General features: G+C 44.4%; 11 protein-coding genes across 14 annotated transcripts in view; 3 read left to right on the forward strand and 8 right to left on the reverse strand.

Moving 5' to 3' along the window:
- Positions 1-5,296: 5,296 nt before the first annotated feature.
- LOC101757354 (protein SRC2 homolog) lies at positions 5,297-6,646 on the reverse strand. The gene has a single exon (XM_004974181.4). The coding sequence runs from the start codon at positions 6,431-6,433 to the stop codon at positions 5,561-5,563; it is 873 nt and encodes a 290-aa protein (XP_004974238.1). The 5' UTR covers positions 6,434-6,646; the 3' UTR covers positions 5,297-5,560.
- A 919-nt stretch (positions 6,647-7,565) lies between these two features.
- LOC101757755 (puromycin-sensitive aminopeptidase) lies at positions 7,566-20,864 on the reverse strand. Its single transcript, XM_004974182.3, has 34 exons — positions 20,711-20,864; positions 20,409-20,542; positions 19,954-20,037; positions 19,774-19,815; positions 19,348-19,488; positions 18,479-18,554; positions 18,211-18,287; positions 14,054-14,167; positions 13,860-13,934; positions 13,524-13,631; positions 13,223-13,435; positions 13,061-13,122; positions 12,838-12,865; positions 12,677-12,763; positions 12,574-12,599; positions 12,252-12,315; positions 12,083-12,163; positions 11,926-11,973; positions 11,807-11,825; positions 11,682-11,686; positions 11,549-11,560; positions 11,403-11,459; positions 10,812-10,921; positions 10,658-10,738; positions 10,250-10,433; positions 9,755-9,903; positions 9,536-9,674; positions 9,310-9,456; positions 9,137-9,218; positions 8,871-9,046; positions 8,630-8,740; positions 8,420-8,536; positions 8,249-8,320; positions 7,566-8,134 (listed from the first exon to the last, which is right to left on the reverse strand). Exons 2-34 carry the CDS (start codon positions 20,496-20,498, stop codon positions 8,054-8,056), a joined length of 2,958 nt encoding a protein of 985 aa, XP_004974239.1. The 5' UTR covers positions 20,499-20,542; positions 20,711-20,864; the 3' UTR covers positions 7,566-8,053.
- Positions 20,865-25,467: 4,603 nt separating this feature from the next.
- On the reverse strand, positions 25,468-27,539 carry LOC101758430 (protein DETOXIFICATION 35). The gene is made up of 3 exons (XM_004974185.3): positions 26,056-27,539; positions 25,896-25,982; positions 25,468-25,818 (listed from the first exon to the last, which is right to left on the reverse strand). The coding sequence occupies exons 1-3, from the start codon at positions 27,439-27,441 to the stop codon at positions 25,741-25,743; spliced, it is 1,551 nt and encodes a 516-aa protein (XP_004974242.1). The 5' UTR covers positions 27,442-27,539; the 3' UTR covers positions 25,468-25,740.
- A 3,514-nt stretch (positions 27,540-31,053) lies between these two features.
- On the reverse strand, positions 31,054-32,712 carry LOC101759112 (AT-hook motif nuclear-localized protein 20). 4 transcript variants are annotated; one of them, XM_004974189.3, is made up of 2 exons: positions 32,552-32,712; positions 31,054-32,339 (listed from the first exon to the last, which is right to left on the reverse strand). In XM_004974189.3, exon 2 carries the CDS (start codon positions 32,100-32,102, stop codon positions 31,320-31,322), a length of 783 nt encoding a protein of 260 aa, XP_004974246.1. In that variant the 5' UTR covers positions 32,103-32,339; positions 32,552-32,712; the 3' UTR covers positions 31,054-31,319. The 4 variants fall into 4 exon arrangements, with proteins under 4 accessions (XP_004974246.1, XP_004974243.1, XP_004974245.1 ...); XM_004974186.3 differs by having other exon boundaries at positions 31,054-32,345; XM_004974188.3 differs by having other exon boundaries at positions 31,054-32,366.
- A 2,175-nt stretch (positions 32,713-34,887) lies between these two features.
- Positions 34,888-37,731, reverse strand: LOC101760343 (bet1-like SNARE 1-1). Its single transcript, XM_004974191.2, has 5 exons — positions 37,586-37,731; positions 36,225-36,372; positions 35,503-35,559; positions 35,366-35,425; positions 34,888-35,282 (listed from the first exon to the last, which is right to left on the reverse strand). The coding sequence occupies exons 1-5, from the start codon at positions 37,597-37,599 to the stop codon at positions 35,193-35,195; spliced, it is 369 nt and encodes a 122-aa protein (XP_004974248.1). The 5' UTR covers positions 37,600-37,731; the 3' UTR covers positions 34,888-35,192.
- Positions 37,732-38,815: 1,084 nt separating this feature from the next.
- LOC101761009 (LOB domain-containing protein 29) lies at positions 38,816-40,426 on the reverse strand. Its single transcript, XM_004974192.3, has 2 exons — positions 39,953-40,426; positions 38,816-39,519 (listed from the first exon to the last, which is right to left on the reverse strand). Exons 1-2 carry the CDS (start codon positions 40,229-40,231, stop codon positions 39,157-39,159), a joined length of 642 nt encoding a protein of 213 aa, XP_004974249.1. The 5' UTR covers positions 40,232-40,426; the 3' UTR covers positions 38,816-39,156.
- A 5,609-nt stretch (positions 40,427-46,035) lies between these two features.
- Positions 46,036-47,368, reverse strand: LOC101760209 (RING-H2 finger protein ATL1). The gene has a single exon (XM_004974874.4). It carries the CDS (start codon positions 47,007-47,009, stop codon positions 46,269-46,271), a length of 741 nt encoding a protein of 246 aa, XP_004974931.1. The 5' UTR covers positions 47,010-47,368; the 3' UTR covers positions 46,036-46,268.
- A 1,808-nt stretch (positions 47,369-49,176) lies between these two features.
- Positions 49,177-49,885, forward strand: LOC101761408 (ethylene-responsive transcription factor ERF096). Its single transcript, XM_004974193.2, has one exon. It carries the CDS (start codon positions 49,380-49,382, stop codon positions 49,761-49,763), a length of 384 nt encoding a protein of 127 aa, XP_004974250.1. The 5' UTR covers positions 49,177-49,379; the 3' UTR covers positions 49,764-49,885.
- A 4,478-nt stretch (positions 49,886-54,363) lies between these two features.
- LOC101761803 (vegetative cell wall protein gp1) lies at positions 54,364-55,567 on the reverse strand. Its single transcript, XM_012846934.1, has one exon. The coding sequence runs from the start codon at positions 55,523-55,525 to the stop codon at positions 54,611-54,613; it is 915 nt and encodes a 304-aa protein (XP_012702388.1). The 5' UTR covers positions 55,526-55,567; the 3' UTR covers positions 54,364-54,610.
- A 6,681-nt stretch (positions 55,568-62,248) lies between these two features.
- Positions 62,249-63,515, forward strand: LOC101761018 (protein ALP1-like). The gene is made up of 2 exons (XM_022827815.1): positions 62,249-62,987; positions 63,070-63,515. The coding sequence occupies exons 1-2, from the start codon at positions 62,249-62,251 to the stop codon at positions 63,513-63,515; spliced, it is 1,185 nt and encodes a 394-aa protein (XP_022683550.1).
- Positions 63,516-67,363: 3,848 nt separating this feature from the next.
- The window catches only part of LOC101762220 (inorganic phosphate transporter 1-6), a 1,935-nt gene continuing 360 nt past the window's right edge, over positions 67,364-68,938 (forward strand). The window contains exon 1 of the mRNA XM_004974195.2: positions 67,364-68,938. This exon is cut by the window's right edge and continues 360 nt beyond it. Coding sequence (XP_004974252.1) covers positions 67,364-68,938 — 1,575 coding nt within the window.

Here is a 68,938-nt window from a genome sequence, read left to right on the forward strand (position 1 = left end):
AAGAAAACTTTCTCGTGAGCTAACAGCTTTTTCACGTAATGGATTATTTAGATTTATATATATATATATATTTTATATACTTGGACTTACGTAATTACGTCTAGATGCATAATAATATATACGAATTTATAAAAATCTAAACGACGACGAGTGAGTATCCTCAAGTAAAGGCGAATGGGTTAATGCTGGCCCAAACACGTAATGGTCCAAGCAATCCACCTCAATACTAGCTAGGATAGAGACCGATCATCGAGTGGCTAACTACCGACATTAGATAGCACAATCATCAACCATTATATATAGTAGTATATTTAGCATCTAGTACTTTGATCAGTAAGCTAGCTGCTGCATAACGATGCTTGCATTTACTTGCATTAGTGCCTGCTTAATTAGTTTCATGGAATTATTGGTGCGTGCTTAGTTAGTTCCATGGAATTATCGGAATTATTGGCGCTAGCTAGCTATCCAAATGTGTAGCCAAGAGGTGAGGTGGTATGCGCATTTCTTCACGGTTTAATGCTGGAGGTCCCTCGTCGGTCGGCTTGGTTGAGGAGTTTGTGCGCTCCAAAAAGCGGATCAAGAGAAGCGCAACGAAGGCTTGGTGTGGTACCTTATTGTACCTTTGTCTCTCTTCAGGGCCTTACGCCAAAGTTTCTGCACCTGGAGTTTGAGATGTTCACACTCACCACGGGTACAAAAATTCAAAATGTGTTGCGGTTATCATGCATGTGTGACTCAGGAACAACAGGCAATTCGGTTTTCGTTGAAGCTCAAATTTTACATGATTGTGTATGGAAATGTTCACCTATGCATTGTGCCTTGGAATGAACAAGATATATTGTTCACCTATATACACTGCATGCGAGATGATCAGAATGAATGGCCTAGTACTGTTGTAGATGCATACAATGCATGGACGACATGTATATGGACTAGTAGAGTAGGAGAGGTTATTATTAGTGCCCTGTATATATGTGCTGGATTGAGAATGGAATGCAGCACGCAGAGGCCGGCTAAGATCAGAATGCAGACAGCTCACCTCAGATCAGATCATGCATGTAAGAATAAATTGGGATGGAGTGAATACTGTACCTACCCCCTTCTGTCCACCGGCCGGTGTGCATGTAGTATCCATCGGCTACTATACTGTGCATCATGGCCCAGTTAATAAGCAGCCGTTGCGAGTCGGTCGGTCAGAGGAGACTCAGAATTTGAAGCGTAACGTAAACGGTATCCAAAACCACTAACGAATACTACAGTAACATCAGATGCTGCAGAGAGGAAGAGACCAAACGAGGGAAGACCGCAGCAGCAGTTGCTCCGCTATCGATCGGTTTAGGTGCTGTTTAGATAATAGGAGCTAGTCCCGTCACATCCTGATACTAATTAAGAATATTAAATATAAGCTAATTATAAAACTAATTACACAGATGGAGGCTAATTCACGAGACGAATCTATTAAATCTAATTAGTCCATGATTTGATAATGTGGTGCTACAGTTACCATTTGCTAATGATAGGTTGATTAAGTTTAATAGATTCATCTCGCGAATTAGCCAAGAGCTTCTGCAATTAGTTTTATAATTAGCTCATGTTTAGTTCTTCTAATTAGCATCCGAACATTCGACGTGACAAGAGCTAAACTTTAGCCCGAGGATCCAAACACGCTCTTATTGGGATCCCACACCTGTTTAGATGTTCCTGTACTGATTTTGTCTTAGCAGATCCCACAGCTACTAGGCTAGACATGCATAAAGGCATTATTGAAAATACAAAAGTTGTATTTGGCTGAGATTTTTTGCTGCTGATTCAATAGTGTTTCGTGAGAGAGAATAAGCTGCAGTACGACTGATAAGCCGGCTGAAAAGGGCAGCCGAACACGCCGAAATATTCTCCGACCCTTAAAAAAGCTATTGTTGACACCTTTTTCGATCAACACACGAATGCGCTGGCTCGCGCGTGCACCATGTGATCACCTCATCGGAGTCTCTACTCTTGGCCGGTCAGACCGGTCAGGCAGGCCGGTCGGACCGGTCTGGCACAGGAACGCCGCGAAAAGCCTAAGAACACCACCTCGGGAGGGACCCCGTCGGAGGTGGCACGCCTAGGGTTGCTTTGAGATCGGTCGGGCCACTCAGAGCGTCCTCAAACACTGTCGAGACGAAGGAGAAAAGCAAGAGGGTTGGAAAAACTAGGGTTTGGAGATAAAAGGTAAATAAATGTGTTTGACGATTGGGGTGATAGCCCTCAATCGGCCAGGACCCTTTATATTTATAGGGTGGGAGGTCTTTTCCCGCAAGGAAATCCTGTTCCAACTCCAATTCGACTAGGACTCCTAATCTTGTCTTGAACTTGGGATGACCGGTCTGATCGGTCGGGGCCATCGGTCAGACCGGCGGGCACGTGCCGGATCGGCTACAAAGGCTCAGACCGGTCAGACCGCCTGGAGGAACCAGTCTGACCAGCCGGTTTAAGCCAGATCGGCTTGCTGCCACTTTTGGACGTCAACACATGCCCCCAATTTCTTGGTAAAACTTGCGTACCAAGAAAATAAACTAGGTCTAAAGACGATGAATTCCGCCGGCCATTTTTCCTAAGGGCGATATTTCAAAACATCGGCCATATTGCTTCAAATGTCTTGCCAAACATTCAGATGATACCTTTTCAAGTACCTCCCTACCTCCCGTTCAGAGCTCTAGGTAGCTGAAATCTGCTCAATATCTCTACCATATAGGAGCTTCCACGAAGCACACTTGTAATCTTATATGGCCCTTCCCAACTTGAGGACCATTTCCCAAAGTCATTGCTCTTGGCTCATATAGTCAGAATTGTCTTTCACACTAGATATCCTACCTGAAATGTCTTGGCCTTGACCTTCTTGTTATATGCTTTAGTCACTTGAATTTTATCCCTTGTCGGTCACTTCATCAATGTTATCCATCATTAAAGCATAATAGGTATCAGAATCAAGATCATTCTGCCTAGTCAACATATATGCACCCAGATTTACCTCGACGGGTAAAACAGCTTCTTGACCATAGACAAGCTCAAAGGAGTAATCTTGGTGGCGCCATGTCTAGAAATATGATGAACCCATAAAGCCTCGGATAATTCCTCATGCCATATTTTAGGACTATCTTCTATCTTTTTCTTGATGAGCTTAATTAAAATCTTGTTGCTAGACTCAACTTGACCATTAGCTTGAGCATAATAAGGAGATGAATTGAGCAATTTGATTCCATAAGATTCCACAAACTCGCACACTTCTTTGGATACAAATGAAGTTCCCTGATCCGCAGTCAAAGTCTGTGGAATACCAAATCTGTGTATAATATGCTCCTTAATGAATCCAATCACCTCTCGATGTGTCATGTTCTTAAGCGGAATCACTTCAGTCCACTTGGTAAAATAATCAGTAGCCACAATCACAAAACAATGCCCCCTCGATGAAGAAGGATGAATCTTGCCAACAAAATCCAATCCCCATCCTCTAAACAGCCACGACTTTATAATTGAATGCATCGATGAAGCAGGTACCAACTGAACATCCCCGAACTTCTGACACTCTTCACAACCTTTGTAGTAACGAAAATAATCGGCTATCATATTAGGCCAATAAAAACAAGCCCGCTTAAGAAGCCATTTCATCACCCGAGCCGATTGATGCGTACCACAAACTCCTTCATGCACCTCTGCCATAGCTAGTCTGGCCTGATCAGAACCCAAGCATTTCAAAAGCAACCCATCAATCGTCTGACGATACAATTCACCATCCACCAAAGTAAACTTGAGTGCCCACTGTCGAACTTTTCTGTCAACTGAACATTTAGAATTCTGTAAATAATTAATCAGAGACGTTCTCCAGTCATCCACTCCGTCCTTCGCAATTTCGGGACGATCCACGGCCGCAGTGACATCTTCACCAGATAGACCGGTCAGACCGGCCGGATGGGCTGGTTTCGGAGGCCAGATGGACCGGTTCCTCCGGGACATAATACTCAGCTTCATAAAGCATTGGCTTCCTTTCATGAAAGTTTCTTTTCTGAATGTTATAGCTAGATGCTTGTTATGCCAGAGCATTAGCCCTCGGGTTCTCTTCCCTTGATACATGATAAATAGTAACTCATCCCTGCAAGATATGATGTCTAAACATTTATCAAGATAAGCATTTAAGAATCCACCCAAGCATTGGCATACCTTGGATACTTGCTGTACCACCAGTAGGGAATCTCCATAAACTTCAACATGTTTTACCCTCATCTCTTGCAAAATTTTCAAACCAAATAACAAAGTCTCATAAATAATAGGATCAATTAATCGTTTTGCAGCTTTTGGGCGTCAATAGCTACATTTTTGCATCATCAATTAATCGTTTTGCAGCTTGGGTTGGCATATGTCCATGACGTTTAATTTGTCTGTTATCGTTCTTTATCAAAAAAAAATTCTTGTCTGTTGTTAAAACCGACGGGAATGAGTCGTTGGGAACCTGCATCGCGACAGCCTAATTTCCTCGTTTCGCTTTCCATCTAGCCTAGTTACTATGCAAGTACACTGCGTACTCGGAGTGATCCAGCTATGATTATGGATAGATGAGGAGGCGGTGAGTGAGCTGCATATATACTACTCCTTCCGTGTTCAAATTGTAAGTTCATTACAAGAATTTTGAAGAGTCAAAGTATCTCAAATTTTATTAAATTTATATAATAATATAATAACATTTATGATGTCAACTAAGTATCATTAGATTCTTTATCAATTATATTTTCATAGTATATCTATTTGATGTCATAAATCTTTATATTTTTTTCTATAATTTTGATCAAATTTGAGATGTTTTGACTCTTCAAAATTTTTAGAATGACTTACAATTTAGGACGGTGGAGGGAGTATCCTATTGCAGCAGCAGAGACCAGCCGCGGCCGGCACCGCATCCACCAACGAAACTTCGTGCTGCAAGCTGAAAGCAACCAAAGGTGGCCCAGAGCTGGGTCTCATGAGAGTTGACGCTCTGCAAACCGGTTTACTAGCACTGTTTGACACTATTTACAACTATAGCACAGAGCTATTTCGAAGATCAATCCATTTCCGATCAAGTGGTTTGGGCTCGGTTCGCTTTGCACACCCGCCTTCTTCATTCATTCAGCCTTGCTCTGGCCCATCTGTTACTCGCAGGAGGACCAGCCCATGACAATCAAGCTCCTTCGCTTTTGGTTTGCCCTCGATGACGATTCAAGGAGTCTATGGGCGACGTACGGTCTTCTTAAATAATTAGTCCAGAAAAATGAAGAAAAAGATGGAGGAGAAAGAAACAGAAACCATACTGTACCATGCGATCTACATCACCGGGTCATGTTCCTGGATTACGTGTTCTATAGTACGTACGTAATCGATGGAAAGCAAGATTGGATTGAAGGCGAACGAAGAAATACAGTAACATGGAGTCTCTCACCAAATCACTCCAACTTATTTCAACAACCTCCCGATCACTGGCTTACTCGACTTGATTCCATCCATATTCCGATTCCGATAGAATGATGATAGGTCGATCGATCCTCTCTACCTAGTAGTCGTCGTCGTAGTCACCATCGTCGCCGCCGGCGTACAGGTCCTCCTCCACCTTCTCGGCGACGTGGTCCTCCAGCTTGTCCTCCAGGTAGCTTGCTCCCCCCGCCAGCGCCAGCCCGCCCAGCACCCCCGCCGCCGCGCCTACCGCCAGCCCCGTCCCCATCCCCATCTTGCTGCTCTTCCCGGGAGCAGCCGTGGCTGGAGCGGCACCGTACGCCGCGGGATCACCACCAACCGCCCCGTACGCCGCCGGAGGGGGAGCGGCGGCAGCTCCGTAGCCACCGCCGTAAGTAGCAGAACCACCGGCCGGGTAGCCCGCCGGCGGCGCGGCGTACGCCGGCTGGCCGTACGGCGCCTGTCCCCCTCCCGCGTAGTACGGGTCACGCGAGCCTGCTCCGGCGGGGTTTCCGTACCCCGGCGCCGGGTAGGGGTTGGGGTCGTAGTAGCGCGCGGCCTCGCGGACGGCGACGCGGACGTCGAGGCGGCCCTGGGGCCTGCCGGAGGGGCGCTTGAGCGTGAGGGTGCGGGAGACCTTGGCCCCGATGCCGGCGTCGTCGAGGACGTCGCGGAGCGGGAGGCGCGCGGATCCGACGAGCGGCTTGACACCCTCGGCGGCGTTGGCGTGGACGACGTCGATGCAGAGGACGGCGTCGTCGAGCCGGGCGGCGGAGGGAGGAGGGAGCGGGACGACGAGCTTGTCGTCCCAGACGGGATTCTCGCCGTTGTCGAGGTCGACGCGGGTGGAGCACTTGGGGCCGTCGTCGACCCAGAGCACGGCGTAGGGCTTGAGGTCGCCGTTGCGCCAGTTGACGTTCTTGAGGTTGCTGGCGGAACCCACCGTCACCTCAACCTCGTAGCGGGAGCCCATGGTTGATGCCGGATGCTTGACGATGCTTCTGGAACGGAAGCGAATGGAGAAACGGATGGGATGCTTTGACGATGGCGATGAGAAAGAGAGGTGTGGCCTGTATAAATAGGTGGGCGGAGGATGGGGGCCGGTGGCGGTGTCGCCTTGCCTTGGGATGGACGAACGCGACGGCTGCTGCTAAATTAAACAAGAGAAAAGCTAGGATGCATTGCTCGCCCATCATCGGTTTCTTCTTCAGTTTCTTGCGCCGTTGCGTTTGAACGGACGATGACTGCTTGCGCGTCCGTTTCTTTCTTCCTGCTAGTACGTGCGTCAAACTTTATTTCTTATGGCTTAAGGTCTTGGACTCCGAAAATTACCAATCCACTACTTTTCTTTGTTACCAAGGAAGGGGAGAATGGGGGAGAGGGACACAAGAAAAGAGAGGGAAAAAAAAAGCTTGCGTGAACAGACGGAAGGGACTATGATAGATGTATGTTGCACACCAATTCTAGCTTATCCATACTACAACTTGGAAACTAGAGACTGCTTGCTGCTTGGGTATCTACTCCTGGAAGCTAGCAGCACGTGCATCTTAGTTAGGACCTATTTGGCAGAGCTTCTTCAAACGATTCTATGCCTGAAAAACAATTATCAGGTATGAAATGATCATACGCAGAACGGGACCTTTAGTTTAGGTCATGTAATCGACCTTGATCCGGTTCGGAAACTGCTCTGGGAGCTCTGCCAGCCGGTACCGGTCCTTGTTAGCACTGTGTTTGCCGGTATGTGACGTTGCATTATTCCTTCCAAATCTAATAATGCTACTGCTACTGTGACCGTCACGCCACCGCTAGTAGCATAGCATAGCATGCCGTTGCCACCGAAAGCAAGCATATCCCTCCCGTCGCTTCTAGCTACTTTGTTGTCTACAAAAGCATGATAAACCTCACCTTTGGATGCTGCGAGCACCAACACGGCACGCGGTTTCCACGCGCAGCCGCGGAAGCAGAGCGCGCCCACAGCACCCAACCCGTCCGCTCCGTCACACCCGTAGCGCCTTTTCCATGCTATCCGACCTTAGATTTTTCTCACTATGGGCTATTATCTCAAGGTCCTGCATACCAAAGCCTCACCTTTCCATACAGAAAACTTATATAAAGGCTATATATAATTGGCTAAATGTTCTCAATTTTTTTGGAATTAAAAAAAAATCAAAATCTAGTGGCTAATCGATTCAGGCAAAACCCGCAGTAAGGAGCATGCTAGAACAACGGAACTGAACCTGGCATGGCTGGAAAGGTCCAAACCGTACCAGAACCATCCAGGTCTCCTTTCAGGGACCCCATGCATCCGCAGGAGTACAGGACCAAACATGAGCCCGCGTGTTGCACATGTTTACTGGCTGACACTGGCACCACCATCACCATGTGACTCCAACAGGTAAATTGCATGATACTCCAAACCCCACCAAACCAGGATGGCATTTGCCCAGTTCCTGCAAGCTCAAAAGCAGGCCTGTTTATTACGTACTCCACCTAGCGTTATGCCAAGTAGATGAAGATATTCATTTCAGTTACGCACTGGAACCGTCCAGGGGTACTAGTGCCAGGTTCAATTCATTTCCTTGACAAGCACAAACTAATCTGCCAAGCTCTTCGAAGCTATCTCGTACACATTTTCAGACAGTCCATTGGCCGACACGATCATCTCCAGCTGGGCCTGCATTACAAATCAGATAAGAAACACGTTACATCAACTCTATTACCCCCACCCACCCCACATGCCTATCTATTGCCCTCCACAGAGCTGAGAGAGAGAAACAGTGGTCATCACCTTAGCAAGAGCTTGTCTGGTCTCATCATACCGCCTCCACCTAGAGAATGCTGAAACCATGCGGGAGGCCACCTAATTTCAGATCCACCAATGCAGCGGCACGTTAGCTATAATTCTTCAAAAATCAAAAGAGTGACCAAGATACTACATGAACAAGTGCTCCAAGCTAACCTGAGGGTTTATCTTGTCAAGCTGCAAAACAACCTCACCCAAGAACTTGTATCCGGAGCCATCTTTTGCATGGAAGTTCACAGGTGACCCACAGAATCCCCCGATTAACGAGTACACCTGAATTTTTTTTAAACCCAGTCTTAGTTGGGTCCTCAAACTCCACATTCAAAATTTACGCCAAGATAAGTCAAAGCTGGTAGCACCGTGTACCTTGTTGGGATTCCTCATGTCAAAAGCAGGGTGAGACAGAAGCTTCTCAACATTTACCACATTTCCAGGAATGTCCGAAGTAGCTTGAAGAGCAAACCACTTGCTTACAACCTATCCCAGCATAAAAGCAAATACAGGTACCCACTTAAAACAAGCGTGCTACATTGGTTCTAAAATTGATTTGTTCACTATCTGTAAGGCATGTATAATCAGCATGCATGCATGTATGTATGTATCTTACCAAATATTCGTTCTGCCACTTGTTATAGAAATCCAAAAGGGCGTCATCACGAACTTGGCCTGGATTTTGAGATAGTGCTGCTAAGGCAGCAAACTGCTCTGTCATGTTAGTTGCAGTCTTGTATTCATGCAGTGCAAGTTCAGTGACATCTGGCTCATTCAGGGATGCAAGGTATGCTACAAGAAACACCAGGAAATTTGCATAAGGTCGCATTGTTGGAGCGTAATTCTCACATCGGACAATAAGTTTGGAAAAGAAAAACATACCAAGGCATGTATTTTTCAATGCACGGCGAGCCATACTATCATGGTTAAAAGTGTAAGGCTCGGAACTCCTGTTGCTTGTCACCTAACAAAACAAGTTAAGGTAAAAGGCTGATGCACCAGGGATGTAAGGATTGCAATACAGACAAACAGCAACTTGGCCGGGCACCACTTACAGCTGCAAGAAGATCATCTTTAAGTTGCGAGGCGAGCTCCTTCTTAATAAAGTTACGGACAGCATGAACTGCATCAGGATCTGCAACTGCCATCATATCCATAATCTCCCCTTGACCAGGCAAAGTTATTGCTTTCGCAATGAATTCCTGTAGCAGATTTTTTAAAATTATTATTCAGGTCATGCTAATGTGCAAATAAATCACAACAGGGCCAAAAAAAATTTACCTTGTCCAAGCTCGTGTTGCGCAGAATTGATCTAAGTCCATCAACAAATTTTGGATTTAGGACCAGTGTTTTCTGTTGCTTGAAGTCCGCTACGAGACTGAGCATCAACTTACGTGCCAAAACTTGGCCAGCTTCCCATCTAGGGGATTGGACAAATCATTAGATTGAACTCTTTAATAGAAAATGCAAACATGTTTAGCAGAGTAATCCACAACATACCTGTTAAATTCATCCGAGTCATTGGCAAGTAAGAAAAATAGGTCGCTCTCACTCAGATCAGAATCAAGACGGACAGGAGCGCTATATCCCCTCAATAAAGAAGGAACTGGCTTCTCAGGAACATTTTGAAATATGAACTCTTCTTCCTTCTGAACAATAAAAGCATGCTCAAGTATCAGAAAAAAATGTCCAGCAAGACACTTCAAATTTGATATATTACATCAAAAAAAAATACTACAACTAGGTGTCAAGGTGCCTTTGTACACAGGCCAATTACTGACTACGAATTTCTGTCCTTGGTTCCTTGCACAAACTTTGAGGTTAAAAGGGCTTCTGAACGTGAATTAAAAAAATAAAGCCGCACTTGTAGCAGAGTATCAACTGTGTAGCACTGAATGAAGAACGGGCACCAGGCCTAACCACACAATATGCTACAGATTCACAAATCAAACTATACCATAAGTTCATTACTTGAGGAGAAAGGAAGAGTAATACCTTTTTAAATTGAAGCACAGTGGTGAAGACTGGCTGACCATCACTAGAGAGTGTTTGGAGAGTTCCATCGCTGTAAACAGAAGTTAGGGGCATATCTTTTCCAGTAGAGTCAACAAGTCCAACAGCAACAGGTATGAACATAGGCTCCTTGTCTAGTTGGCCAGGAGTGGGTGGCACGTCTTGGCTGAAATATTAGAAAAGGCAGATGGCTTAGTTAGAAAATGCACTATTTTCATCAATTACTACATATGGAAGAAAATCAATTATCAGGGTATGTAAAATCAATGTGGCACTAGCATGAATGAAAATCAATGTAAATAGAGAATGCGGAAGAATAGTTCAACAGATATCTAATCATAAGTCCTAAAGGCCAAATGAAATTAAGGACCGGAGAATGTGGAAGCTTACCTAAGTTTTAAAGAGAATGTCTGAGAACTAGGATCATATGAAGATGCCACCTTGACTGTAGGTGTACCTGCTTGAGAGTACCTATTGGATGGTTCTTTTGCAATTAGATAGTGCTCGCAACAAGTAACATGATTGAAAGATAGCTGTCTACTACCATTGTAAAAAGTTTGGCAGTTGTGCATTATTTGCATCACACATTGCTGCATAGAAGTCTTCACAAGTGACAGCTTGTCCATCATGCCTTTGAAAATAAAGATCCATGCCCTGCAGGAGAAGGCGAAGTGGTAAATAAATCAAGCGTCTGGCACATTCAACAACTGCAGGAGACATCCCATGGAAAATATGACGTGCACAAGATTCACAACATAAGGTAATGCCTTGGTATTTTCATATGTAAGAAACATAACCTTATTCTAGAATTATGATTTGCAACAAATACTTGCAGGAAAATCTTAAAAATTTGACCACTGATATACACAAAAGTAATTTAGCTTGTCACATATACACAGGTACATGTAGATCTACATGGAAAGTAACTCCATATTGTTTTTTGATCAAGAGTAATTCCATATTGTTTATGATTTTTACTGACATACAACAAGAAAAGTAATGCCCATGGGTGTGTATTAGACACCATGCCAAAATCTAATGGAGGTGAGATTGTCCCTTTGTCCAAATGGGCAGAGGAAGTACTATTGATCATTAATATGGTCTTGTACAATTAAGGACAAAGCTCGACTTTTACCTTTCGGAACCCTGATGCTCCAAACATGGTCTTGTACATTCTGACAACTTCCGCACCCTATAACAAGTACATGTCCAGATTACATCCCATTGTCATTTTCAATGATGTCGTGCAAATTGAAAAGAAAATTTGTAACATGGACGGACCTTCTCGTAAACCTGTGATGAATCCCATAATTGTTGGATGAAGAAAAACAGGAAGCAATAAAATAGAACGTCAGAGTTTTAATCATTGGACTATCAGTGTGTGCTTAACAGGAAGCAGCATGAAAATACGTACCGTGACTGCCAAGTTGTTCATAATCGAAGTTACCAGGGAAGATTCAACAATGGATGAATTATAATCAGTTGATGGCTTTGTCCATCTCACCGTATGCCACAAACTTTATAGACAAAGAAACTCACCAGTATAGAAGTTGTCCATCTGCCAGTCAAATTAAATAGGTCATACACCATATCTTTAAGCTGGTTGCAAGCAACAGAGTAAATGAATTCAAATGATTGAACAATTCGAGCATTAGTACCTTGATATAGGAATGGGGGCGAATAGGATGTGCCATAGGCCCAGCATCCTGGATATCAGGGGGGAAATCACAGGGTAGTCAAAATATCATGCCTCCTGCAGTTTATTTCATTGGCAAAAAATTGGAATGCAGTGACAAGAGTGAAGATTAAGAAAACCTGAGGGAATTGATAGATTCTGAGTTTGGAGACATCAGCGATGCGTTTTACTGTACGACAACCGAGATCTGAAGAGAACTCCTGCACAACCAATTTAATTAGAAGAGTAGGATGGAAAAACTCAAAAATATAATTGCAGCAGCTAACACATGGCCCACTGCCTAAGTACCTGATCCCTGAAGACTGTCAGTCCTTCTTTCAGGGTTAGCTGGAACCAATCACGACAAGTTACTCTGCAAACAGCATAGAGATAAGGATCTTTTTGTTAGGGAAAAAAAGGAGATCATTTCCATTCAGCTATCCAAAACTAACTAATCATGACTGATCTCATAAGGAAAAGTACCACACTTGATGTTTAAGGAAAAAACAAATCAAGAAGTGAAAATGATGAGCAAATATTAATCAGTCATGCAGGAATTAAATACATTTTAAAAAACATAAATTATAAATAGAAGGAACATCCATTCTGGTGATATCGTGAAAACAGTTACCTATTCCCAGTCCAGTTGTGGAAATACTGCCAAAGTAACAAGATGTAATGTCAACTCAGTTCACTGAAAAAGAAAGATCAAGTATATCTACAAATGTATGTACCTCATGTCCAACGACACCCAAAATTGCAGCATAATCACCATCAGTGGCAGTCTCAGGTGATGCCAACACAAGTCTAGATTGGAATATCTGTTTATATATAGACCAGACTGTTAATAATGCATTGATGTCCAAATAGTTTCCAAGCAAAGGTAAAATCTTACGTTCAAGCTCTTGTTCTCCATTGCTCCCCTGCAATTAACAAAGTTACCTTCATCAGAAGACTGTTCGAGTCATGCAAGGTTACAATTGGGAAATTGGCTTGTTAATATTTAAACAAAGTAGCAAGTTCAACTGCATCAGTCCACACTCCTATAGAGGAAAGAAAAGCCATTCCCCAAAATATACTGCAATTTGCTGATGCAAACAAGAAAAAAATCAACTTACATATTGAAATCAGGAACAACAACAATGTTGAATAAATCGAGATCATACTCGAGACCAAAAACCTGGCAGGTGGCACAACAAAAAGGCAGAACTGCATCAGCTATCTGAACAACAACTAAATAAATTGTAGACAAATTATAGAGAGAATAAATCTGGAGCAACCTCCTCATCCCACTTCATTGCTGCTTTAAGAGAATACATAGCATGTGCTGTTTTTGGTAAATCTTGGGCAGGAGTCCAAATTCTGAGTGTTACATTGCGGCCGGTGCATGTAACAAATGAATCCTCCCGGCATCCCAACTGACCAGCAACTAGAGCAAATAGGTAGCTTGGTTTCTTGAAGGGATCCTCCCACAATGCATAATGCTTTCCACCCTACAGTGCAAAACAGGAAAAATGGCATACAGTGATTATCCCTTTCTTACCTCTACTGCATGGTGATTACATTACGAAGCTAGCTTACCTCAAGGTCTCCCTGCTGAATAAGATTCCCATTGGACAACAATACTGGATACAAAGTTTTATCAGCTTCAATGCGGCAAGTATATTTTGCCATAACATCTGGACGATCCTGTGATAACATTCAACATTTCAAAATACAGATCATGTATTAATGAAACACCAACATCAACAACTAGTAAAAGATAATCTTTTAGAGACAGCACAATATCGATGTTATGCAGGTGGTATATATCAGACCACAAGCATTCATGTATCCAATATTACAATATCTAATGTTCATAAACAATATGCAATCTTAACACCAATCTATAGAGCAATTTACAGAAAGTAGAGCTACCTGAAAGTAGGTAATCTTCCGGAACCCTTCTGCTTCACACTGAGTGCAAAAGTTGCCAGTCGACTTGTACAGCCCCTGTGAATTTACAAGAAATTAGAGCAGAAAACACCACTAGCTGTTAGCCTACTGCCTTACACATCATATCTTGTGGATTGTAGTCTGTGGGACTGTAGCACTCTAAATGCAATTGGTACCTCCAAAGATGTGTTTAGCTGAGGATATATTTCAGTAACAATTTCCAAGTTGAATGCACCAGCAGGTGGTGTTAAAAGCGTCAGATGGCGTGAAGTGACTGCATACTCTTCACCCTATAATGCAGTACATACAGACAGGTGAGAAACAAAATGGTGGAATAAAATACAAGAATCAGAAATTTTTTGGAAGAAAAGGAATATATATCAACTGCAGCAGGGTCACTAATTACTTTGATGGGTATTAGGATTGATCCACATCATACTAGAAATGTTTGCTGGGCAGAGATCCAGTAAAACATATGCTACGTCACTAAGTCACTGCAACTATCACTACTGCGACAGGAAACAAAACATGATGAAGCACTGATGTTACCCACAAGAAACCACTTGGCTAGTGCTGAATGGTACCATATAAAAACTATTTCTTTGGAAGTGCTTCTGTCATCTCATCACAATCGCAAAAATAAATAAATAAACGTAAGGCCCCCCGCTTGTCATTCAGGTGCAATTCAAGTGCAAGCCTTCATCTGATTTTTTTTCATTGGAAATAAGAAAATTACAAGTATAAAATATACAATCATTCTAAGTTGGATCAAAAGGAGTTTCCTCCCACTGTCTGTTGGATAGATGCAATGTGTACCATTTACTGTTCTACAAGTGTCAAGAGAAGCTAAAAAATTAAAGAAAAAGGTTATATGGTTATCAAGGTTCAAAAACTCCGCCTACGTTGTCTCAACATAGCAGGTCCCAAGCCCTGGTAAAGGAGGAAGGTTGTGATAGGCTTGGCGAGCCAACGTTAAACTAGCCATTCTAATGGAGATGAAACCCAAGAGAAATCCATTGAGGCGTAACCCTCTTAGCGATGCGCCATATTAGAACCTAGGTATGGTGTTAAATGGGCAAGGGCCGGGTCGTCTCCCCCTTGGTGACACGCCGTGTTGCGATTTGGGCATGGTGTCAAGTGAACAAGGATTGGGTCGTCATTTCCTTAGTGGCGCGCTACATTGGCGCCTGGATGTAGTGAAAAATGAGCAAGGGTCTTCACATCTCTCTCGACAGGTGTGAAGGGCAAGGAAGCTAGTCGAACCAACTAGGATTCGTGTAGGTAGTTGGAATGTAGGGTCTCTTACATGTAAGTTAAGAAAGTTAGTTGACGTAGCGAGTAGGAGGCATGAAAATATCTTATGCGTTCAAGAGACTAAATGGAAGGGCCAAAAGGCAAAGGAGGTGGAAAATACCGGTTTCAAGCTTTGGTACATAGGGACAGCTGCAAATTGAAATGGAGTGGGAGTTTTGATTGACAAGAGTCTCAAGGATGGAGTGGTGGATGTGAGAAGGCAAGAGGATAGGATTATCCTAGTTAGGCTTGTTGTTGGTGATATGGTCCTGAACGTAATTAGTGTGTATGCCCCCCAAGTAGGCCACAATGAGAGTGCTAAGAGGCTTTTCTGGGAAGATTTAGATAGCCTGGTTAGAACTGTACCTTCTAGCGAGAAGATTTTCATAGGAGGAGATCTTAATGGGCATGTAGGTACAACAAGTGCAGGCTTCGAGGCGGTTCATGGAGGTTTTAGGTATGGTAGTAGGAATCAGGAGGGAGAGGAAGTCTTGGACTTTGCAGTAGCTTTTGACTTGATGATAGAGAACACTTTCTTTAGGAAGAGAGGGTCCCATTTAGTGACTTTTAGCAGTGGCCAACACTATAGCCAGATTGACTTTATCCTCACAAGAAAAGAGGATAAACGGGAATGCTTGGATTGCAAGGTGATACCAGGGGAATGTGTTGTTTCTCAACGTAAGCTTGTGGTGACGGACTTTTGTTTTCAGATGCGCGCATGCAGGGATAAACAAGCCAAGATTGCAAGAACAAAGTGGTGGAAACTGAAAGAGGAGACGTCAGAGGTCTTCAAGGAAAGGGTAATCAAAGAGGGCCCTTGGAAGGAAGGAGAGGACGCAAATAACATGTGGGAGAAGATGGCAAACTGCATTCGGAAGGTGGCCTCGGAGGTGCTTGGAGTGACCAAGGGGGGTAGAGGCATAGATAAAGATACTTGGTGGTGGAATGAGGAAGTCCAAAGGACTATTAAGGAGAAGAAAGAATGCTATAGACGCTTGTTCCACAACAGGAGTGTGGACAACATAGAGAAGTACAAGGAGGCAAAGAAAATCGCAAAGCAAGCTGTAAGTGTGGCAAAGGGTAGGGCGTATGAGGATCTTTACCAACAATTAGGTACGAAGGAAGGAGAGAAGGACATCTATAGGATGGCTAGGGTTTGTGAGAGAAAGACGAGGGACTTCAACCAAGTTAAGTGCATTAAGGATGAAATGGAGAACATCTTGGTAAAGGAAGATGAGATCAAACATAGATGGCAAGAGTATTTTGACAAATTGTTCAATGGTGAGAATGAGAACATAACCTTTCAGTTGGATGACTCTTTTGATGACACCAACAGGCACTTTGTGGGGAAGATCCAAGAACTGAGATCAGAGAGGTGTTGAAAAGGATGAAAAGTGGTAAGGCGATGGGCCCGGATGGTATCCCAATTAAGGTGTGGAGATGCCTCGGGGATATAGCCATAGTATGCTAACCAAGTTGTTCAACCATATTTTTCGGCGAACAAGATGCTGGAAGAGTGGAGGAGAAGTATACTAGTACCAATATACAAGAATAAGGGAGATATTCAAAGTTGTACTAATTACCGAGGAATTAAGTTGATGAGCCATACTATGAAGCTATGGGAGAGAGTTATCGAGCATCGTTTGAGAAGGATAACACGGGTCTCTATGAACCAATTTGGTTTCATGCCTGAAAGGTCAATCATGGAAGTTGTTTTCTTAATAAGGCAAGTTATGAAGCGGTATAAGGAGAAGAAGGACCAACACATGGTTTTCATTGACTTGGAGAAGGCGTATGACAAAATACCAAGGAATGTTATGTGGTGGGCTTTGGACAAACATAAAGTCCCAACGAAGTACGTTGGACTTATTAAGGACATGTATAACAATGTTGTAACTAGAGTCCGAACAAGTGATAGCGACACAGATGACTTTCCAATTAGAATAGGACTGCATCAAGGGTCTACTTTGAGCCCTTATCTATTTGCCTTGGTGATGGATGAGGTAACAAGGGACATTTAAGGGGATATCCCTTGGTGTATGCTCTTCGCGGATGATGTAGTGCTAGTTGATGAAAGTCGAGCAGGAGTAAATAGGAAACTGGAGTTGTGGCGGGAGACCCTACAATCAAAAGGTTTTAGACTCAGCGGAACTAAAACTGAATATATGAGATGTGACTTTGGCACTACTACACATGAGGAGGGAGATGTCAGTTTAGAAGGCCAAGTAGTGCCCAGGAAGAATACATTTCGATATTTGGGATCAATGCTACAACGAGATGGGGATATTGATGAGAATGTTAGTCATAGAATCAAAGCGGGGTGGATGAATTGGTACCAAGCATCAAGAATTTTATATGACAAGAGGGTATCATTGAAGCTAAAAGGCAAGTTTTATAGGACGGCGATTAGACTTGCAATGTTGTATGGTGCAAAATGTTGGCCTACAAAAAGACGACACGTCCAGCAAATAAGTGTTGCGGAAATGCGTATGTTACGTTGGATTTGTGGTCATATGAGAAGGGATCGAGTCCGGAATAAGGATATACGTGATAGGTTAGGGGTAGCACCAATTGAAGAAAAGCTTATCCAACACCGGCTGAGATGGTTTGGACATGTCCAACGAAGGCCTCCGAAGGCACCCGATGCATAGTGGAACCCTAAAGCATGATAGTAATGTGAAGAGAGACAGAGGAAGACCAAAATTGACATGGGAAGAGGCAATAAAATGAGATTTGAAGGGATGGAATATACCCAAAGATTTAGCCCTGGATAGGAGTGCTTGGAAAACAACTATTCATGTGCCCGAACCCTGATTTGTGGCTCTTGTTGGGTTTCAACTCTAGCCTACCCCAACTTGCTTGGGACTGAGAGGCTATGTTGTTGTTGTTGTTGGTTATCGAGGTTCAAAGTCATGACTGAAACTATGGCAGTTAAAGCAAGGCAAGGTCATGACAGGAATGACAAAGGAATCAATTATCTTGTAATTTGAAACATTAAATACAAAGGAAAAGCTATGTGAACGGTTGTTTGAACTATCACCTTTAGTTCGGTGCCATTGACTTTGATTGATAATAGTTTCAGGTCACACCCATGAAGAACTAGTGGAGCTGAGATGCCTGCTACAATGTTACAATTGAAAATTAGTTATGAAGTCTAGAACCTCATCCAAGAGAATCTAAAATTACCTCTCGTGGTGCAAATGAGAAAAACAACTGAGAAGAAAAGAGATATGCAAGAGAGATCTGGTATACAACAATATTTTGCCAAACAAAAGTATGGTACAATAGTTGCAAGGTCAGATTTTGACCTTCAACACCAGGAGATACAACTATGTTAGATGTAACTATGGTCTTGTCTTCACCAAGTTGAAATTGCAAATCCACCTGCAGTTGAATCAGGTGACAGTAAAAGGTTAGAAACATAATACAGGTGAAAGAAATAGCAAGCAATCAACAGTCAATTTACAGGAAACATTTTGATCACTGGCAGCCATGGCAGACCCATCAAGATAAAGAAAGTAACTTTACAGTCAGAGAGTGTTAAGATAACTATACATGCACTTGCTAGCCACGTTTCAAAACATATTTTTTCTAGGATGGGCGACTCTGAACACATGCACACAAAAAATCTAAATGAGTCATATGGGGAAAAAATTGATAGATTTATCATCAAAACTACTTTCAATATACAACTAGGTGCAACTTGTTTTAATATATTTCTCAAAAGTAATTGCCAAAGGTGTATGTTGGAAATTATGCTGATGTCTAAGGCCCTGTTTGCTTGAGCTTCCTGGCAGCTTCTCAGCGTGAAAAGCAAGAAGCTCAAACAAACAGCAAATTTCCAGTGCAGCTTCTGAAAATCTGAGTTTATATGGGAAGCTAAAAAGCTCAGTTTTCCGAGCTTTTCGTAGCTTTTTGAGCCTAGAAAGCTAAACACATCTTCTAAAAGCTAGTGTTAGCTTTTCAGAACCAAAACGCCAACAACAGCTTTTCAGAAAAGCTCAAAAGCTGCAGCTCAAACAAACAGGTCCTAAAACAGCAGCTATTCCAATAGAATCTGGATTCCAAACTGCTAACCTCACCACATATAAGCCATGGCAGTTAGAAAATTTCCAACAATAAACGATCAGATATTGAAAGCAGTGCAGGAAAGCAATTAGAAAAGGTATATAGTTACCGTGTCAAACAAATAATCAGGTTTCTTGTAATCTTTCAAGAATATCTCCTTGGGAGCGTCCATCTCTGGTTCTTCGGTTGCAGCCGGAGGCGGCTCTGTTGCAACCGAACAGGATGTCCTCTTGCCGACGAACTTTGTACTCTGTGTTATGGGAAAGAGAAACGGTAAGGAAAACCCAAACGGAAGAGCCATCAAGGTGCATTGTTTGGCAATAGTTAAAAATTTGAAGAAGCACACTGTTGTTTACTACATTCCCATCTAGCGGTCAGAGAAAATAAAAGTCGTTGTATTTTTTTTACTTAGCGCAGAGTAAGAGAAATATGTTTCCCCATCCAACAGCCCAGTATGTACTCTCTATACACAAATGTATATATATTCATGGTAAATATTCATGGTAAATAGCTGGGCGCGAAAGAAGATACTGACATTTACTGACAAGAAAGGCTCGGACCTTATCCAACGTGAACCCTGCAACAGGGTAAAACAATATATATACATATAAGCAGTGCCGATAATGCCATGGAAGAATTTATAACTGAGCATGGGTAACAGCATGCAACAAACTGTAATAAAAATCTGAAAACAAGAGGGAGCAAGGTATGTCACCTCTTTCCTTAAACCAGTACGGTAGCTAAAGCAATTCTTCACTGACGAACTCCGCTTGGATGAGCACGATGGCAAGCTTTGATACTGCCAGAAAAGAAGGGAAATTATTAGGAAATCACTGACTGTAAGAAGTACATTGCAACATACATAGTAATACTTAAGCACGACAACTACACGACAATTTTATCTGTTTATATCATAGGCATGTACATGGATACATACATTGTTTAGTTGAGGCACCTGGAAAGAGCATAATAGTACATGGAACAGTAATCCCCAGTGAGCAAAAAAAGATTGGTATGACTTGAAACATACAATGCAAAAAAAAAAAAAGGAGCTGGTCTAGGACAATTCCGATGTGTATCAAACAGTATTATTAGACGGTAAGGGAGGGATTGGAAGGAGGAGATTGGAGAGGAGTTAAGCAGGGACTAAGGGAGGGAGAGTGGAATCACATGGAAAGAGGAGAAGGCGCCGAGAAAGCCGGCGTTAACGAAACCGCAGCCTCGGCACGCCGCTGCGGGGCTAATGAGGCGACGCGCCATCCCAACTCAACCAATCCCAAACGTCGAATCGAATCGATCCTAAACTGGTAGGTAGGTACGCATCAGTTAGTACAGTACTCCTCTTTTGGCACACGATGCAGCAGCATACAAAGCAAATCCAACAGGCGGATTGAAGGAATTCACTAGGTCGAGGGGGACATGGGAATCGATCCGTCCGAGCGTGCAGCGAGGCCGGCCAGGGGATTCCTTACCGAGGAACGGAGGATCGTGTCGCCGGATGGATCTGCCGCCCTCCCTAACAACACACCAGTGGAGGAGGAGGAGGTGGCGGCGGCGCGGCGAAGATGGAAGTGGCAGCGGATGAGACGCCAGGGAGTTGAATTTTTCTATTTCACACAACCAGCTGCCGATGTGATGGTGGGCCCACGCGTCGGTGACACTACTACTGGAAATATCTTATCTCGCTCTTTAAATTTTCTTTCCGCCTACCGAGGAAAAGAAGATAAGTATCTTTTCGAGGAATGGAAAAGAAAACGAACAAACAACAGCAACCAGCGATGGATGGAGGCTGTTCTCGTATGGAAGAAAGGAAACAAAGGGCAATTTCACCCCTTCCATCCATTCATGAAAAATAGAAAAACTAAAATATCTTTTAAAAGGACTTCAATTTAAACAGAAGCCACAACTTGAACCACAACGTTATTTTTTTATAAAAGAAGTAACGTTATTAGAGCATTCATTCATTTAATGGCAGGTTACAATATGTGGCTGCCGCTTCCTAAAGTCTCGGACACCTCCTTTCCACACCTATCAGCCACGGAGTTTCCTCTCTTCGAATAAAACACACTTTAACATTATTAAACAACCTGCAAAGCTCTCTAATGTCATGCAAAATACCAGCTATAAGAGACCTGTCCATCGCCGTCGCCTGCAAGGCATTCACCAGCACCGAGTTGTCAGACTCCAGGATCAACTGTGAAAACCCCATCTGCAATGCCATCACCAAGCCATTCCACGCGGCCACTGCCTCAGCTACCAGTGCTTCCTGCATCGGGCCATACCACCTTGCCTGCGCTGCTAGGACCTGGCTCAAATGGTTCCGCAGCACCGCAGCCCCCGCACCATGCCTCGAGCCACCCTCAAAGGTTCCGAGTTCACCTTCACCCATCCGTCAGGCGGAGGTTGCCACTTCTGTATCCGCCTCGTTTCTCCCGGCTCAACCTGACGTCCCGTACATAGCATTTCTTCGATATGTTTGCCACATGCTTAACCGCCGCCGTTGGGTTCCATTTGCTCCGCCCATTTCGGCTCGACCACAACGACCATCTTCCACAGACGAATATAGTTGCATCCTCCATACAGCATATCTTTCCCAGCAGCAAGTCCATTGACCACATCGTCAGGTGCAAGCAGGCCCGGTCCCGAGACTTTTATGGTCCGGAGCGAAACTAAAAGAGGAGCCATGTACTAAGAAAAGTAGTAGCAACAGTAATAATAATAATAATAAAATATTTAGATCATGTGTCCAAAAGCAACATTCAGGAAACGAAAAAAGAAAGACAGAAAATTAGGAAAATTACAGATGTTGGTCTAGCCATTGAGACATGAGGATTTTTTTAGTGTCCTTGGCTCTCTAAATCGCCTCAGTAAAAACAACTCTGAAGAGGCCTAAACAAGATTGAACTGTGGAGATAATCCCTTTGAAGATGATATCATTTCTACTAATCCAAATACTCCAGCACATGAGTAATATGATTTCCATGAAAAAAGGTACTCTTAGCTGATCCCTGAGTTGCTCCATAATATGATATGGTTGAGCCTGTTAGGTGTTTGTATGCTTTTCTTGCAGTAAACTGACAGTAGGGGTACTTCCCCTCCTGTTGCTTCAAAAAAAAAAGCAACATTCATATCAAGCAATTTATATTACATCAAAAATTTCTTCTAACATTTCTAGATGCAAAGTCATTGATGATGGCATCAATATTGATCTGATCCAACAATTTCCTCTCAATACATAAAGTGGCCAAACCATTTAACCTTTTTTGAGACATTACAGACTTTAGATGATTCTTCAACAATTTCAATTTTGAAAAGTTTCTTTCAGCTGATGCCACAGTCACAGGCGTAGTAAATAAGATTCGATATGCAATAGAAATATTAGGTCTAGAGTTTAGTCATTTAACCTCCACAATTAAAAGAGCCGGTATTTAATCAATTTAGATTCATTAAATAGAGAGCAATTAGTCAAGTCTAATACAACATTGTGTAGGTAAAACAAAGCGGCAACCTTCATCATTTTTCATAAGCAAGATTATACCAAAATTATAAACACCGTGGTGAGCACAAGGTGATGGTGATCATGATTTAAAGAAAACAAAAGCTAGGTTGTACTCCTAGTAGCCATGTTATTATCGAGAGATATACAAAGGTTGCATCAAGTCTATGGTTGAAGTTTTAGAAAGAGATAGACAAAGAAAAGGTTGAGGAAGAATTTACCATCCTTTCGATGTTTGTGATGAAGTGAAGCGCAGCCTCCCCCATGCTTAAGCATTGTGCTTAGCATAGAAGAAGAAAAATGAGCATCTTCTCACGACTCTGATCCTTGTATTTTTTGTCTGCCAAGTCCTCGCATGCTTAGCATTGTGCTAGGCATAGAAGAAAAAGATGAAGCATTTTGTGATTGTTGAAATCCTTATTCTCAGCGTCTGGAGCTTGTTTTTATGCTTCTTCACTTTTGTCACCTTTATTGTTCTTTAATTTCTTCTCTTTTCATGAAAGCGTTTCACCATGCCTGCAAAACAATTTAAGTGCACAAACTACCCCCGAGGTGATTGTCAGGAGTAGAAGTAATTGCCAACAAACCAACAACATCCCTAATACTTTAACTTGTGGCATAGCTAATTTAGTAAATAAAAACAAAAACCTAATGAGTGTACGTGAGTGCAAGTGTGAATGCAAATGATAGGTAGAAACATAAACAAAGACAATATTTGCACCAAGTTTTAAGTACCATGCTTACAACTAGGTTGTTGAATTCCTCCACTCCTCACCACTCCATGTTCCTGGAATAGAGGCTTGGCTGGCATTGGCTTCCTAGCATCCGGCCTCTCCCGATCGCTAGTATCTGAGGATTTAACAGGTGAGTTGACCTCCTCACCCGTCTCTGTGCGCCTGCTTCTGCCACCATTCGTTGACTGCCTCTCCCGAGTTATTACGGGATGATGACAAGCATTCTGCGCCCGTCGAGCTGCCATATGATTCCGCAGCAGCTTAGCCAAAACTCTTCGGCTTCCTCCTCTAATCCTCCGGCGCACGAAGCTCTAGCTCATATGGTAGTTTTCCCAAGGCATTCTTCCTCGCCGGGTTCGAGCACTCAAGCTTAGAATGACCCATTAGCCCACACGAGTAGTAGTAATATAGGAGTTTCTCAGACCGGATCTCAAACCAGTCCGGAGACTTTTCCTTGTCCGTCTTGAACAACACACCCCTATGTAGAGGTTTTTCGACCTCCACGGAGACCCGGTCACGCAGGAACGGCCCACTTGCATTGACATCACCATTAAAACCCAACGTGATCACCTTGCCAATGAGGCCAGCAGCCCTAGCCCCCCTCCTTTCGTTCATCCACCCAAAGGGGAGATTAAGAATTCTCACCCACATCTCTATCTGATCAAAACTAACATCAGACGACTTCAAGGTTTCATCATATTCCTGCATCCCCACAGCATGGCGCCCCACCATCCATGGTGATCCCTCCAACGCCTTCTTCTTGTCATTAGGACCTTAGAATTCCGCGATGAATAGATTCTCAGGTCTCTCACCCACGGATCGAAACTTGAGACCGAAGGGGTTACCCCAAGTCGGCCTCATTGCACTCCTGACGGTCGAGATGTGCATGATTGACGGGGACAAAATATTGCCAATCACCGCCCATTGCACATCACCGTTGTCTTCACCATCATTCCTCATCGCTGAGGGCAGCCATGCCAATCTCATCATGAGTGAGATTGAGTTTCTCCAGGAGATCCGCAATATGCGCCTCGTCCCCAGAGCGGCCTGATCAGGCCGCTCAATCCACTACCACCAGTCGTCGCAATGAGAGCTGGCAGAGGTGGCGGGAAAAAATTGTGACACCGATTCAAGATGATTGGCCACAAAACTGATCCAACTAAGGTCCTAAGTGGCACGCTCTAACCCAAGAGGAAATTAGGGTTTATGTGGACGCTAGCGCAGGATCAGCTAACCGGCGGTATCGTGGGTGGCCGCGAATGACGGGAGCGTCACCAGCGGGGCGTGGATGCCGCAGACGGGAGTGTCCACGGCAGAGCAATGGGAGGATCTTGTCGGAGAAGAAGAGATCTAGATTGGAAACGCAGTCGCCAGCACCGTCGCAGAAAAGGTCTAGATCCAACAATTTCTAGTGGAAGTTCTGAAAATAGGAATCCACTTTGGATAATGTTTGCAAGAAAAGGTGTTGGTGACTGCTTCTTTCCAGGGAGCACACGTACTACGTGCAAGAGAGGCTGTTGATGCATCATGCATGTGTGGTTTTCGTTGGTTGTCAGGCTTTGTGGGAAAGTCGAGAAGTCAAGGAAAACATGGTCTCATCAGACGACGATAAGCATCTTAGATTTTTTGAGGGAGAAGCTAGAAAACTTTCACAAAGTTGATAGCGTAATTAATTGCGTGGATGGAGACCCGACTATTCTGGGAGACGCGAGGAGCTGAGGGGATGAAGCACCAGCGCCTGTTGCGTGCTACTGTTTCTCTGACGAACACGCTGCCGCTTTTATTTCGCTAGCAGTGAAATATCTTGTGCATGCTGAGAGTTTGACTGCGTGCAGCGGCAGCGCCTCAACCTCTTTTCTTGGTGGATCTGATCGACAGATCATCAGAGAGGTGTAATAGCCAAACTTTGTACGTAGCTTGAATTCAAATCTGACTTGACAAGAACCCCTTGTCCGATCGATACACACCCTATCCCTTTATGTGTGGAGAGAAACTTGCATTATATAATATTATATATATTGCTCGAGTTCAATATTAATCCCGAAGTAGTATTACCATAGGTACTGAATCAAAATTTACATGTCAACTCTTGCTTTGAGCCATTGGCATATATAGCAATTTGCTGACACATCCAAGTCTGAAGAATTTCATCAGTTACATACTTACATACAGGACTTACCCACCAGAGAGTGCTCATGTTTATTGAAAATGAGCCTTGGCAAAGTGTAATGGGATGGGACAACAAGCTGGTAAAGAAAACAACTAGGTGTCTTCATTCCAGGAGAGGCTTGTTGAGCTGATCAGTGGCTTTGCCGCCCCACTTCTGCACACGGCTTGCAGCTTGGGCGGCCTGCAGTTGCATTGCATAATCAGGTTTGCAGTGAAGATGAGCATTAATTGGACTACAAGGTAATTAACAAGACAGACCTCTGCTTTCCAATCCGTTCTCCAGACCACAATGAGCAAGATGAGCGTCTGGACGGCAATACCGCAAAGCATGCCGGACCAAATCCCCTGCAATCAATCGTTAATTCGTTATATATTCATTCATCATGCAAATTCAATATATGTTTGTATAATTGCATACCCCGACTCCAAAGTTGAGCTTGTATCCGAGAAGGAACCCCAGCGGCAGCCCGAAGACGTAGTAGCAGCCGAGGTTGATGTAGGCGACGAGGCCCTGCCATCCGCCGCCGATGGCCACCCCCGTCACCACCGGCTGCACGCTGTTGAGCACCATGGTGAGGCCCAGCAGGCCGGCGATCTTGGACACGGCGCGCCGCAGGTTGTCGTCGCTGGTGAAGATGATGGAGAAGCTGTCCCTGAAGATGAGTATGAGCGCCATGCAGAGGAGGCCGATGAGCAGCGCCTCGACGACGACCACCATGACGGCGTTCCACGCTGCCCTGGGGCGGCCGGAGCCGAGCTCGTTGGATACCCGGACGCTGATGGCGGCGTTGAGGCCGATGAAGATCATCCCCTCCCACCCGTTGATGTTCATGCATATGCCGAGGGAGTCCACGGCGATCTGCGCGTCGTCGAGGTCGCCGGTGAGGACGGTGATGAGGCCGATGTACCATATCTCGAGGCAGAGCATGACGGCGGACTCGAGCGACAGCCTGACGAAGGACCAGATGTCGTGGAAGGCGGCGGACGACCACCCTCTCCAGCCGTCCCTGCACCACCCGACGATGTAGGCCACCTGCCCCAGCGCGATGGCCAGGTGGGCAACGTCGTAGGCGGCGGCGGCGCCGGGGAGGCCCCAGCCGAGGACCACGACGAAGAGGTAGTTGAGGAGGAGGTTGGCGAGGAGGGCCCCGAGGCCGATCCAGGCGGGCGCCCTCACCTTGCTCTGCGCCTGGAGGAACTTGACGGCGGCGAAGTTGATGGCCATGGCGAAGACGGAGGGGAGGATGTAGAGCGTGAACCTGCCGGACTCGCGCGCGACGTCGGGGTCCTGGCCGATGAGCAGGAGCAGCGGCTCGGCGAAGACGAAGAATGGCGCGATGAGGAAGCTGGAGGCGATGAGGATGATCCAGGAGCGCTGGAGGTAGACGCCGAGCATGTCGACCTGGCCGGCCCCGAAGGCCTGGCCGCAGAGCGTCTCGAGCGCGCTGCCCATGCCGAGGAGGAAGCCGAGCGCGAAGGTGGAGAAGACGGAGAGGCCGATGGAGGCGGCGGCGAGCGGCAGGTTGCCGAGGTGGCCGATGAACATCTGGGTGATGGAGCTGATGGCGTACATGCTCAGCATGCTCACGCCGATGGGGAGCCCGATGCCCCACAGGAGCTTCGTCTCCGCCCACACCATGCGCGCCGCGTCGCCGGCGGAACGCACCGGCGGCGTGTCGTCGGCTACCTGCATGGTGCCGGGCCGCGTGTCGTCGGCTACCTGCGGCTGGTGCTCGTGCTGGCCTCCTCCTCCTCCTCCTCCTCCTCCTCCTCCTCCGCTTAGCGGTTGCTGCTGGTGCTGCATTTATTGGCCGGCCGGGCCGGCTAGCAGAGAAGCGCGGTTAGGTGGCAGCTGCCCTAGCCGTGCGGCCAAACCACCCCACCCGTGGTGGGGGTGTGGGTGTGGCGGACGACGACGCACGACGCCGAGGACGAGCGAGAAAAAGGCAGCTGCAGCTGCTACAGCAGTGTAGAAAAGCCAAAGCGCCCTGCTGCTGGCTCCTCCTCCGTAGGACACGATGGCGATGGTACGTGAGCGAGAACGACGACCAGGCTGCACTGGCAGACGTGTATGTGCCGCCAATAATCCACTTAACTAATTTCACTGATGACCAAGAGGTTTACAGCAACGTTGCAGAAGCATGCTTGAGTTGCATGGTTACTGCGCGCGGGTGGGTGTGGTCGACGAGACGAGCGAGCCAGAGGTAAACACGTCAGGGGCATGCAGGTTCACTCACTACCCGAGCCAACAAAAAAAAAACAAGAAATCCAAACAAAGACTCTGCAACAGTTGGATCATGCATCGAGCATCAAGCTAAGCTCAGTTAGATCATGCATCGAGCTCAGCTGCCTAGGATATTGGAGCTCAACAATCTGCAGTTTTTGTTAGCTTCCTGTGCTAAAAATGCTAGAAAAGCAATTTTTTATATAAACTTAATTTTTCTAAGTTTTCGAAAACTGCAAGACAAGCTCGTTGTTGTTTGCATATTAAGAAGCTAGTCCAACAAAGATTTAAAAAAGATGGAGCAAGGGAGGAGCTCATCATCAATGTCTTGGACTACTCCACGTACCACTGGCAGCAATGGCTGCGTGCTCGGTCTGGGGCTTCATTACGTGTCCCTTTGCCATCCTCACAAGCTAGCTACCACTGGCATGCCAACAAGAATTAAGAACAAGAGACGACCGTACGCCGGAAGTTGATGCATGCATGGCACGGCCCGGCCGAATATAATTAATGATGGAAATCACCCGCTAGCTCCACGACGAATATAATTAATGATGGATTTCATCGGAGCCGTCCATGGAGGCCGTTTGGTGCCGTGGTCGGCTCAGATCCATCCGTCCATCGCAGGGGTTCTCATTTTATTCTTTGTATATGTAGGCCCCGTTTGGTAGGGCTTCTCAAAGTGCTTCTCCACCGACTTTTGATGAAGCCCTACCAAAGGGTCAATTTCAAAACGGCTTCACCACCAAAGCCGAGGAGAAGCTGCAAAACGGCTTACACTAGAGAGGAGAAGCCGAAAAAAGTGGCTTCACCGGCTTCTCCTCTCTCTCCAAGCATTAAGTGATCATAAAATTACATATATTGCTATTGAGAAGCCGTTTTACCAAACGTTTTGCAAAACGGTTTCAGCTTCACTAAAAAAGCCACTCCACCGAAGAAGCCGAAGCCGAAGCCGTTTTATAAGAAGCTGAAGCTCTACCAAACGGGGCCGTAGTATTGAACAAAAGAGCATCATTCCTCACATCACGGGGCGTTGTTGCATCACCTCACCATCTATATATGCTAGATATAGATAGACTCCAAACAAATAAATCCTAATCATCTTTAAATGTCGTTTCTTTTTCACTATTTGAGACCGGAAGTCGACGTTGACTTGGACAGGACTGCCTATGGATGTCCATGTCCTTGAGCACCACGCTAACCTGTAAAAGCGTCCTCTATAAGATTGGAAGCAGCTAGCAACAACATCAACATCATCGTCGTCATCAAAAGCGAAGCGAGTGAGAGCAGGCAACCAATTCTAGGCCGGGGACCCTTGTCCATGGGCTTCCTTGTTACTGGGCCCTCATCAAAATCTTGCTTTAACAAGGCAGCCCGCCAAACTACTAGCACGTATATCATCTCACACACACATGGAAAAACAGGAGATTGGGCTGCTTTCAACAGCTGGGCTTCATTTATTTCAATATATGAAAATAAAGCTCCGGCCATGTATGCACACATGCAGTGAAGACTACTGAAGACAAGCTAATAATAAGTTGTGGCCGCCGTACAAATTAAACTGAATCAAAAGCTACTATAGTTACCTTGTGTTGCTGTCCATGTGCTGACCATCATCAGGATACGCACTTTAATAAAGCTTCAGCATGCACTGTGTGTCCTTAAATATATCTCAAAGACACTAGCTACTACGGCAGTATGAAAGCATTTGCTTGCTTCGGTATGCATTGCTGCATTTCCTGTATGCCATTATATTCATGGGCTGCCGGCATGCATGCCACTGTTGCATTGCATTGCATTGCATGCATGATTATTACCTTTTACTTACAGAACCATCTACTAGTTATATATCTACTACAACCAGTCCTCGTCCTACCCCTAGCTACTCCATCAACATGCATATCTCTATATATATGTATATATATATATATGTATGTATATATATGTATGTATATATATGTGTATATATGTGTATATATATATATGTATGCTGTATACTTGTAAATATAATATATATCCACCGATAAAGGGTACCCTATGCATTGACGGCTTCAATAACTCTTCTGATGATCGAGGGCCTGTTCGCTACAGCTTATTCAGCCGGCTTATCAGCCACCAAATAGTGTTCTCCTTTCACAACAAATCATCCGTTTCAGTTTTTTAGCCGGCTTATAAACTGAAGTGAACAGCCCCGAGTTTCAAAGAAATTATCAGATGCACTAGATTTCATCAGAAAATGTTTTCTCAAGTGTAGATTTGCTTTGCAACAAAAATTGTTGGTTCGCATAGATGACGGCTCGTCTCCATTCTTCAATGATATTGCAGAGATCAACAAAAACGTGATACTTTTCTCTGTTATATATAGATACTTTTGAACTTGTCCTAAATCTGAGCAGGTGTGTGTTTAAGAAGCAACGAAAATACATGATTGACCTTGGTTATCATGGAACCACATATATATAACCTATATATACAGGCTGTTTGTGTTTAGGCATGCATATACAAGCATGTATGTGACCCGAAGCAGCATATCAAACAAAAAGGACGCCGCATGCAGGCTGCGGCATATCACTCCTCTAGAGTGCGAAACTTTTGTAGACGCCGAAATAAAAATTCGTTTTTCTAAAAAAGAAAAGGAAATTAAGCTAACAAATATGCAAAGCTTTTGTAGACGCCGGAATAAAAATTCGTTTTTCTAAAAAAGAAAAGGAAATTAAGCTAACAAATATGCACAAAGGCAAACTTGTTGACTTCATGAGAGAAAACAATATTTCTTACTGCTGCAACACTCATAACAATACATGAAATAACTTCCAGAAGAGAGAGGGAGAATACATATGAATTATGCACTAAACTACCAGAGAGCACCAAACAAAGATGCAAACAATACACAACAGCTCCATATATATGCACTAATAAACTGTCAATCCCCGGCCCAGTCAAAATGGTTTTTTAGCGGTGAAGCATATCTGCATATGTGAGCACACACAAATAACATACACATTGGCAAATAGGCTTCACGCACTGATGTTACCTAGTATTGGCATCATCAGAGACCACAATTAATTGGAATTACAGTAATGCGCAACAAATTAAACACAACACCACATTATTAACACCATAATATATATATAGTTGAGCATCCATCTATTTATATTTTCATGCATTATCTAATTAAATCAAACATCACAGTGGCAACAATTAAGTTCGATGGATCGTCGTATATATATATGTATCTTGAACGTACTGACATTTAATTTGGCACAGCCACACAATGCAACATGTATAGTCACATGCAGTATAGTACTATATATATATAACACTTTACCTTGTTTCTTAGTAGAATCGAAGAGCCTTTTATTAGCTCCGACATGATCCACACTGCTTGCTTAACTAATTCTTCACTCCCACTCTACTTGCTCCACAGTGTAGGCACCAATGTCCGACCACGATCCTAGCTAGTAGGGCGGGGGCCGTGCATGAGCCCATGCAAGCCCATCGTGCCCGAGCTGCAGCCCCGCACCGGAGGCGCCGCCGCCCCCTGGCATCAGGTTTGGCGGTACGCCGCCGAACATTGGCATCGCCGACGGATCGGCCATCCCTCCCATCAGCGGCGGCCCTCCGCCGGGGCCGGGGGGCAGCTGCGCCGCCTGCCCGGCGGACTCCTCCTCGGCCTCGTCCAGCGGCAGCCTCTCGTAGGTGGCGTTGGCGAACGTGGACGCGATCACCATGACCGGCCCCGCCGCCGTGAGCGTGCCCACCACGCTGCCGCCCACCACCTGCCCCTGCCCGCCGGCGAGGTACACGGTCAGCCCCGTGGACCCGGGCGGCGCCGGGCCCGGCAGGAACGTCCCGGTCAGGGACAGGATCTCGAAGCGCCCGCGGAGCGCCACCACGGCGCCGGGCGCGGCGGGCTGCCGGAGGGCGACGTCGGTCACCGTGCCGGCGCCGCTCAGCACGCACACGCCGCGCTGCCTGCGGCGCGCGAAGTGGGCGATCGACTCCGCCACGTCGGCGCCGCCGGCCACCTCCATCACATGGCTGCGCAGCGCGTTGGGGCTGTCCCGCGTCACGAAGATGGGCGGCTTCGGCTTGTTCTTGGACCCCGGCGGCCGCCCGCGGGGGCGCCGGTTGCCGGTCACCACGGCGCCTTCCTTGGGCTCACCGGTGCCGTTCTCGCGGTCGTCGCCGCTCGTAGGCTGCTCGGTGGCGTCGCCGTCCTTGGAAGAAGGAGGCGCCATGTCTTGTTGGTTCTTGTTGCCAAGGGATGGCTCCGGCAGGCCGAGCCGCCCCTCGTCCCACCACCTGCTCGCCAGCTTCTTCTCTTCTTCTACCTAGCCTCAAGCTAGGGTTTAATTTCTAGCTTCCACGGATCGATTCCTTCCAGCTCCCTAGCTTGCTGTTTATATTCTTGAAGAAAATTGACACAGCGGCGGCGGCAGTGTGTGTGTTCTTAATCTGATGTTGCTCCCCGCGATCTACTCCTTTTGCACATGTAGACAAAACTTAATAAGAGAACGAAACCTGTCAAGATCCAGCATGTTTTGCTCAAAGATCGGAGCATACGATCGAATTCAAGCAAAGCAGGAAACGAGAAGCATGCTAGCTAGCTAGTGTTTGATTGGATGCGATTTTTGAGGGAATTCAGCAACAAATCAAGAGCAAAGATTATCGAGAAGCTAGCTCTTACCATGTGCTTGTTGAATCGAAGAGCTGACCTTGAGAGAGGAAGGCAAAGAGGCAAGAAATCCAAGGGGGAGCTGCCCCTCTTCTCCTCTTGTGATTTTGCTGCTACTTTTCCTCCCTGTGCTATATATGGGGGAGAAGACTTGCAGGCCAGGGAGAGGGTGATGTAAGGGGATGGGTTTATATCTATTTCACTTTCTCTATTCCAAGTTGGTAGACATGATGGAATATGTATATATGCATGTGTACACAAGCATGAGGCATTTGGAAGAAAAGTAGCAGGACAAGATTACGGAACTGCTATGGCCACCCTTGCGATCTACACATAAGCTTGCCACAGTAACATGATTGGTGAACCCATGGCAAAAATATATATATGGTTGCACTTGCATACCAGCATGGACCACAATGTAAGTTCAAGCCAATAATTGTTCTCTTACCTCCACGTATACCACTTAGTGCATGTGTCACGTTAATATAAGATAGCATCGGAGAAGTCTTTTTACCTGTCAACTGATCTCTGCTGTCGTGTGCATACGTGTCGAATTTATTTTAACGTGTCGTGATTTCGTACGCACAGTAACGTACCACCTAACTGAATATGAGATATACTTTATCTTATAACTTGTTATCACATAATAATAAGCATACAGATGCAATACTCGTGTGGTGCTTATCCCAAAGGAAGAAGATACTATTTAATTTCTGATATTTCTTCAGTATACACACATGTGTAATACGCATAACAAATTAATGATCAACATTATTTCAAAAAAATAATGGTAAACAAGCCTAGATTCAAATATAACTATAGTTAATGCCGTGTTGTTGAAAATCTAAAACAAACCTAACTGTTCCCGTTTAACTTTGGTGCATCATGCATCTTTTGGCTGCAGCATAAAAGAATTGCAGCATGATCAACAGGTAGTGTGTAGGAGTCGTGGATCTCCGCTGCAGATTATTATTATAAGATAAGATGCTTTGGTGTGTTGTTGGTGAGGCATACTTTTACCTGGCAGCTGCTTTAGGTAGGATTTAGGACTTGGGAGGTTAGTATGTGGGAGACCAAGCAGGTTCCTTTGCTAGCTGGTATGCGCATGTAATTCCTTTCCCAAAATTCAATAGGGTATCTCAATGTACATGATGGAAAAGTATAAAACACCGGCCTGCTGTATATATTTAAGCGTTGAGGTTTGAACAATGATGAAATCATGCTGCATTCAACTTGCTTATTAGTTTGTGTTAGAAAAATCAATCAATCACTTGGACAAAAAATTAAGATGCAATCATCCGTACTGCTCGATCGGATGTCAAACCTTACATATATATTAATTATTTTGCTGCAGCTGGTGCGGTCGGGTTATATGGAATATACTTGCATACATCCAAATGAAGCTTCATCCGTTAGCGTCCAATCACTTGCAAGAATCGTAAATTTTCTGGTATTTTAATGATCAACCTCCGGCGGCTAAAACGGATTATTTCTGCGCTCTGAACAGAAAGCAAAAAGGACAAATTTGAGTTGAAAACTAAAAAGGGTTTATGCACATGTGTAGCAATGAAGCTTTGTTATTATGGTCCTACGTACTTACCCTCGTTGGAGGTAACAGACATATCTTGATACGCTTTCAGGTACATCTCCAAGTTAATTAAGCAGTGTATTATGCATTACATACGTTGAGAGGAGGACCACCGGACACGACGAGTTGAATGATTAGTTTAGTGGTGACGGCCCATATAAAAGCTCCTAATGATGCGTGAAAGGAGATCAAAGATGTGCTAGTGATCTTTAATGACAGACAGCTGCATGCTAATACTATAATCTCAATGGGCACAGATTCCTGTTGCTAGGCTAATGGTGGTCCATATGCAGAGTAACAAGGATGATGGATCCTCCCGTCACGCCGCCTCCCTTTGTTTAATTTAAGCTAATAGCCTCATCATGTAAGATTAAGATAAGTACTAAGCTCGGTTAACACGACACGCGTATGTCAAAAGAAGTGCAACCAAGAAAACCAATTGGATGGTACCCACCAGGGATCAACAGTCATCAATCATGCATGGGATGATGCAGAAACTTAACTGCTGATGAGTTTAAGGTTTGGTCAGGGTTGGGGCCTAATGCACAAGCAAAACTTGGCCGGCCTTAGAGTCGTCAGTAAACTCAAAGCAACACGGCATCCATCCCTCACCGGAATGCTTGATGCGTCAGATGAGATGAGAGGATAGGCAAAACCAGGTTCAGGTTCGATTCACTCACCAGTCACCACGACAGACAAAAGTTGCATTTGACATTTGCTCCCCCCGCCCACTTGCGCCATCTATCAGACAGCACTGGAATCCATCGATCCGGCCATATATCCGAATTCCCAGCAAGGGCACACATGAGCAAAAATATCCAAAGAATTTGGTACAAATGCAGCACATACAGCATATCCTCCCCCCTGGGAACTGGAAAGGTTTCACCAGGTTCATCCATCCATGCATTACAAACAAACACTGTGAGATCAGATCGCAGCAGCATATCACCTCTCAATCCACCAGTGCTCCTTTTCTTTTGAGAACCATTGCTCTGGTCATTAAGTTTGGAAAATGGGATCATACAATCAGGCAGTTACGAGCTGATGCCACAAACAGCTATGCTCCTACTTGGTAAGGTAGTATACGAGCAAGAAGACAGCAATGAAGGATGCCACCATGGTAGCCATCCTGCGGCTTGATTTCGTCTCGAAGACCTGCCAAGTAAGGATTACTTTTTGCGAGAATAAAAAATTACCATAGGAAAGAATAGCTCATGTGCAAATATCAGAATCCTTACCATCTTGAACTTGTCCACCGTTCCAGAAAGAAATCCTCTCGAAGCATCCATGTCACTACCCTGAATCGAGAGTTAATGTATCAGAGTTTTATTGACTGCATGACAGCGTGGTGACGTTGCAGGAAGGAAACTAGTACCATTCTGTCCAGCATTCGGTTATGATTCTCCACTTCTTCGTGAATATCACCAGTCAACTGAAGTTACAACAGATTCAGAGAAATCACAGTAAAGATCAATAAAGCTGAACGATGTAGGCAGAATCAATAAAATGTGTAAACCAGAGCAGAACACACAATTTCAACTTGCTGATCTGTAAGCATGATCTCAGATAGGACGATGACATTTTACTGAGGTAATTCCTTGTACTCTGTAAGCACGTAACACTCAACTCGGAAGGTAATTTTACTGATGCAATTTCATATACTCTGTAAACACTGTAACACCCAGATCGGAAGATGACATTTTACCCATTCGGTTTACTGATCTGTACGCATAAACCCCAGAAGCAAAGTAATTTCACGTCATCTTCATGACAGCAACACTGCATATGGTATCTGTAACCGAGCCATATACCAGCTGGTTGGTCAAGAAATAGTGTAGCACTGGCATATCTAAATGGAAAATTCCAATTACCAAATTATTTGCTTCAGTAGTCACCTTTAATATTTTGGTAAATCAATCGATAATTTCTAAGCAATTGTTAATTCACTTCTATTAGAGAAAGCTGTTCTGATCATGTCCAACAATGTGAACCTTTGCAAACTTAGTAGGATATTAAGGTTCTATCAGGTCCGCTGAACCCAACAAAATGCTGAACTGTTGAAATGGTCTGCAAAGATACGAAGTAAAGCCGACGTACTCTTTTGAGAATGCTGACCCTATCGTGCAAACTGTCCATAGCTTGGTCATTCTCATGCTCATGAATTTCACGAGAAGAGTAAGCTGGAGCTCTTATCCCACCTTCTTCAATGCCATCAAATAAAGCAGTTCTGTGATTGCGGAAGTCCCTGCCAAGAACAAAAAATGGATAAACAGACATCATTACAGTTTTGCTAACAACCAAAGTAGTAAATCACTTCCAACGCACTGCATAAGTAACATAGAACAAAGGAGTAGTTTTCAGTGTATCTGTCTCTTCTTTCATCACTTTTGTACAAATTGTATATTTTTTTTTTATGCCTTGTCTCATATCTACTGGATCTTGTCATATGTCATGCAGATGACATGTAACCACACATGGTAAAAGGGAATTTTTGTGCAAAGCCATTACCACAGAGATGATAAATGAAACTAAGAGGAAGAGAAGTCATATGTTAATTTGGGAAAAAGGAGGATGAGGAACAGTGTGAGCCACTCTATGAGGAAACCGGAATGCTGCATGTATGCACTTGCTAGCTGGTACTCTGTTGTTGAATTTCTTGAATTAGATTTAGACCCTAATTTACAAGTTAAACCGAAGGAACACAAAGCAATTTCAGTAGGGAAGTTTAAACTACCAGTAGACTAAGAGAGGGACAGTGACAGTCTGAATGAGGACGCCTGTGAATTAGTTGGTATTGGTGGTGCCATGAAAAATGAATAATGCTGGGAAGAGTAAGAGAAACTAATGAAAATGCTTACAAATAATGACACATCTTAGCCAGATTTCAGAACGAACCCATTCCATTTCTAATAAGTAAGACAAGGAAACAAGAACAAACAAAGGTAAAGTATGGGGATGGAACAGATCATTATCATATCTAGTATACAAAGCATTCATTTTTTCAGTTAATTCAATGAAAATGAGTCATGATATGGCCAAACTGGCTGCCATGGACAAGGAGCATGCGTGATTCAGAAAGAAACAATGGATATGGCAATTTACTGCTTAGTAACACGTCTCGTCAGACGAAATTAGCTGCTAACAGATGTATTGCGGAATCAAAAGGCACTAGTAATTGGGGAATCACTTGATGCATCACAGGAACAATGAGATTTCCTTCCCCGGACACAGAGAGAAAGGGCAAGCACGAAATACAGTAGAAAGGTGGGGTTACCCGCCGGAGTAGCGGGTATTGCAAAGGAAGTGTCACCAATCAATACAGAAGTAAACAAGCGGGCGGACGTGATTACATCAAGCAAGCACATCGCAACTGTAATAAAATAAAAATGCACAAGGGTTTCTACCCACTGCGAACAGTCAATCGGAAAAACAGAGAGATAGCTTGTCGAGATCCTGACCTCCTCGAGTTCATGGGACGCGACCTTTACTCACGGAAGAGTTCACCCGAAGCCGATGCGGAGGTGCGGGTGGGCAACGAGATCTGATGAAAGCTTTGCGCCTTCGTCCGCCGGAGCAAGACGAAGCAAGCAAAGGGGGCCTAGTAGCCAGTGGAGATTCGTCTGACTAGTGGGCCCAAACTGTAACCGATTTTGGGCAGGCCGGGCAAGTAACTGGGCCCATCACGTGTCAGTTACACTCCGGCCCATTTTCATGCGGGAAGGAAGCAGAAGACCTGGCCAGCAATAGCTGCTGTCATGAATCCCCTCCGCCGCCTCCGCACTCCGGCGATCGACGGCGCCGGGGAGCCCTCCCGCGGCCTTTGCCTCGACGCCTAAACGATACTTTCTCTCCAAAAGGTAACACAGAACTCACTCCCACGGCGACATTGCTATCCAGCGATGCTGCATTTGCTGTAACGGTGCTAGTTTTTACACCGGCCATGCCCAACACCCGCTCGACGATATGCTTCAAGTCCGTACAATAGTGTGGGAGACCGACACCCTAGGATACCAATGATGGTGTCTGGTAACTGGGTATGTCTGTCATTTCTTGTGTATTACAATTGTGCTCTACCCTGCTTAGCGAGGAGCAGCTGCTATGCCTGTCCAACATAGGACCTGTGATTGTGAAAGGATACCCCAAGTGTTCTGTGCACTGATACCTCCCCCCACCCCCAAGGCACCAACCCACCACAACTCTAAAGAGGATAACCAAGACCTACCTTCCCCTGTTTCTTAATTCTTTTTCTCAAATTCAGTAACTGGCTTGGGTGACTTTTCTATAAACAAAAAACAAACTACCTTGGGTGATCCATGTGGCTTGTGCTGATAAAGGGTATAAACATCCTGTGAAAAGACGAGGCATAAATACATAATTGTTGCTGTAGGTGACACCCTGAATGAGAATTGATGTTAACGTGTAAGCACGAATTTCACTGATCCTATTAAGCATTATAACTAGCATACAGGATGTTATAGCTTTCATGTGAAGCCTTTGTCCGGAAAAACCTGAGTCCACCTTCAGTACCCCTTTCTTCCGGTGGAGGGGAGATAATGTTCTTGTTTTTTCAGTCTATATAACCATACTTTGTCACAACCATTGTTTCTTCAAAAAAAAAGGAAAATAAATGGCTAAAGATACTTCTTCCAGAGTCCAACAGATGTTTAGTTTAGGGGGTTTTGCAAGCATCAAAATTGCAATTATACACTGAAGAACCATCTGATTTACACATAGCAGACCAAAATGCAGTACCTTTATTGTCTTTTTTCCTTCCATGTCGTACTTAGCTTGCAATAAGTGATGCTTTTCTAATTAAAAACACAAACTTCAACTTAATTCGAACTTCAGCATTGTAGAAACTAGGATTGCTAAATTACAATAGTGCAGCCTGACACTTAGGTATTTTATGTCTATATCATCACACAGCTTGCTTCAGTATGCCCATGCTAGAAAACTTGATCGACATCTGTAAGATATTGTTACCAAAACTGTTCGAACTTGTACAATAACTACCAAATGCATCAACTTTTCATGCTTCGTTGAGATAGGAAAAGGCTACAGACTGAAGGTCGTCCATGTCATGGTACCCACTCCCTTGCATGTTGCAAGAAGGATTGCTGTTGTAGTCGGGCATGCATAAATCTGGCTCATAACCTTCAGAATATTGAGTTGACACAGAAGTGAAGCAGTCATTTGTAGAGAATAGCTGACTTTCACTCTTTACTGAAGAATTGCTTGCCATTGTTGGGTGGAAAAAGAGCTGCCCATCTTGCATAGAAGGTGTTAATATTTCGCGCTTCTCTTTTTGAGGGTTTGATGTTAAGGATCCATCTCCGTACCCTTGTGTTGTCTGAGCTTTGAATGACTCTAGTTCTGCTTGCAGACTGACCACCTATGAAAATTTACAAGTAATGCACTCTGTCAGTCTTGATTTCCATGCAGTGTGAGTTATTTTTATATAGAGAGATTTTTAAACAACTAAGAAGACTATGCATTATCAAAGTAGTGAACAAGAATTCTCACAAGATAGCAAGCTATGACTATGATAGTATCACACTTAATGGTTAGCTGCATTTTGTGTATTTACAATTGTTCTTCTTATGATACATCCAAACAACCATTTTTAATGCTAGCTAGTTAAGTTTGTTTTATGCGTTATTTCACTGCGAGGCCTAAGAGTTTTCAGCATTTTCCAAATTATAGTGGCATTTTTATGAGGCTGCAACTAGAGTGGCATTTCCCCTTTCTCAGTGATTGTGAACTGAACACCTCATTTACGCAGAACTTTGTTTTTTTAAATGAGTGCTAATGTAGAATCTTCTTACCTGTTGTTGCAGAGAAAAGATGTGAGCAACACAGCCATATATTGGATCTTGAAGCCTGGCCTGCGCCTCATATGACATAGTAACTGCAGCCTCGCAACGGTCACTTATCGGGAGATGCATTAGGAGCTTTGAGGCATTGCTAGCCCCAAAGACCTTATGGATAGCGGCAAAGTGCGCAGCCCCTTGCTCATGACAGAAGTATGGGGCAAAGACACACCCCTTCACACACTTCCTGCGTAGGAACTTGCATGCTCCACATGGTGAGCCAAGGCCTGTCATCTTGGGTCTTCTTGTTGGTGCTGTTATTAGTCTTATTCTCACTCCTTGATATGTATGCTATGAATTCTCACTCCTTGATGTGTATGCTATGAAGCATGGGATCATCATTCTCTGCTATTTATAGAGATAGTGAATGCTGTGATTAGCTTGGTATGTCGAATAATTAATTTATATTGGTCTGCCTAGTGGACTACAGGTTTTATTATTTTAAGCATGGTTGTTCCACTCCTTTCATGTTCATTTCCATCTACATACGCTCCTTAAGATTCCTTCCAAAGTGGTTAAATGACAAACGACGTAACACTGAACCCAAATATTTTTGTAATTTATTGTTGATTATTAAATACGTATGTAGCTGTTAAACTTTACTCATATGCAAGTTGTGTGTTAATCTTATCTCATTTTGCTAGTTCAGTGAGGACAGAGTTTTTGAAAATGGATGAACCAAAAGGCATAATATACCAGATATTATGCTTAAAAAATGTGACAAACAAAATTATATTTTCCATGTTTGTGGTCATCTATAAGTACATGTTTAGAAGCTTTGCATTTTGTTTCTGGGATGCAACACATGATTAGATTAGATAATCACTTTTCATCAACTTTATGTGCTACCTATGTGACAAAACAGGTGGACCTCTGCTGATATTCATTCTACTCTACTAGGCTGCCTGCATCCTAATCCCTTCCACACGTTCTCGCTTTAAGACCTTGTCACTGTTATTCTTTTGGAACTATCATAGTGCTAACAGTAGTTACTTTATTTAGTGTTCTTCTCATGGAGGCTACACTACTGATTATGTTAATTGAGGCGCTTGTGCTGTTCTGGATGTTTAACATGTGGTGCAGTTCTTCCATTCAAACCTGTAGTACTTTAATATCAGCAAATTTAGAGAAATAATGATAAGCTTGCCCATACCAAGTTTTCCACTTTCCAGGCTAATGAAAGTATGTAAAGGAAATGAAATGATCAGTGGTCACTACCTGCCACAACAGCGGCATGTATTTAGCCTTTACTATCATTCTCATCTTCCCAACTAAATTGTGCTGTAGACTCAACAAAGCATAATTAATGATGCTTTTTCCCTAATACTAATCGCTTCCCTTAGCTGGTTCATATTAGTTTAATTTTGATGAGAAAGCTGGTTCTTATTATCATTGTTACTTTACTGGCTATTCTAGTTGCCTATGCATTTTCGCTTACATTGACTAGGTTAGCAATCGGTTATAAACAAAACTTTCTTTTCTTCTCCTATAAGGGAGCATAATAAATATTCTCAGTTTATCGGAGTTTTATGGATCTGGAATCACGAAAACGACTTTACTATATAGCTCTTTTCTGCATACTTTGGAAGCTCAATGTAAAGCTCATAAATCAGCATCTTTTGTTGATGGTTGATCTGACACCTACTTGTTTGTGGATTGGCCAGCAGGGTCCATAAGCATAGCTTTCTTTGGGTTTGGTTTGATTAAAGTACACCTTTCTGCTTCCTATTTATTTATAGTTTTGTACTCATTATCCTGTACGTCAGTACGTGCCAGACCTGCAAGATCAAAAAATTAAGGACAACATGCAAACTGAACCAAACTACAACATATCATTAAAAACAGTAATTTAGGTTGTTACTCCAATAGATTGCCACAGGGGAAACGACGCGTGGAGAAACAGTCATGAGTTTGTGTTCTATTATCTGCAAATTTTACATTCAACTGGAGATGTTAGGTTCAAATATTTAGTGAAAGAGCCACGTGCAATTGTAAGTTAGTAATAATGCAAGCATTATTATCTAATCTTTGGAGTCCGGAGAAGGGCCCACCCTGCAATGGAACCAGTTGAAGTGGTTGGGGATTAAAGGATGGAACTACACTAAAGAATACTATTGTTCTAAGAGCTTTAATGATTGCCTGCCAGTAGTACCGTTTGTGAATACTCCTACTTTGCTAATGCATGTCTAGTATTAATATATTACTTTATTATCATCATATTAATTTTTTTTCCCTCAGACTGTAAAGGGATTCTACTCCATAACTTGGATGGACCGTTCATGTGCCTGTTTCCAATAGCTGTTAGTCGGAAGTGGTGGAGATTAGGCTTATATGACGGAATTTAGTCTGAGATGAGATGGCTGGTACGCACCTAGCTTGGTCGCAATTAGGCTGACCGGATAACTTGCTTGTGTATGCTAGCAGCAAGTTAAAATGTGAACATCAATCAGATGCAACTGATGGATTGCATGGGGCTTTGATTGGGCGGTCAAATTTGTCAGCATTAGGATGCTCTAGCACCAGGGATATAAAGAATTTATTTAAGCTAGCTAGAGTTAACTGCTAGCATACACCAAACTAACTAGCTAGCATCCATCCGGTCAAGAGTCAAGATGGTGGACAGTAAGTAGATTAGAGTTGCAATAGGGTCGAACGCACGTGTATGCATGATTGGCAGGTTGTATCTCTTCTTCTTGTCTTTGATCGATCATCATTGTCCACTCGAGTACTGAATATTGCTTGCTTAAGGCTTGATTGGCAGACAAGCTTAGTGTGATCATCTCGTTGCTTGTATGTTGTTGCAGAAAACAGGTATCTGTGTGCCCCGTCGTAGCTGAAATCCAGGAAGCAGTCGTGCAGCTACTCCATCCCTTGGCTTGGATTACAGGGGCCGGGCCGACTGATCTTTGGTGCAGGGGACATGTGAGGCCCCCACCATTGGCAGCATTGCCGGAGGTACGCGAGTCGCGGCGGTCGTTTTCTTCCTTGTCTTGCCTGGGCCGGGCGGTGAGTTGCTAACCCTTGCACGCACGTACGGTTGCTATTAGTTTGTTGCTATTAGTAGAGTATAAACAGGTGGGCTTGTCTTAGTTCCGGTGTAGGACAGAGACATCGTGCTTGGCTCAGCTGGAGGGGAGGCAGATCTTCCTTGTTGAATTTGGGTGCTGCAAGCCTGTAACCCATCACCGATATATAAGACCTACCACCACTTTGTTAAGGCAACTGAATTTTGATCTATGTTGATGATTGTGATGGAGCAGGCTGTGAATCATCGGAGGGAGTAGCGCCAAGGAATGAAGAGCAAGGAGGCCGGTTGCTTTATGTGAGTTATCCCCATCACAGCACCTGCAAGCAATCAAGCATCGGATCGGGGCTGTATTAACCCGTGGCGTGCCGGAAGAGCAGCAGGTTGCTATCTTTGACTGAATAATGTTGGCGCAGGACTGAAAGAAAAGAGGAGAAGAGCTTTGCTGGATGACCTGTATGGTTAGGTTAGCGCGCGGCTCAAGAAATAGCACCAGCTTCCTCTCCAGGACATGACAGGATGTACTAGCAAACAACAACTAACTGTATGAGCACAGCCGCAGGTCTGACCTCCGTTGCGTTGCGTAGCCCGGCGGTGTGTCCCGTCCGGTCGCCGTTGTATTGTAGTATCTCTTCTCTGCTGAATTCCATCAGCCATCCTGACCCGTTGTCATCTCTACTGAATCAATCGATATTAATGCTTCTTCAACCTTTTTCTTCCCCTCCTGGAACGAACACTATATGTGTAGTGGGCGCGTGGAGCTTGAGGAGCGAAAGGACGGCGTCCTGCGTTGTTCAGTCGGAGGCGGCGGTGCGGAGCCGTCAATAAGTAGCTATGGTTGTGCAGTCCCAGATGGTGAGATGCATGGTGACTGGTGAGATGCATGGTAACTGGTGCGGAGGTTTCATGCATGTTAGACATACGTCATATTTAAATGCATATAAGCATTTATAAACTTAGAAAAGATAAAATGACCTACAATTTGAAATGGATGGAGTAATTCGTATCCCACCAGATTTTCCGCTCAATGTGTAGTTATGCACCGCATGGTTGACTGAATCCAGTTGTGTCTAGTGTTATATCTGAAGAATGTATTCGGTGGAAAGTAACCATATGTACATGCAGGTCTCTATGTGTGTGTTAGTGTGTATATTGGAAGTGCAACCAAGCAAGTCCGTGACATGTACACACGGGCTCGATTCCCTCCGGCCCGGTGCAGCAGAATGCAATAGATTCGGATGGGCTATGTTTGTACATGGGCCCTGTAAGGTATGCATGGTAGCCGGGCTATCCGTCCGTGTTAGGATGTAAACGTGCTATATTTCGTACCACCGACTAGCACTTTCAATGGCGAGCTAAGGAGTTATACTTTTGGAAAGATTCCTACATTCAGTTTTGGCAGGAATCATATTCCTTGGATCAAGTGCACTGAGCTTACAATGGGGTGCTTGCAAGCAAGCGTTCGTGCAATGTGTGGGTGTATATGTCGAATGCGAGAGAGAGAGTGAAAGGGGTCCGGTTCCCTTTATATAGGCCAGGGATCGGGCAACAACGTTAAGAAATGGAGGGAGTCTCCGACCTCAGAGGTCGGGGTTGCGGCGTGGTCGGATCTTCCTTGCACCAAGAGGCTTCCTTGTCCTATCCTCTTAGCTGGTCGTGGGCTTCGCACGCCTTGTACGGTGGTTCCTGTGCAGCATGGGCTGCTTACGCACGGCTCGGCCTGCTCCGTGGCGTGCCCCTGTCCCTTCCGCCAACCTCGTGGCAGTGAACGGGATGAGAGCTGTTGCTGACATCCGTGCTGGTGATGAATGGGCAGGCCTTGATTAGTGGCCTGGACGGAGTGTGCCGCTCGTCCCGACTTTCCCTGACCTCTTTAGTGCACTTACGGCCGCACCTCACCTGCGGGACCGTACCGGGCCTAGCATGGTGGCATGGCCTCGATCTTGATGGATCTCCTTGACAGCGAAGGCAATGATGACGCAAGGGCGCGTGGGCGCGTACGGCCGCGTGTGGCCTCGTCTTGCAGACCGTTCTGGGTGGTCTGAAGGGTGTAGCCTCACCCTCAAACCCCGATTAAAAGGTCGGCTTGCCTTGCCCGATTATGTCCTTGGTGGGAGGCGATCAGGGGGCCACGCTCTGCATTTAATACCTCTTTGTACGGTGCAAGTCTCCCTGAGTCAAGGAGTGGGTGAAGCACGGTGAGTCCCTTGCGAGCCCTGCCCCCGAGCTGGCTGAGCTGGCGAGTCAAGGCTCTTGACTCCCAACCAAGGGAGGTCGGGCGGTGGACCGCAACGTCATCTGGGCCCTTTTCCATATGCTTTTAGCTGTTGAGCTTTTAACCTTTTTGTTGCCATCACCTTAAGCCCCTTTCTTGAGGGTATCCTGATACATGAACCCATCACCTAGCAGCGCCGGTGGTGAGTGGAGGAAGAGGAAGGAGGGAGAGGAGGAAGCGGGTGGATGGGCTCGGGACAGAGGAGGGAGGAGGAACCTGTCAATGACGGATGGGTCCCACCGGTACGCCGATTACTATCAGCCCACCATTTTTCATAAAAAATTAGTTTCGCCGCGTACTCACCAAGGCCACCACCGCACCGCGTCTCACACGGTCGGGTTGGGTGGGTGGTGGATCCACAGCACATGATTTCCACCACGCATGTGCTGCGCCTTTTTTTTTAATTGCCGCCTAGTTTCTTCTCATATTAATTAGTAACAATGCATTTGTTTATCTGTGGTATGCATCACAGCCGACAGTACAATGCTGTTTTCTTAAGGGCGTCTGAAATCGCACGATTAGTTTACCATTGTATACCTAGCCTGAGATCTTTGCACAAGCATATCATCAAACAATGTTACCCAACATCTATCATATTTCCTCCATCCCAAATTCCTAAATTATAAGTTATTTTTGACTTTATTAAAGTTATAGACTTTATTATGCATTTAAATATACCTTATGTCTATGCATATAGAAAAACTAAAATAACTTATAATTTGGAACGGAGGAAGCATCTGACAAGCACTCACATCGTACTACACTCTTGTTCGGTGTCCAACTTTGACCAATGATCGATCAAGACGGAAAAAGAATGGTACTAAGCAGTATGTATATCACATTATGTATAGTAAGCATCTATTCTAGCTACAAGTTTTTTATAAAAAAGAGAGCTGATGAATCGGTTGAATTGAATGTTGGGGGGAAGGAATGCCGGCTGCCGTGGGCGGCAATTCAAGTCAGTGAGCTAGTCAGAGTGGCAGGACCGCACTCCGGGATTCCCCCCTGCTGTGGCTGAAGGAGAAGAAGGACCGCCGCAGCCTCCTCGACGAACTGTCGGCGGCGGTGTCCCCTTTGCCGGCGGCTTCTCCTTGGGAGGCCGAACCCTGCTGCAGCAGCAGGATCCTCTGCAGAGCGAGGTAGAAGCGCCTGTCGGTGGACGAGTCCATGGACAGCGACCGCCGCACCGGCAGCAAGTTATTGGTGCTGCTGGGTGTTTCCTCTGCCTCGGGGCAAGTTGTGGTAGCAATATCTATGACGATGCCGTCGGCAGGCTGAAGCTCAACGACGGCGGCCCTGCAGAGCGGGCAGTTGGCGGTGGCCTGGAGCCAGGCGTCGATGCAGTCGATGTGGAAGGCGTGGAGGCACGGCGGCAGCAGGCGGAGCCGCTCGCCGTCGCGGAAGTCGGCCAGGCACACGGCGCACTCGGTTGCTGCGGTGCCGGCCTTGGCCACTGGTAACAGCTGCTGGCCGCCGTAGCGGAAGGTGGGGATCCGGCGTATGGCCACCTCCTCGAGGCCGCCGCTCCGGCGGGGTGGTTCTTGCGTAACGGAGACGGCGACGGAGATGCTCTGGTCGGCGCGCCAGAAGAGCAGGCCGCAGCGGGTGAGGAAGAGGTAGTAGGCCAGCAGCAGGAGCGCGGTGGAGAGGATGCCGACGATGGACACGGACAGGATCACGAAGCTGCTGCCGGGCACCGACGACGACTCCATTAATTGGAATGGGAATATGGGATTGCTGGACTGAATGAAGCTTCTGAAGACGATGGGTAGATGGTGATGGAAGAATGGGATTTGAAGCGATGGACGATCATTACAAGTAGAAAGAAAGGATCGAGGTTGGTTGAAACTGAACGCGGGTTCCTTCCTGCGTGCTCTGCTTTTGGTCCTTTTTGCGCGTGAGCACCATCATCGCGTCAAATGCAGCTGCAGGCAAGGACCAGGAAGAAGAAGGAAACCGTGTGGTTGGCAGGCCGGCTTTTTTTTTCCCGGTGTTCTCTAGTGGAGACGAGACGACTTGACGACTGCCCAAGTCACAAGATGGAGCAGCAGGCACATGCACATGCTGACATGCTGTCCAACAGTCCAAGTCCGACGACTACCGGGGCAGGGCTTGGATTGGATTGGATTGGATCACAAGGAAGTCACTTGCTGACTTGCAATTGTTGCATTCTCTCTCAGCTCGCTACGTATGAAAAAGGCATGCTGCAGCTACTAGACTGTACTCTACTCCACGTCGTCAGGTGGACCATCTCTCTGCTTCCTTTTCTTATTCCCCAAAAAGGAACTCCCTCACTTGGGCTCTACCGTACCCGAATTAGTTGACCCAACTAATATGGATGCCAGCCCATTCAACTTGCAATACCAAAGCCCAGTAACTGCGTATTCCCTCCGTTCCAAAGTTATTTTAGACTTTGGTACATATAAGTGCGTAATAAAATCTATAAATTTAAATAAACTAAATAAACTAAAACGACCCGGTTACACAACTGCCAGGTGTAACCATTAATTATCCATCCGTTACTTCTTGCAGTTGTATCCATATCGCACGTAACCATGATTCCAAAATTCCTAGCCCTTCATTCTGAATGCAATTGTAACTAAATATATATGCAATTATATCTTGCTCTGCTATAGGCTATAGCAGCTAGCCTGCTATGGCCAACAAATCCTGGCCGAATAATAGCCTATGCGATACTAAAAAAATATAAGTTATTGTTCATACTTTTGGCCGAAAATTACTTAAAAATTTCAGAAATCTTCATACTACTCCAGTAAACCAAATTAAATGGCTACAAGTCTGAAAAATAGCTAAAGCTTATGCTTTAGGCCAAAAATCATCATACCCCTCTAGTAACCCCGGAACGACTAGAAAAGCCAAAAACATTATCTATAGTTACTGATTTGCCCATAAATATGTCAAAATGCTTAAATCTACCAACCTATACACAAAAACAACGACGACTTGGAATACCTACCATTTTCATTCTAGCTATCTCATCCTTATCCTGCCTCGTCTACCCCTACTTCTCACACTTCGTTCAAACATAACAGATAATTAGTAAGCATCACGAATTGATAAGCCATTAGTGTCGTGGCTCACTAGTAAGTAGTAACAAATAATAAGGATCACAATATATATACGTGGACAGTGTAAGTTCCAACAATTAACTTATGAACATGCCATTACAATTCCATTAATCTAGCTAGCAAAGTGTCAATTTGCCGTAAACTATTCAATGTAGCAATTGAAGCACGAGATCTAACCATGGGCACATGAATTAAATATTGTCAACTTAATGACAAGGTATATATCGTTATTCTCTCCATCACCATCAACTATATATATGCTGAATTATATTTAGTTTACATCCACTGATGCATGCATCATCCATCACAATTAAGGGATTCTCTAGCTAGCTATGCGATGATAAAAATTTCAACATACTACATACTAGCTCTGAAGAAATTAAAGCATGCACAGTTGAGATTGAGATCGAAACTAAATAAAGACCGTACGTACATATTGCGATGACCATCCACGTACAATGCATTCAACCGCAGCATATAAGACCACGCATTTACTAATTATTAAATGAAATTTTATATTCTTTAGTTAAATTAGTTGTTCTTAATATACAATTACATATATACACATGCAAATTAATATATAGCTGCTGAAAAGAGCTAGAGGGGGTGAGGGCCCCGTCTTCCACAATGTCTCCTCCATCACCGCGAGAATCAGCATCTTCCTTTGTCACGAGCCATGGCCTTCCATTAGCTAACTAGGGCTTCTTACTAGCAAGCCGTAGCTTCTGTTAGTCACCTTAAATACACGGCGCCACCATCGCCATCATGTCACACCGCAAGTAAGCAACCAGAAACCACACTCAGTAAGCTAGCAGTGTGCAACAGCAGCTACTACCTGGTTCTCTCTTAGCTTGCTGCATGCTAATCACTACTTGTGTACTGTGATTGCAGTAGCAGTTAGGGTTAGCAGATCCCGGATCATCGATCGGATTGATCAAGCTAGCTAGCTGATCGATTGGGATTTGCATCGACGATCATTAAGCTAGCTGATCGATGGAGGGCGGTGGATGGGATGATCAGGGGAAGGACGCGGGAGAGGCCACCAAGTACCGCGGCGTTCGGCGCCGCCCGTCGGGCAAGTTCGCCGCCGAGATCCGCGACTCCAGCCGGCAGAGCGTGCGCGTGTGGCTCGGCACCTTCGACACAGCGGAGGAGGCGGCGCGGGCGTACGACCGCGCGGCCTACGCCATGCGCGGCCACCTCGCCGTGCTCAACTTCCCCGGCGAGGCGCGCAACTACGTGCGCGGCGGGTCGTCGTCGTCGTCTTCCCGCCAGCAGCAGCAGGGAGGAAGTGGCCGGCAGGTGATCGAGCTGGAGTGCCTGGACGACCAGGTGCTGCAGGAGATGCTCAAGGGAGGTGACGGAAAAAACAATTGACACACATATCGTTCTGATCTGGTGACTGCATGCCCTGCCCAGCACCTACCAGCTCGGTCTTTCATTCTTCTGATCAACCTATATTAATTATAAATCTACATGCTTCTCAGCAGCTTGTTCAATTTCAAGGCCGGATTTCTTATCCTTAATTAATAATCTAAAAAAAAGGCCTGCTCAATTTCTTCCGTGTGCATGTATACCAAGCTTGGAAGTTAATACAGGATCTGTTTGCTCAAAAACCAGTGATGATCTGATGATGACCTGATCATCATCTGTGACCCATGTATATTGATCTTAATTGCATAACAATAGCACGTGCTTGCTTTGCTTAAATAACCCATTAGCCTTTTGTAAAGATCGCACTCTCAGCTCCTATGTTTCCGGTAGTGCATGCATCATCAGGGATATGATCGATCTACTGATCGATGAAGGATCCGAGCTGAGGTGCTGCGATATTGCTGATTGTGTCTCCACTCAATCTCCACATTATTTTTCAGTATTAACCTGTGGTGAATTCAAGGTATAAACCTCTCATGCATACACCCAGATATATAGCTAATCCAAAAAGACCAACTAATTAATAACAAGATGCATATGGTTTGTTGGTTCCACACAGATAGAAGAGCATAAAATGCTCGACAACATATATTCAATTGTTATGCGTATGCATGTAAACAGTTAATGATGTATGAAGAAGTGGCATAGATAATCCCTAGCTTTAATTTACCACACGAAATAATCTCTCTGTGGCCTTTTGCAATTAAGCACATTCATCCTCCGTTCTTGTGTGTACGCAGATTGCATGTTCTGTTGCCATGGTGACGATCAGAGCAACCGTGCAAAATTTGGCACTTTCAGGTTGCAACAGAGGTCACAGCAATCCTTTCCAAAATAAGCTGCTCTAAACTGCATAAAGTCATATATATGGTTTTAGGTGTGACCATCCATATTTGAAATAGTATATGTAATTAAACTGCTATGTATGTGAAGCTGGTATTAATAGGTTTCAAGTTTCATTATGAAATTTATATCTTTACCTATGCTGTTATATGTACTTTAGAATATATATAGTAACTTTGCTATGTTCAAAGTAACAAGCAAAGTACTACATTAGAATATATATCTATAGTATTTTTGAGATCAGGTGGCAATTCTAAACATTCTACTACTGTCACAATCATCATATCAATAGCAGCATTTTTCTTCTTCCTCAATCACTAATTAAAATACAAATATATGGATTCATGAATTTGTTCCAGTAAAACATATAATAAAACATCAAAAGAATAAAGAATATTTTTCCTACTTCATGTTGTATATATACACTTGTTGAACCTGAATATCTATATGAAGGGGAAAAAAAGTGTTTTGGAGGGTTGTGGTGAAATGGTGACACGTACGGCATGGATAGGGGTAGAATAAATAATCATTGGGTATACATTGTACACAGCCTGGAGCTGTGTCATTCAACCTATGAATAATTATGTGGGTTCATTAATTATTAGGGAATCATGAAGAATTTCTAATTGTTCTACCCTGCTGTGTATATAGGCCACCATTGTAGGTGACTCACATTAGCTCCTAGAATTTTTTTTTAAGATAATGGCATATATCATATCATCTTGAATTTCTATAAGTTGCATATATAATTCTTGCTTTAACCACGGCATTCTTGTCGAAATAGAAGTATCCAATTTAGTCCTAGTTCGTGTATTAGTTGTCAAGTAACCAAAGGTGTCTCTTCCCAAAACCTTGTAGCGCATTTTCACATCCATCCACTCTTCATTTAGCCATGTACTTTGGGTTCCTATTCCCTCTGCTTACATGCACGTTCTCTTTTCATTTGCATGCCAATATGATTATTATCTACTAGACATTTTTAGCCTCTATCGGGACAATGAAATTGCATGCATGCAAACGCTTCGTTAACCTGTTATTAATCATTTGGATATACTAGCTTAATTAGCTGTATTCATTTTCCATTTTTTATCTATTTGGAAGCCGAGTGCTAATTCTTAACAAGATGAGACACATCTATCCGTCACATGCATAATTTGTCGTCACTTAAGTATTACATTAGGCTACACAGCTTGTGAAAAGTCGTATGAGCTTTACTCAACAAATTAGCGCATAGCTGGCCTATAAATAAACCTGGAAGAAGACTGGCCTTCAAATGCTTGGCCCTCATCATATCCTCCCAAATAATAATGTTAAGCTTGTCCCATAACAGTTTCTTTACATATATACATATATTGTGTAGGGACAGTTATGAAAAGGTTCTGTTGTTTGAGTTCAATGGATGCAGTGGTTGAAATCATGCATGCTGCTTTGCTGGATGGTGATGCTGATGCTGTAAAGGGGTGATATGTATACGTAATCGAAATTACGTAATAAGATGAGGCGTAGGTGTTTAAACAAGAGTATAAAGTGGAGATAAAGGCTAGCTTGATTCAGTTATAATTAAGTTGGAAACAGTATAATGCATGACCTACCAGCAGGAACAAACTAAACCATAATCATATACGGCTAGCTAGCAGAGACGACTTTTCTTGCTCCGAATAGATCAGCAGCAATGGGCATGGTTTCAGATTGATTTGTGTTGTGTGGCAGGCATATATAGATACAAAACTAGATTTATAATGAGTAACCAGTACTCTGGAATCAGATGCATTTTCTAGCTGGTCCTTTATTTGGTCTGGGCAAAGGTAAACTTTTTGTGCCTTTGTTAGATTTGCGGATCAACCTTTTTCTAATCAGTTGGGAGCTGAGAGTGAGCATACCAGCTTCTAGAAGGAATTAGCTGCATGCGTGCCTGACATCAAATTTTTTTGACGACACATAAGCACAAAAAGAAGCTTAATTCATCGCCAGTAAGTAGAAGGAGCTAGGAGCATGCATGTGGATTATATATACTAGGCGAGAATTTGATGCTCTTGACCAGGGCAAGTTGAAGCCAGTACGTCAATTCATAGTCATGGATGCATGCATGCGGCAGAGTATGCAGTACCGATATTTCAGATTACTGTATGACAAAAGAAGAATGGCTCTCTCCTCTCCTCTGAATTGCAACCAAAAGAGACAGAAGCACACACACTGTACACTGTGCAACAATTCCATCTCTAAGTTAACGTGCCGTTGATTAACACCTAGTGTTGCCATAATAAATTGAAGAATCATCAGGAATAAAAAATAATATAGAGCATGTTTAGCAGCACATGTAGTTGTTGTTCTTTTTAAGGAAAGGCGGCATATATATAGTTGAAGAGAAGGTCCGGCTTTATTCAGTTTTCCAGCCAAGTGGGCCATATTCCCACTTGAATCGGCCCATATGGCTACGTAGCTGCAATAATTGATTGTTTTTGTTGCAGAGGTCTGTCGACTTGTCTGTGGATGGTCGGGGCCATTTTTGGCCCAATTCGTGAGATATATAGAGCATGTTTTTTTTTTCTTTCTATTCGCTTTCGATACTGGAGGAGTAAGGGCATTTTAAAATTTTGATGAATTATTTCAGCCTCCCACACCGTTCTTGTTGTGCAGGTGTCCATGGATATCTTTGTTTCAGAGAATTTGCTCAAAGGATTATCTAAAGCTCATGTTTTTTTTACCTCTCATGTTGTTGCAGGTCTATCTAACATGTCTCTGGATTTTCAGATGCCGTGGCATTTCCAGTCCAATTCATTAGGCTATAGCTCAATTTTTTTTGGATCTTCCTATTTTCTCTGGATGTATTGGAGGAGTAAGAGCATTTTGAAATTTTGACCAAATATTTGTAAAAAGCTTGTGCTATCCTCGTGTTTTTTAGCCTCCCATATCGTTCAACTACTGTGGAGGTGTCCATGGTTATCTCTTTCTCGGAGGATTCTTGGATCAATGAGTGACCTAAAGCTCATGCTTTTTGCCTCACATGTTGTTGCAAGTCTGTTGGATGTGTTTATATATTTTTTTATTACATGACATTTTCGGTCCAATGCGTGAGCTACATAGCTCAAGTTTTTTATCTTTCAATCCGCTCAGAATTTTACTGATGGAGTTTGAGCATTTTCATTTTTTAGGATCTTTTGCAAAAAAGAAAAAAAATCTTGTTATACTCCCTTGGTACTAAAATGTAAGAGATTTTAGTTTTGTTCTATATCAAAATTCTTTAACTTCAATTAAGTTTGTAGAAAATATATTAACATCTACAGCACATTAATACCAAATAAACACATACATATTTCATGATGGATTTAATGAAATTAATTTGATGTTACGACGATGCATTTTTCTATAAACTTAATGTTAGAGATATTTGACTTTAAAAATAAAACCTCTTGCTTTTGGGAACGGCATGTGTACTGTAGTGCTCTTTGTTCTTGCCACACTACGGATGGGTCATTCTGCCTTTTATTTTTATTTTCAGCTTCACACACTAAAACATAAAGCACCAGTACTAACTGGAAATAAATCGGATATTATTATTGGATCACACGCCCCTTGCATTGGTACCTTGCTCTCGAAAGCGAAAATCAGTAAATTCTGTAATACTTCTGTTAAACTCATTGCTCTATCAATGAAATAGACGGTGCCTTGTATTTGCTCATGCAACAACAAAAAAATCGAGTACAACAACACACATAAGACTTGTTTCTTTTATTCATTGATGATACAAAAACATAGTACAGCATAAGCACGTGAATGCATGCTGATGATGGAAACACGCACCGGAAAACGTTGATACACATATACGTCCACACAAAACAGTAGTGCTACATGTACATAGCTCACTCTTACACAAATACTATTGCTTGGTCATAGCCAAGAGCTAGATAGATGCATGGGTTGCATGCGCGTTGGTCGGTCACATTCTCTCAGTTCCCTCCCATGGTGCCTGTGCCAATGGGTGACGAGAGGGACGGTGGCTCCGGCTTTGATGGTGTCGGTTTGGGGCCTGGCTGGGGATCTGGCTTGGATGGTTGAGGTTGGGGTTTCGGCTCAGGCTCAGGTGTAGGTTTCGGGCTTGGCTCAGGCTTGGGTTTGGGCTTCGGTGTGGGTTTAGGATCTGGGCGGGGAACTGGCGTGGATGCCCTTGGCTTTGATTTTTCTTCAAGTGAAGATTTGGGGTTCAGCTCAAGCTCTAGCTTTGACGGTCCCGGTTGGGGTTCGGGCTTTAGGTCAGGTTGTGGAGCGGGGTTATTCGGATCCGGTTGCGGTTCTGGCTTTGGATCAGGCTGTGGTGTTGGTTTGGGTTCCGGCTTCGGGTCAGGTTGTGGCGTGGGGTTTGGATCGGGCTGCGGTTGGGGCTTTGGGTCAGGCTGTGGTGTTGGTTTGGGTTCCGGTTTCTTGTCAGGTTGTGGCGCAGGGTTTGGATCAGGCTGCGGTTGCGGCTTCAGGTCAGGCTGCGGTTGGGGCTTTGGGTCAGGTCGTGGTGTGAGGTTTGGATCAGGCTGCGGTTGGGGCTTTGGATCGGGCTGCGGTTGGGGGTTTGGGTCAGGTTGTGGTGTTGGGTTTGGATCAGGCTGCGGTTGGGGCTTTGGGTCGGGCTGTGGTGCCGGGTTTGGATCAGGCTGCGGTTGTGGCTTTGGGTTGGGTTGTGGTGTTGGTTTGGGATCTGGCTTTGGGTCTGGTTGTGGTGTTGGTTTGGGATCTGGCTTTGGATCAGGTTGTGGTTCGGGCTGTGGTGTTGGTTTGGGCCGTGGCTTTGGGTCGATCACCCTGCCACAGGCAAGGTCAGGAACACTTGCAGCAAGTGTGAGGACTAGGGCCAAGAGGAGAGCGGACCTCATCGCGCTAGCTGCCACTGGAATCGTAGCTCTCTGTGTGGTTGCTTGTGCACAGATGGCAGAGAAGGCATGGGTGATTTATAGGCATGGAAGGCGAACCGGCGCTTGACGCGCGTCCATCTCCCTGTGCGTGATTTTGCCATGGCACTAGCAGCTTGTGGATGTGCAAATCACTGTGCTCCATTGGTACTTGTTCGTTCGTACGACGTAGACACCCTGTTAGTTGGTGACTAGGAATTGTTAACGGCAAAGTATATATATGTTGACGCTAGGTATCAGATCACGCGGTTATATTATCTGGTTAAAAGCTAGCAGGCCAGGAAAGAGCAAACCAGCTTGGCGATCCATCTTGAGACCTAACTTTTCGAATTTGCAGTGAATGCATATATATACGTCCCACGTATGTATAAGCGGATTATTATTTGGGAGGTGAGAGCTAGTGAGATTAATAAAGTTGAGGTAATAGTTGGTTAAAGCAACTTTAGCAGACCTTGGAGTCTCCATCTCAGCAATACTCGTACATGAGGCGCACTGATGGGCAAAGCAAGATAAAGAGTGAACACCACTACCGGATCGATCAGAACGGACCAGTGACAGTGTGTCAAGTGAGTAGTGGTGCGTACGCGGAGAGAGTTCTGAGTAGCTCTACTCCCTCTATTCCTTTTTATCTATCGCTCGAGCGACAGGTTAAAAGGGCGAGCGACAGGTAAAAAGGGATAGAGGGAAGTAAGTTTATCCATCTTATAAAAATAATATATAGTTAAAATATTAATAAATTCTTCAATGGATCGTGTTATAGCATCGTATTGTTCGAAATATCTTCGATCTTACATCCTCTCTCGTATCCACAAAGTATGGAGCCCACTGTCTTTTCATGAGCTAGCTCGATCTTTCTCTCTTCTCCGTGTAAGCAAAATGATGAGCTGGCTGAGGATCGATGTCTCGTTGGAGAAGGCCTGAGGGATCGGAGGCGCGCGTGCGCGCGCTCTCTGTACTAGCAGCTACCGTTTGTAGCGATAGATCATCCGTATCATGATGCATCGCGCCGCGCGTGCATAAAGTAAGAAGCTTCCATCGATGGCACGATGCATCATGCATGCTGATGGTTTCCTACTTTCCTTTCCCGCCTTTACCTTCGCTTTTCCATCCATCCATCCATCCATCCAGCACCATGGGCCATCTCATCTTCCTCAGCAGTAGATAGCTAGATCTCCAATTCCATGCCGCACTGCACTGCACGCCAGTATATCCCAGCTAATTCTAACAGTTTGTAAGTTGCATTTGTTACACAGTTTTGCAACCATGGTACATATATAGGAAGCATATGATCCTGTATGCCTACGTACCTGTGACGATATGATTGTGATGGAGATCACTACCTACATACTATATACCAAGTCACGTACAGTTGCTGGCTAGTAACTAGTAGATAGCAGCACAGCATTTCATCCGATCCTTTATTTTCTTTCCTTTACCGGTCTCGGATCGGATCGGATCGGATCAAAAGGAACCAAGAAAGAGGCCGCCCAGCAGGTGAAGGATCGGACACCTGGCTCGATGATCGTAAAAAAAGGGGGCTAATTACCATGGTGTTACATCGTTGTCATTAAATTATATATTCTATAGGCAATGCATGCACTGCATGCTCTGCACGAACAACACTTGCTAGTGTGTTTCGATATAGTGCGCTAGCTATCTGCAGCCTTCTTTTTTCCAGTTTCTATTGAATTAGTATCTTGCATGTACAGTTGTAATTTGAGCTCCCTTAACTGAGTTTGATGTGCATGCGGTTTCCCTCTTGCTCTCATCAGACTAATCCAATGCCAATGCAGTGATCCACTTTGTGGTCACTGTTTTCCTTTGGGATTTTTTTTGGACTTGGGACGGACAAAGAAGCTAGCGTCTCTGTCGGCCCAATTAGTTGTTGGATTTCACCCACAAAAACTGGCCCTACAGCCCAGATAACTTCAGCCCATACAGTTACCTGTTAGTCGTTTTTCTTCTTCTAATTGGGGAACCGTTAGAAGAACCGAAGATTGCTCCTGAATTCTCCAAACATTCTGCTCGGCAATACTTTAGTGAAATCATCTACAAGCTGATCTTTGAAAAGAATCAAACGCACCTGTAGCTGCTTGTTCACAACACGCTTTCAAATAAAGTGAAAATTAATTTTTATATGCTTAGCTCTTACATGAAAAATAAAATTTGCAGATAAATAAGTTGCACCCACATTATCACACCATAAGCATAAGCGAGGTATTTGATCCGAAAATATACCAAGCTCTTTCAATAGAGATTCCAGCCATATTATTGCAGCCTCGGTACTTGATCTACAGTTGCTTACTTCCTAGCACTCCAAAAAATCAAATTTGGACCGAAATAAAATGCAAATCCTCCTGTAGATCTTCTGTCATCAACACTTTCTGCCAGTCAACACCAAAAAAGGCACTGATCAAAGTAGAGCTAGACACATGAAAATTTGGACCAGTATCCAACGTATATTGAATATACAAAAATACTTTTTTCACAGCTATCCAATGAGTATCAGTGGACACATGTTGAAACTAATATACTTTGTTAACCTAGAAAATTGGAGAGAATGCATGAGCTATAGTTGCCATGGTTCATAATGAAGTGTAGAATACTCTAAAACTAGATATTTTAGTATGGTAGAAATATAAGAAACTAGATAAGGATGAGGAGGGTTCTAGAGTTAGGATATTTTGTATGAAAGAGTGTAGAAGTTGCCACATGGCTACACCACAATGATCATAAACACCTATAAATAGAGGTGCTCCCCTCCCTCCTAGCCATACCATGGCATAAGAGGTATCAAGTAGGAGATTGCAAGGTAGCCATGTAGTGTAGTGGTATCATGGTAGGATATACACATAAAGAGTGTGCAAATGAGTCTTGTATCAAATTGAGTCCATGTTCTCTTAGATTTGGTTAGTTTATTTTCATAGGGTGTGATTGGATGCCTGGGCTTGGTTTTGCGTGACTTAGATCTAAACCAAGCAAAGCAATTCATGCAAAAAAAATAAGCAAACAACATATAGAATAACCATTATAAATGTTTATTTGCGATAATTTGAAACCTATTGTTTCAAACATTTATATTATGCATGGTTTAATAAATTACTTTTCTATAAAGTTGAAGTAGTGCTTCGCGCTGAGCTCGGTAAAGATGGTGCTGGTGGTTGTTGTTGTAAGGAGTTCTGTAGTTCCGGCCTCCATTATGATTTAATGTGGCCCTAAAGATCTGGCTGGTTTTAGCAGAAATTTTCCAACCATCAACATAAGGAAGAGAATGCATGATTGTTCTATACTGATCTTTTGGAATTTTGAACTTGGCATAGTCATGCAATTCCTTAAAGAGAGAAGGATACGAAGTTGTAGGGACTACCTGCATGAATCGTGAACATTTCACGGGCCCAAAAGTGGTTCCTCATAAGATTGGTGAGGTGGGCGATGTTCAAAGGAACACTATGGTCATAGAGTCCTTCAATGATACGGGAGGCGGAAGAAAAATTCAAGCGAAGGCGAGCTTCCCTATCAGCAATGTTCAAATTTGTCAAAACCTCAATCCCTCTCAACTTCACTTTCCCAGCAGCAGTCAAACGAACATGTTCTTCAGCAAGGGCAGCAAAGCAGCCTCCCTCCAACTCAATCTTCCGTACTTTCTTTATCAGAGAGCGGGCAGCTTTCTTGCTTATCTCCTTCGCAAGTTCATAGCTTGCCAGTGGATCCACCTCACCTGGAAGCAAAAGTTCAGCACCATCCATCGTCTACCAATCAGCTTCAATCACCAACACATTATTAGCCTTGAATTCATCCAAAGACATTGTATCATCAGCGAAAACTGCATGACCTCCAACTGGTTGAAGCAGTACATACCAATCATATGCAATGTACGACTTAGCTGTGAAAAACTAAAAACAGGATTAAATTGATTGAGAGCAAACAATCATTACATATGATCCACAAAGAATTTTTGAACAAAAAAATTATAAAAGATCCAATAGGAATTACCTGGAGGAACTTGAACTTGGGGTTAACCTGAGCTATAGGAAGCACAGATCATACACCAGTCAAGAACAAAAGCTCAATCCATCCTGACAAAAGCTGCAGTCAAGAACCACATCAATCAGAAAGGCATGCACTAGTCAAGAACAGAAGCTGCAGGGCCACAATAATTCATACATTGAAGCACAAGTTACTACTACCATGAATCATAATGAAAAATTATTTTGCAGATTTCAATTCCAAGTAGGAAAAAGGAATAAAGGGACTGAAACAACAAATTCTTATTGAGTTAATAAAATAATTGACTGAGGCAATATCTTCACTGATCCAGCCAGAAACTAATACATGTCACTACACACTACTTGTTACATAATGCTAATTAGGATATCAATGTCCAACAAGCCGTTGGCTTAAATCTCACCCAGCCAACTACATATACCAACTGGACAGAACACACAATTTATAGAAATATGCAAATTAGTTGTGTACCTTTAGGAGCCATTTGAATATCTCAGAACTCTCTAACTTTCTCCTGGACTGCACATAGATAAAGATCATCATGTCAGGTGGAGACATCAATGAGCTTGCACTAAGAGCAGTTTATACTATAGAATAGGAAAAGGCTGGAAGGTAACTATCAAATACTTAAGAGTAGAAGTATATTCAGTTAATCAAACATAGGATATAAGATACACGATATCAGATACTGAAATATTCAGGGATGACTGAAATATTGCAAAAGATTCAGAGATGAAACTGACACACCATTTTTCTGCTATAAGCTGCAATTTTGTCTAGAGATTAGCCAAATTGAAAAATTAGGGAACTAATTTTAAAATCCTCAACATCACCAAAACTAAATCACTCCACAGCACCAAGTACATATGGTGAGCACAGAGCAGCGACAGGATTACATTACGAGGGGGAAGCAAAAGCAAGCAATGATAAGGTAGTGTTGTTACTTGTAAGTGTGTAGGATTAGGATGTCATGAGCGACTGTTTTTTTCATTTGTTTCGCTATTCATCTTTTCTACAAATATTTTTGCAAATAGATAAATCTACAAGTTAAATTTAAAGTACATTTGACAATAGATATAATGATACTCATTTTACTTTAATTAACTAACTTGTTCAATAGATATTCATGGTTAAAGTTAGGTAAAAAGTTAACGGCGTTATATATTTAAGAACGGAGGGAGTATACAGTAGCAGCATTTCATCCTATCCTTTATTTTCTTTCCTTTACCGGTCTCGGATCGGATCGGATCAAAAGGAACCAAGAAAGCTAGAGGCCGCCCAGCAGGGTAAAGGATCGGACACCTGGCTCGATGATCGTAAAAAAAGGGGGATAATTACCATGGTGTTACACTCGTTGTAATTAAATTATATATTCTATAGGCAATGCACATGTCGTTCCATACTGCATGCTCTGCACGAACAAAGCTAGTGTGTTTCTATATAGTGCGCTAGCTAGCTATCTGCAGCCTCGATCATCTTGCCTTCTTTTTTCCAGTTTCTATATTGAATTAGTATCCTGCATGTAACAGTTGTAATTTGAGCTCCCTTAACTGAGTTTGATGTGCATGCGGTTTCTTCCCTCTTGCTCTCATCAGACGACTAATCCAATGCCAATGCAGTGATGATCCACTTAGCATGTGTTTGGTTCCGGGCATTGGATGGGACGGGATGGGACGGTCCATAAATGTCCTAGTGTTTGGTTATGAATCGTAGGGGACAGGGACATCCCGAATCGGGAATATACCCCAAATATGCGGGACAACCCCATCCGGTAAAAACGAGCGGATGGGGTCATCCCGGTTCCTCGTCGCCCGTGCACGTGACCCGCACGTGAAAAACGCTTCACCGCCCACCGCTCCCCTCCTCCCGTCCGCGGAAAAATCCTCCCGTCCCGCGGAAAAAAAACAGTGCCCACTCCTCGAGCGGAAAAAAGCGACGGCGCCGCGCACCGACCATCTGGACGGCGTCCGCAGATCCGGGTCACCGGCCACCGCTCCGGATCCTCCTGGCGGCTCCGACTCCTCCTGGCTGGCACGCGCACTCCGCGGAGGTCTCGTACGCGGCCATACGCGCGGAGGCCTCGTACGCGGCCATACGTGCGGCGGCCGGCCTGGCTTGTGTCGTCACGGTCGGTCAGTTGCCGCTGCCGGGAGCGGGAAGGCCGGGATCTGACGCGGCTGACTTGCTCCGTACTCGTCGCTACGCATAACGCCGGGTAGGTGACGGGCAGCTGTGAGATTTGTTTTGGTGCGACCATATTTATGCCCTCTTGAAACTCATGTTCAGATCCTGCTGTATTGGTAGCAACGATTGTGTTTGGATTTAGCGGAGTCTGCCAAGCAAAATCATGGGTGTGCTAAATATGTGTGCATTTCACAACTCAATTCATATGCAATATCACACAAATCCACCTTGTGCTATGCTCCTTGTATCTTGAAAGTATTATTACTCTCCTCTGTCTTTGTATCTTTTCTTGCTCCCTTACTGGATTATCTTAATTACCACCAATATGAAGCTAGCTTCTGCCATCGCAACCACAATTTCTGAATGAATACATTTGTGCAATAATGTCGGTATTGGTTACAGGTGTGTGTGCAGTAGGATTCAATGTATTTTTGTGATGTGCTGGTAGTGGTTGGTGGTATATATATAGTCCTAAATTCTTTGGTTTTTGTGCTATAGATGGATCAACAAACCAAGGTTGTTACTTGTACTGCTGCTGCATATATGTTGTTGTCAATGATGGCTATGGTTATTATTGAGTCTAGAAAACGTAAGCGAGCTGCAAGGAGAGAAGGTATTACTTATGGACCTATCGATGAAAGAGATAGGATGAGACTTGAATATCTAAACAACAAAATTTGGAAGGATGATATAGTTTGTGTAAACATGCTAAGACTCAATAGAGCCAAGTTCTTTCGATTTTGCAACCTATTCAGGGATCGTGGTTTGCTCGAAGATACCATCCATTGTTCTGTTGAGCAGCAAGTGGCAATGTTTCTAAATACTGTGGGGCACAACCTTAGGAACAGATTGGTTGGGACTAATTTTGATAGATCTGGAGAAACGGTCAGCCGTTATTTTAACAAGGTTCTTCGTGCTGTTGGTGAGCTACGAGGGGAATTAATTAGGCCACCGTCATTGGAAACTCCTACCAAAATTCTAGAAAACCACAGATGGGATCCTTACTTTAAGGATTGTATTGGAGCCATCGATGGTACACATGTAAGAGCCTCTGTTCCTAAGGATATGGAGTTATCCTTTCGTGGTAGGAAGTCATATGCCTCTCAAAATGTAATGGCTGCCGTAGATTTTGATCTCCGGTTCACCTATGTATTAGCTGGTTGGGAGGGGACAGCACATGATGCACTAGTATTACGAGATGCTTTGGAGCGTGAGAATGGACTTCGAGTGCCACAAGGTAATACACTAATAGCATATCAAATTCTCCATATGAATCGTTGATATAATAGAAATATGATCAAATTTCCATCACATTTTAGGGAAATTCTACCTAGTTGATGCCGGATATGGAGCAAAACCAGGATTCTTGCCCCCTTTTCGTGGTGTTCGTTACCACTTGAATGAGTGGAGGAATAATCCTGTACAAAATGAGAAGGAGCTATTCAACCTTAGGCACTCATCTCTTCGTATCACAGTAGAGCGTGCATTTGGGTGTCTAAAGAGAAGATTCAAAATTCTAGATGATGCCACTCCTTTCTTTCCTTTCCCGACTCAAGTAGATATTGTTGTTGCTTGCTGCATCATTCACAATTGGGTCATACAAGATGGAATTGATGAGTTCTTCATGGAAGAAAATAATTTGCCAAGTTATAACCATGCTACAACATACAGTGGACAAGCAAGTGAGCATACCGAGATGGTTAATTTTAGGCAAAGCATTGCTGATCAGATGTGGGCAGACCGTCAAAACAACAATATTAATTAGTACCCACTAGTTTGTTGATGTATTTCAGTTTCGCAAGTATTTTTCTTATTTTATTTGTGCTGTATGGACATATTGTTGCTATATTTCAGTTGTACGGACATGATAATATTTTTCATATTGATTATTGAGGAGGATGGAGTTGGGTATAGTGTACTGACTTCTATAGTGTACTGGTTTGTGACTTCTTGTTTTCAAAGAAAAAAACATTCAGAAGTGTTGTGATTGTGCTGTGCTTGGTGGTTCCTGTTTATTAGCTCTTAGTTCTTCTTTGCAGCTTATTGTGATTGTGCTGTGCTTGGTGGTTAGTTTTTGTTATGTCAAAAAACTGTATGGCAAAAAATTGGACCAGAAGTGTTGTGCTTGCTAGCTGCATTTTAATTGATCTTTACATTTTTAAGGTGCTGTAAAATGTAAAATTTCAGAGGTTACTGCTGCATGCTTGTTATTGTCATTTGCATTATCAAATCTTAAGGATGTGTGATAAGCTTATTTACAATTGTATACCGTATATCGGTTGCTTTTCTACTATATATCGTGAAGCTTTTACTTTTGACGTGTATTGCTAAATTGCTTGCCACTTATAATTTTTCTGATGCTCCAGAGAATATAGCTATGCTAACTGAAATGTACCACATGTGGCTTTGGTTATTTCAGGATTACGTACCACCAGCATCCTTCTCATGTGGCTATTGTTTATTGTGCAGTTGTAGTTCTCCTACTGATCTTGTTTCTTTTTTCATGATCTTTTTTATTGTGCCCTGGAATCATGGAAATATATGCAGTGAGCCAAGTGGTTTGTGCTGATTTGGATAGTATCATTCATGTGGGCTCTTTTGCATGAACAGATTGCAGTAAAAAGGCTCAAGAGTTGGACAACCATGTCGAGGGACTGACATACGATACTTGCTGTTTTTTTTGTTCATGGCAGGCAATGGACGGCCATGTCGAGGGACTTGGGAGAGGTACTAGTGTGGCTGCCTGGACAGCGCCAATGTCCACTTTCATGCTAAAAAATCTTGCCAATGTGGTTGCTAGTGGTGTTAAAACAGGAAAGGGCTTCAAAAAGATCTATTTTAATGCATGTGCTAGAGCTGTCAATGAAAAATTCAACACTACACTCAATGGTGAGCAGATTAAGAATCATCTAAAGACATGGCAAAGAAAGTGGGCCAAGATAACAAGACTCAAGAGCTTGAGTGCATCTGGATTTGATGAAGATAACTACATCATCACCCTTGACGAGGAGCACTACAATGGCCATGTGCACGTAATCTAGTTTCTATCGTTTTGTGGTCTTGTTCTTATCATATTTTTCGTACTTATTTCTATTGCATTATAGGATCACAAGGCTGATGCTGAGTATTTAAACAAGCCTCTTGAGAACTATGCTGAGATGGAAACAATCTTTGGGAAGGATATGGCTACAGGCAAGTTTGCAAAGGATTCAAGTGCTCCTCTTGGTACAGAAGATGATGACACTGAAGATGGAGCTGCAAATGGTACAGGAGATGATCCTAGCAGTGCTTTTGAGGAAGGGGCAACATCTAATGCAAGACCTAACAAGAGGGCCAAGATTGTTGAAAGTGAAGAGGATGGACTGATTGGTGCGTTCAACAAAGTTGGTGACAAGCTTGCCATGGCTATAATGCAGGTTGCTAAATCAAACAATGAGCTGCCAGAAGATCTCTTTGCTAAAGTGAATAGCCTTTCAGTTTCAGGCTTTAATGATCTTCAGATATCCACGTACTATGCTCATCTGGTGGCCAATCCTCTCACTGGTAAAGCTTTCTATGGCTTGCCATTTGAGCACCAGTTACATTGGATGGCTATGTTTGTTAGTGAGAGGTTCCCTGGACAGTATGGTGCTTTTGGAACATACAACTAGTGATAGTGGTAAAGCTTTCTTTTGCTAATTAGGCCATGTTTGTTACACCTGATAGTTGTAACATCTCTTTTGTCACATTTCTTTTGCTAACTGTGGCCTATCTTGTATGCCTTGAACTTTCTATTTTGTGTAAGGTATGAATTTGATGTAATGGAAGTATGGTAAATACCATCTGTATATGAATGTCATTTGATGGTAAATGAATTATATATGATTCAAACTATATATATTGTGTAACCAAAAAATTGAAAGTTGTATTTATATCAAAAGGAAAGCTGCAATTATTGTTAGAAAGAAGGTACGAGAGGTAGGAGGTGAGGTAGGAGGTAATGTCACCGTATTTGTGCGGGAGGTTATCATAACCATTTGTCCCTCGATCCAAACAGAAAACGGGATCGTCCCATCCCACGTTTATCCCTCAAATCAAACAAAAAATAGGGACGCCCCTGTCCCTCTAACCAAACATGAAATAGTATCATCTCATCCCAGAAAACTGAAACGGGATCATCCCGTTCTACATTGTCTCTCATCCAAACGCATACTTAGTGGTCACTGTTTTCCTTGGGATTTTTTGGACTTGGGACGGACAAAGAAGCTAGCTAGCGTCTCTGTCGGTCCAATTAGTTGTTGGACTTCACCCACAAAAACTGGCCAAACTGGAACTACAGCCCACCAGAGTCCGATAACTTCAGCCCATACAGTTACCTGTTTGCCGTTCTTCTTCTTCTTCTTCTTAATTAGATAGATAGAAATGGTACATGGAAGAACTGGGGAAGCAGGACTGCACTCGTAGTTGAGCGAGCAAGATCCCTGTGACGGATAAATGCATCTTTTTAATTAGAAGGAACAAATAATGTAAATTGACTATTACTATGATTAATTGGGAATAAGCAGGCTTTAGTTTTATTATTATTCAAAGAAAGGAAAAGAAAAACTTGGTACCACCAGCTAATGACAATTTGACTAGTACAGTACTAGTGATCAAAATTCAACATATTCTTGGGAGCAATAACAATGCAGAATATTTAAGCACAATCAACTCCTGGGAAAATGATGAGGCGAGAATAATCATCTGTATCGGCATTATATATATATTGCTGAAAAGAAAAGATACAATACAACGGGGGAGCTAGCTAGCTAGGTAAAAGCAAGGGACAATTTGAGAAAAATATGGGAGAATGAACGTGGCGTCTCGATGAAGTGGCCGCTGGAGGGCAGCACCTTGTGAGGACACAAACTAAAGAAGCATGCATGGCAACAACGACATCAGCTGACCTCCCATGTAATGTAACCCTGATGAGCATGTATATTAATTCTCTCCTACCACTTTATTTGATTTGACCGGCCACGCACCTTAATTACATTTCTATATTACTTTATAATATACCATCATTATTGACAGTGCACTACCTTTTAGTATTATACTGCTAGCTAATGCGACCTCTAGAATGCTTTGCTCAGAGCTCGATCATTCCATTCCATTTCTCATCTCTTTTTTATTTTCTTCTACTAGTGATATGCTGGTAGTGGCATCCTCCGTTCCAAATTGTAAGACATTTTAACCTTTCTAGGTTCGTAATTTTTACTATGCACCTGCATGCTCGTTCGCTTAATAATGCTTACTTTCGATCCCGAGATTGAATTTTGATTCCATCAAAGGGTCGTTGGAGCAGGCACCCGAACTTGCATAGAATACCCACTATATATGTTGATGATCGAAATTACTTGGGTGCCACGTCACACTGGTGTTAGACTTTTTTTGTCTTGCAATGTTTAACGATCCTCGCTCTCTGGAATCAGAACCTGCATATATGAATTGTCCATGGCGTGGGGCCCACCGACCACCAACGACGACGGTCAAACGGGCTTCCGTCCGTCGAATATTCGGCCGTGGCGCCATGGAGATCCTTGGTTGGCGGCGTATAAATATAGCGGCCGCCCCAGAGCAACCAACCAGGCAAGCATGGCTGGCGGCGACCTGCAGGTGCTGAGCGCGCTCGACGCCGCCAAGACGCAATGGTACCACTTCACGGCCATCGTGGTCGCGGGGATGGGCTTCTTCACCGACGCCTACGACCTCTTCTGCATCTCCCTCGTCACCAAGCTCCTCGGCCGCATCTACTACCGCGTCGACGGCTCCCCGGCCCCCGGCACCCTCCCGCCGCACGTCTCCGCCGCCGTCAACGGCGTCGCATTCGTCGGCACCCTCTCAGGGCAGCTCTTCTTCGGCTGGCTGGGCGACAAGCTCGGCCGTAAGAAGGTCTATGGCATGACGCTCATGCTCATGGTCCTCTGCTCCGTCGCGTCGGGGCTCTCCTTCGGCCACACGCCGGCCTCCGTCATGGCCACGCTCTGCTTCTTCCGCTTCTGGCTGGGGTTCGGCATCGGCGGCGACTACCCGCTCTCCGCAACCATCATGTCCGAGTACGCCAACAAGAAGACGCGGGGGGCCTTCATCGCCGCCGTCTTCGCCATGCAGGGCTTCGGCATCATGGCCGGCGGCCTCGTGGCCATCGTCGTGTCCGCCGCGTTCAAGGTCCGCTTCCCGGCGCCGGCGTACGCCGCCGACCCCGCCGCCTCGACGCCGCCGCAGGCCGACTACGTGTGGCGGATCATCCTGATGCTGGGCGCGATGCCGGCGGCGCTCACCTACTACTGGCGCACCAAGATGCCCGAGACGGCGCGGTACACGGCGCTGGTGGCCAGGAACGCCAAGCAGGCGGCCGCCGACATGTCCAAGGTGCTGCAGGTGGAGATCATGTCTGCCTCTGGCGCTGCCGCTGCAGATGAGGATCAGCAGGCCGCCGGCAATGCAAATGACGACGACCACAAACAGAAGCAGAAGGAGAAGCAGTTCGGGTTGTTCTCGGGTGAGTTCGTGCGGCGTCACGGTCTCCACCTCCTGGGCACGTCGGCGACGTGGTTCCTGCTGGACATCGCCTTCTACTCGCAGAACCTGTTCCAGAAGGACATCTTCGCGGCGGTGGGGTGGATCCCCAGGGCGGCGACCATGAGCGCGCTGGAGGAGCTCTTCCGCATCGCCCGGGCGCAGTCGCTGATCGCGCTGTGCGGCACGGTGCCGGGCTACTGGTTCACGGTGGCGCTGATCGACGTGGTGGGGCGCTTCAAGATCCAGATGATGGGCTTCTTCTTCATGACGGTGTTCATGCTGGGGATGGCCTTCCCGTACCAGCACTGGACGAGCAACCACGTCGCCGGCTTCGTCGTCATGTACGGCTTCACCTTCTTCTTCGCCAACTTCGGGCCCAACGCCACCACCTTCATCGTGCCCGCGGAGATCTTCCCGGCGAGGCTGCGGTCGACGTGCCACGGCGTCTCGGCGGCGTCGGGGAAGCTGGGCGCCATCGTGGGCTCCTTCGGGTTCCTGTACCTGGCGCAGAGCAAGGACCCGGCCAAGACGGAGCACGGGTACCCGGCGGGCATCGGCGTGCGCAACGCGCTGTTCCTCCTCGCCGGCTGCAACGCCCTGGGCCTGCTCTTCACGTTGCTGGTGCCCGAGTCCAAGGGCAAGTCGCTG

This window comes from Setaria italica, chromosome VI, assembly GCF_000263155.2.
Source record: "Setaria italica strain Yugu1 chromosome VI, Setaria_italica_v2.0, whole genome shotgun sequence".
Lineage (NCBI taxonomy): Eukaryota > Viridiplantae > Streptophyta > Magnoliopsida > Poales > Poaceae > Setaria > Setaria italica.

What these genes read in the sequence shown, in the direction of transcription:
- LOC101757354 (XM_004974181.4), bottom strand. Translation starts at nt 6,433, where the DNA reads ATGGGCTCCCGCTACGAGGTTGAGGTGACGGTGGGTTCCGCCAGCAAC.
- LOC101757755 (XM_004974182.3), bottom strand. Translation starts at nt 20,498, where the DNA reads ATGGCGCGTCGCCTCATTAGCCCCGCAGCGGCGTGCCGAGGCTGCGGT. An exon ending in GCGCCTTCTCCTCTTTCCAT is followed by an intron (nt 20,038 to 20,408) that starts GTGATTCCACTC and finishes CTTTTCTGGCAG; the next exon opens with TATCAAAGCTTGCCATCGTG. An exon ending in GCAACACGAGCTTGGACAAG is followed by an intron (nt 9,457 to 9,535) that starts GTAAATTTTTTT and finishes AATCTGCTACAG; the next exon opens with GAATTCATTGCGAAAGCAAT.
- LOC101758430 (XM_004974185.3), bottom strand. Translation starts at nt 27,441, where the DNA reads ATGCAGCACCAGCAGCAACCGCTAAGCGGAGGAGGAGGAGGAGGAGGA. An exon ending in AGCTCAACTTTGGAGTCGGG is followed by an intron (nt 25,983 to 26,055) that starts GTATGCAATTAT and finishes GATTGATTGCAG; the next exon opens with GGGATTTGGTCCGGCATGCT. An exon ending in GAACGGATTGGAAAGCAGAG is followed by an intron (nt 25,819 to 25,895) that starts GTCTGTCTTGTT and finishes ATGCAACTGCAG; the next exon opens with GCCGCCCAAGCTGCAAGCCG.
- LOC101759112 (XM_004974189.3), bottom strand. Translation starts at nt 32,102, where the DNA reads ATGGCGCCTCCTTCTTCCAAGGACGGCGACGCCACCGAGCAGCCTACG.
- LOC101760343 (XM_004974191.2), bottom strand. An exon ending in GGGTCAGCATTCTCAAAAGA is followed by an intron (nt 35,560 to 36,224) that starts GTACGTCGGCTT and finishes TTGTAACTTCAG; the next exon opens with TTGACTGGTGATATTCACGA. An exon ending in CGGTGGACAAGTTCAAGATG is followed by an intron (nt 35,283 to 35,365) that starts GTAAGGATTCTG and finishes CTTACTTGGCAG; the next exon opens with GTCTTCGAGACGAAATCAAG.
- LOC101761009 (XM_004974192.3), bottom strand. Translation starts at nt 40,231, where the DNA reads ATGACAGGCCTTGGCTCACCATGTGGAGCATGCAAGTTCCTACGCAGG. An exon ending in TCTTTTCTCTGCAACAACAG is followed by an intron (nt 39,520 to 39,952) that starts GTAAGAAGATTC and finishes AAATTTTCATAG; the next exon opens with GTGGTCAGTCTGCAAGCAGA.
- LOC101760209 (XM_004974874.4), bottom strand. Translation starts at nt 47,009, where the DNA reads ATGGAGTCGTCGTCGGTGCCCGGCAGCAGCTTCGTGATCCTGTCCGTG.
- LOC101761408 (XM_004974193.2), top strand. Translation starts at nt 49,380, where the DNA reads ATGGAGGGCGGTGGATGGGATGATCAGGGGAAGGACGCGGGAGAGGCC.
- LOC101761803 (XM_012846934.1), bottom strand. Translation starts at nt 55,525, where the DNA reads ATGAGGTCCGCTCTCCTCTTGGCCCTAGTCCTCACACTTGCTGCAAGT.
- LOC101761018 (XM_022827815.1), top strand. Translation starts at nt 62,249, where the DNA reads ATGGATCAACAAACCAAGGTTGTTACTTGTACTGCTGCTGCATATATG. An exon ending in TGGACTTCGAGTGCCACAAG is followed by an intron (nt 62,988 to 63,069) that starts GTAATACACTAA and finishes ATCACATTTTAG; the next exon opens with GGAAATTCTACCTAGTTGAT.